This window comes from Equus caballus, chromosome 17, assembly GCF_041296265.1.
Source record: "Equus caballus isolate H_3958 breed thoroughbred chromosome 17, TB-T2T, whole genome shotgun sequence".
Classification (NCBI taxonomy): domain Eukaryota; kingdom Metazoa; phylum Chordata; class Mammalia; order Perissodactyla; family Equidae; genus Equus; species Equus caballus.
Window position 1 is genome coordinate 49,909,883 of NC_091700.1, and position 72,089 is coordinate 49,981,971.

Sequence of the window (72,089 nt, forward strand, 5' to 3'; positions counted from 1 at the left end):
GGCTGGATGGCTCTGAGGACTGGTGGAGCTGGTGGGGCTGGCTGAGAGGCTGTGCCAGGTGGGCAGTCTAGCTGGGCTGTTAGCAGGCTTCTGACCTGGGAGGGCTTCCCATGGGGTCCTACCAGGCGAGTGGAGAGTCACAGAGGCCAGTGTCCCAGGCAGCAATGGACTCTGTGAGACCTATAGCTGGCTTCATGGGAACATTCCTTGGGTATGAGTTACAGCCTTTTTCCCAAGCCCAGTGTTCTCATTCTTTCCCAGCACCTAGTGAAAAGGCTGTCTTAATCCTCTCCCAGACTTAAGCGATAATTTTAATAACTGCAGGGTTTTATGTTGGTAATTTGTCGCTGATAACAGAGCTGTTAATTGCGGCTCTTATCAACAGCAGTTAGGGCAGGGAGGCTTGATGCGAAAACAATGCTCCCAGGTGTAACTTGGATTCCCTCCCAGGTTTGGCAACTTGGCTTGATTTCAAGGTCAGAGCATCCTGTCAGAGCCAGGAGGTGAGGATCTGGGCTTTACTCACGTATCTGTGGGCAGCATTATTGGTTTTTCGTGGTTCCGCTAATCTCGCTTGCAACATTTCAGCCGTGTTTCCTGCCCTTCCAACACTCAGTACAGGGAGCCAGAGTATGTGCAGGTACTGCATGTGCCTGACATTTCATTTCTGGAACTACTGAATGATTTGCCTCTTCTTTAGTCTCCACAAGCCTGATTTGCTCATTTAAAAAATAGGCACGGTTGGGGGTCCGGGGTAGGGGGGGCGGGCAGCCAGCCCAGTGGTGTAGTGGTTAAGTGGTTAAGTGCACAGCAGCCCAGAGTTCACAGGTTCGGATCCCAGGTGGGGAACACCACTCATCAAGCCATGCCGTGGTGGCATCTCACATACAAAATAGAGGAAGATTGGAACCAGATGTTAGTTCAGGGACAATCAATCTTCTTCAAGCAAAAGGAAGAAGATTGGCAACAGATCCTATCTCAGGGCCAATCTTCCTCACCAGAAAAAAAAAAATTGGGACAATCATATCTAACTCATAAGTTGCTGTGAGGAAGTGTGGTGTGGTTGAAAGAGCATGGATTTTGGAGTCAGATGGACAAAGGTTTTAATTTCTTCTCTCCCACTTACCACATTACTGTGTGGTCTTGGGTTATTAATAACTTTTTAAGTCTGAGTTTCCTCAACTGGTAAAATGCACGTAATCACACTGCCTTCCATTTGGCACAGAGAAGGTGAGCTGAGAGGATAGTCCCTTCCCTCCCTTCCTCATCTAGATGGCTCATCCTTAAAGTCTTAGCTCCCTCGTGGACAGGTAGTGGAGGCTCATGATGGAGTCTTATTCTCTCACCTTCCCTGGGCTCCACCTGTCTCAGCCACTCTTACCCTTTGCTGCCAAATGACCACTCCTCTCCTCGTCATCCCACTCCCCCAAGAGGTTGGCCTCAATTACCTCTTGGGAGGAAAGCAATCTGATTAAATTGATCCCTATCAATGTGCCAAAGAACAACCTACCTTTAAGCTTTACAGAAAGCTTTTTCCATTTTCAAATGGAATTCCGAATTAATGGCAGAATTACCCTGGTAGAAGTTCGGGCTGGAGGACAAAGGAAGGTACAGAATTTCAGGCATTATGGAGGAGGCAATGGTGTTAAGGTTGGGAAGGTAGCATGACGTTGAGGTCGATCAATTACTCAGCCCCGTTGCCTGCAGTGCCTTCCCCTGAAGCTATCGCTGGGCAGGGTGTGAACAAAGGCCACAGCTATTTGAGAGCTAAATCCAGAGTGAGATGCTATCTACATGCACCCAAATGCTATTCCCTCAAAGATCTGGAGGATTAAGATCTGGCCTGCTGTTCAAATTATTGTCTAGAATTTGCATGGCCCCGTTTTACTTTCAAAGTTCTTTTTATTCATTAATTAGTTATTCATTTATTTAATGCAGTTTTTAATTGTGTGCTTATTCCATCTTGCAAAGGTGGAATTATTCAGAGGAACATTTAGAAGAAATTAACAGTATGACAGGGCTTATAATTGTGCTTTAATCTTAAATTAATATCCCTCCTGTTTTCACGTTACCAGAACAATTATCCCGAACGGTACCAGAAGCAGGAAATTATGTATTGCCCTATATATGGCATTCCCTCCCGGAGAGCACACCATTTATCACGGCTTTTTAATCTCCTCCATGTGCATTGGAAGATAAAACATCTCTGCAATATTTCAGTGTTTGGAGAAGATAAAAGCCCAGCGTACATTTCCGTTTGTGTCACCCAGTTCCGCTACTGCGTCTAACTGGGTCAGAGTTCAGCAGGGTTTGATACGCCTTCGGGAATGTGGCTGTTTATCTGGAGTTTCTGGGGACCCTCTGAAAAAAATCACATAAGTAACCCTACCCGGAAAAACTGGAAACATGCATGTTTCTCTCAATATTTCCTTCTCCCAGCACTTCCTCTTTTTAATGCTAGCCCAGTGTGCCTGGAGACATTCGCTGAGCTAAGAGTGAAGAAGGCAAAGCCAGAATTTAGATCCTTGGACTGGCCGTGGATGTCCTTTCCCTTAGAGAGGAGCCCCTAACTTCATGCTGCAGCCCCCAAATGGAAGCTCTGTCCCCACCTGGTCTGCCCTCAGGAGAGGCCTGAGAAAGATGCTCTGGATCCTGGAGAATGGCCTATCAGAAACTGTGTTACTCAGAGAAACATAAGCAACAGGGCAAACCAATATAAACAGTAGCCGTACAAACCACATGGCTCACATGACTGTGGGGGAATGCTGAGTCCAAAATCTGTAGATCAGGCTGGAAATTCAAGTAGGAGTTGTCATTGAGTCTTGAGTCTGAAGGTTGGAAACTCAGGCAGAATTTCTACACTGTGGTCTAGAGGCAGAATTCCTTCTTTTTTGGGAAATCTCAAGTCTTTGTTCTTAAGACCTTCAACTGATTGAATGAGGCCCCCCACATGATGAGGAGTAATCTGCTTTAGCTAAAGTCAACTGATTGTAAATGTTAATCACGTCTGAAAAATACCTTCTCAGTAACGCCTAGCGTAGTGTTTGACCAAACAGCTGGCACCATAGCCTAGCAAAGGTGACACATAAATTTGACCATCACAGAGACCAAGCACCCTGCTGACTGTGAGTCCATAGTACCTTCTTCACATGACAAGCAGTGAATTCCAAGGCTACCTCTCGCCCTGCCTGTGCCTGGTGAGCTTGTGCAGCAGGCAATTTCCTCTGTCAACTGGATTCCATCCTTTGGAGAAAAGCCATGTATGTCCCTTGCAGGATGGCCAAGGTTTCTTTCTGTGCATATCTTCCTTTCTTGTGGCATCACTTCCCTTCTTCCTGTCTCAGCTCTCTTGACCTCCCATGCGGAGCACAGGGTCCTCTTCCACAACATCATGTTTAAAGAGCAAACTATTTCATATACGTATAATATACATACAGAAAGAGCACAGACCATAAGACCACAGCTTGATGAATTTTCACCATGCAGCCTTCCTCATCTAACCAGCCCTGGACCAAGAAACAGAGTATTCCCACTTCTCAGATGCTTCCCTGGTGCCACCACCCCTGTCACTACTCCCTGGCCCAAGGGTTATCTCTCTCCTGACTGCTGGCACCACACATTAGTTTCCCTTTATTCTGAGTTTTACACAATGGGACAGTACAGTAAGTCATCTTTCACCATACCGTAGTCTTGTGTGGAGCAATATTGTGATGGGAAGCACTCTGAGTGGCTGTGTCCCCTCCTTCCATCTATCCTTGCAAACAACAAACATGGCTGGTCTGTTACACATGGACATTGTGCCAGAGACTGTGGACGCACACGATTGCCCAAGCGCTGTTACAGAACAGCACCTGGAGGCTCTATGGGGAAAGCGGGCAGGGGCCCAGCCTCAGCTGTCTCACAGCTGACTGCAGCCCCTGGTCTGTGCTCTCAGAAGCCCCCCTAAGTGAAGGCAGCACTCCCGATTTGCCCTGTGGACAAATGGTACTGGAGGTGCTCTCTTGAACTTTCCCTTCCAGGCTGGTACCGTTCTGTTTCTCCTGACCCACCTGTTCTAGCCTCTCAGGACACTCCTGGTTCTCTGTTATTTATTTATTTTAAGGAAGATTAGCCCTGAGCTAACATCTGCTGCCAATCCTCCTTTTATGGTTGAGGAAGACTGGCCCTGAGCTGACATCTGTACCCATCTTCCTCTACTTTATATGTGGGACGCCTGCCACAGCATGGCTTGACAAGCAGTGTGTAGGTCCACATCCGGGATCTGAACCAGCGAACCCCAGGCTGCTGAAGTGGAACATGCCAGTTTAACTGCTGCACCACAGGGCTGGCCCCTCTCTGTTATTTTTGGATAAACTGGTTGCTGATAAGCACTGTGGCTGATAACAATTTACCACATTATCCCCTCTGATAAGGTGTTCTATCTTAATAATGCCATAACCACTGAGCAGCTCTGCTCCAGTGCAGCGACCCAAGGGGTTTATTTGCTTCCATCTCCTTCAGTGGCATCTTGCCTCCAGACCTCTCAATAGGATGTTACCCAAGGTTGTATCCTCATGTCCCTCTCTTTATTACATTGCCCTTAATCACAGATATTAGTTCCTTCCGTACCCCTAAGCACCCCTGACACTTCCCCAGGCCCCAGACTGCGTTTCCTCATGGGGATCTTGCCCATGCCTCAGACTTCTGCTCCCAAAACACCCTCTTCCCCTCCCCCACCATCACCCTGCCACTCTCCTTGTCCAGCTCTCCACAGCTCACCAGTCCTCTTCACTCTGCCTGCGAGATGCCTAGTCCCCTTGCCACCACCCTCCTTCTCTCCCTTCGGCCTCTGTCTGGATTGTTGAAAATGCTGCCCTTCCCGCTTGATCACCTTCCATCCCCATGTTCCCTGCATCACCATCAGGTTCGTTTTCTAGTCAGCCTCCAGTTGCTGCTCAGTGCCTATGGGACAGAGCCCCACTCGTTGGCCGGGCATCTAAGCCCTCTGTGACCTGTCCCCAGAAACTCATCTCAGCAGAGATCCTGTGATTTCCCCCAGGCACCCTCAGTCACAGCTCAGCCTTCCCCACTCCTGTCGCTTGTGCTGCAGCTGCTTCTGTGGGACACAATGCTTTAGCACCAGGCAGATGGGAGGGATCACAGAGATCAAGCCCCTTACCTCGCGGGGTATCCTGGTCTCTCCTGCACACCACACAGCCCAGTGGCCTGGGAAGCCTTTCCTGATGAGCTGGGCAGGAGGTGATCTTTCCCTTCCTGAACTCTGCCATATTGATGATCCACATGGCTTTTACTTTATGTTAGAACTATTTTATGTCTGAATGTTTCCCCTCCCTGTTGCTGACAGAATGAGGCTCCCCCCACCCCGACCCACCAAAATGTCCCTGTTCTAGTCCCTGGCCCTTGTGAATATGTTATGTTACGTGCAAAGGGGAATTAAAGTTGCAGATGGAATTAAGGTTGCTAATCAGCTGACCTTGAGATGAGGAGATGACCCTGGATTATCCACGTTAACCCAATGCAATCACAAGAGTCCTTAAAAGTGGAAGAAGGAGGCCAAAAAAAGAGCCAGTGTCAGAGTGATGTGGAGTGGGCAAGACCTGAGCAGACACTGCTGGCTTTAAAGATGAGGGAAGTGACCATGAGCCAAGGAATACAGGCAACCTCTAGAAGTCGGAAGAGGTAAAGACACAAATTCTTCCTCAGAGACTCTAGAAGGGAGCGAAGCTGTGACAACACCTTTGATTTCTGCCTGGTGCGATCTGCTCTATAACTGTGACTCAATAAACCTGCATCGTTTCAGCCCCCCAGTTTTGTGGTACTTTTTTACAGCAGCAGTAGAAAACTAATATACTCCCCAACTAGATTTAAGCATTTAGAGGGAGGACACATTTCTTATATTCTTTGTATCCCACAGGGAATAGCGTGCTGCCTTGTATACTATAGGTGCTCAATAGATGTTTGCTCGATGGCCCCTGGCTGGTTCCCGGAAACTGAAGAGGGCAGAGCTGGGCTTTGAGCCTTCCCACTGACCCCTCAGAGCCCATAGGCCCTCCTGGGCTCTCATTCTGGCCTCTAGTCATCAACCTTATCTGTATCCCATTCCTGATAGTATGTAATCTCTGTTAATGGATAATATTTTAAGGCTGGACCCCTTCTTGGAAATATTTACATTTAAAGGAGTAACCCGGGAGCTATAAACACATCACACCCAAAGGTGTTAAGCCATAGTGGCAGAACTAGGCAATGATGCCTTTGGCCTTGAAAAGGCTTCCTATCTGGTCCGTAGCTCTCATTGTCCATTTCCATTTTGGTGAACAAGGGGCCAGAAGACATGGGCCCTAAACTTGGCTTCTCCACCAACTTTCAGGGTGTTGTTTGAAGAACTCCTTAACCTTCCTGACCCTGAGAAACAGGTTAATTAAGCTCTCTCTGGCTCAAGGCTGTAACTCCAGGCTACCTCAGGAAATGGGGGTAAGGTTGACCCTGCCCAGAAATTCAGCAAGTGAGGCAGTGAATCTGGAACATACCCATGTTTGTTTGGACACCACTGGAAGACACACCATATTTATCCCGTGGCCTTCCACACTCCTGGCACACCGAGGGTAAGAATCCTGCAATCTAGGTGCTTAGCTTGGCTACCATGTGTCCATCTTAAATGTGACCTTTAAATTACAATAAACATGGGCACATTACACACTCATCATCTCACTTGCTGAATTTCTGGGCAAAGTCAGCCCTCACTCCCGCTTCCTGAGGTGGCCCGGAGTTACAGTCACTTGGGCCCGAGGCTGCTGGCTCTGCTCTCATTCGCACTTTTCCTTCTCGCCAGATGGGACTTCTCCTTTTACCCTGACCCTGGGCTCAGATAGGTGAGCAGAACTTGGAGCTGGCTGCCCACTTCCCTTCCTGGACAATCACACTTATCCGTTTTCTTCCCCCGTGCCCCACCCGGGTTAATTCCCGACCCTCTTGCCTAACCTCCTGGTGTAATTAGCTTTGTTACATCCTCTGCTGTGTGGAGCAATGGGGTTCCCCCTTCCGCTCAGGCACGCCTGTGTCCTGCTGGATGGAGCAATGGGTTGTCCTTGTGTGATTGGGGTCACAATCAGTGTTCTGGTCTCAGCTCTGCCACCAGCCAGCTGGGAACTCTAAGCAGCTCTATGGGCTATCCATTCTTCAATTAAAAAGAGGGGCTTAAAATAGATGGACCTAGAAAATGGGCCAACCAAGAAACTGCTCGGAATTTTTTAAGGACTCCCATTACCTCAGGAGGAAGACCAACCTCCTCATTATGGCTCACAAAGCCTTTCAGATCTGCTCTGTCTTTACCTGGAGGGCTTCAGTCTTACTCTCCAACTCAGACTCTAAGTTTTGGCAACAATGAATGGCTTGAAGCTCCTAGACATGCCAGATTGTCTCTTATTCCTACAAGTTTGCAGATGATGCTGTCCTGTCTTCATCACATTTTCCATGTCCTTTCCTGCCTCTTTCTCCCTTTGATTCTTACTTACTTCTGGGGGTTCAACTATGACTTCACTTCCTGAAGTTGTCTTTCTGACCCTGCCTCTTCGGGGGTCAGAAAGGTGCTGAATTAGGTGCTACTTTCTTACAGGCTGCTAATAGCTGCCTTTATCTCTATTTTGGCACAATTCTAATAGTCTTCTTACTTGTCTGAGTCCTCTCTATGCCCAACAGCCTATAGGCTTCTTGAAGACAAGATGTGATTTGCTCACTGTAGACTCCTTAGTGTCTAGAGCTGTACTGGCCAATATGGTAGCCACTACCCATAGGTGGGTACTGAATACTTGAAATGTGGCTACTCCTAGTTGAGATGTGCTGAAAGTATAAAATACACAATGGACTTAAAGACTCAGAACAAAAAAAAGAATGAAAAATAATTTTATATTCTCATTCATAATTTTTTATATTGACTACTTGTTGGAATGATAAGACTTAGGATATACTGGGTTAAATAAAATATATTATTATATTAATATCACCTCTTTCTTTTTACTCTTTTTTGTATGGCTACTAGAAAATTGAAAATCACATATGAAGCTTGCATTTGTGGCTTGTGTCATATCTCTGTTGGACTGTGCTGGTCTACAGTGTATTGCCTGGTACGTCTGTTGAGTGAATGAGTTGGTAGATGGATCTATAGGAAAGCATAGGTGACTGTCTTCCCATCTCAGTCTCAGCTCATGTTGCTTTAAGTGCTGGCTTTGCTCCAGGTATCACCCCACAGCCCTCTCATGCTCAGTGGTTTGAGCTTGGCAGCCTGGCTCTTGGTTGTCTGTGGGCCTTCGCCCCCAAGGGATGGAGAAAACTGGGGTGGAACACCTTGCCTTCAGCCTATGGACCCACAAGAGTAAAATATTAACCTGACATCCTGAATTGGGAACAGGACAGATGCTCATTCCAAACAATGGCAACACTAATATCATCAGGGCCATTCATTCCTGGCAGCAGTGGGTGAGGACTCTTTGCTTACTGGAATTTCTTGTTTTATAGTATTTTTATAATATCTGATACTGTAATCAAGCAATATGTTTTGATTGATTTGGGAATTTTCCAAGGTTCTGCAATCTTGAAGAACAAAGAACCCCTTTCTTAAAGAGTAACTGCAGCTTTCCTTTGTGTATAGAACTCTGATTTTTTCCTCATCTTGCATTTTTCGGCTGATTGTGAAACCAGGTTAGGAAGGGGAGTTTAGTAGACCCTGCTTATCGCTGTCAGGAGTCTTTGAACTCTGATCTTTTCAGGATTTAGTGGTTGCTTGGAACAACCACGGGTGTAGCCAGAACACAGTCTTCTGAGGCGCTAAAGCTCTAACTGGGCACAGAATTCTTGAGTCTGGCTGACATTTTGAAAGCCATATTCTTAGAACACAACAGGTTTAGGTTCTTATAATCATAGCCCACATTTACATAGTTTTTATAATTTTCAAAGTGCTTTCACACACAGTGTCTCATTTGGTCTTTACATTTATTTGGTGCCCTTTTAAACAAACCTGTTTGGTAGAATTGTCTGTACTTGCTGCCTTTAATTTCTTTCTTCTCACTCTCTATTAAATCTCCTCAATCATGCTTTCAGACCAACCACTCTATTAAAATTGCTTTCATAAAGGGTCACCCTGACCCACACTTCACTAAATCCAGGCATCCATTCTCAGTCTTCTCATTTTACTTGACCCATTTGTGTCATTTGACACAGTTGATTACTCTTTCCCCCTTGAAATTCTTTCTTCATTTGGCTTCAAGTATGTCGCACTTGCCTGGCTTTCTTCTGACCTCTAAGGCAGCTCCTCTCCATCTCCTTGGCTGTTACCTCCACATCTCCCAGGCTTTTAATCTTGGAGCCTTCCAGGTCTCAGATCTCAGACATCTTCTCTTTTTCATCTATAATCACTTCATTGGTGATTTCACCCAGTCTCATGGTATTAAATATCATTGATACTCTAGCAATTCCTAAATATTTATCATGAGCCTGGACCTCTCCTCTTAATTCCAGTCTCTCATAACCAACTACCTACCCAACATCGCAACCTGGATATCTAAAAAACATCTCCAAGTTTACATTTTCAAACTGAGCCCCTGAACTTCCCCACTGAACATGCTTCTTCTGTAGTCTTCTCTATTTCAGTTCTCTACTTCAGCCAACTTTGTCCTTCCATTTGCTAAGGCTGGGGACCTCAGAGTCAGCTTTGACTCCTCTCTTTTCCAGCCCACAGCAAATATTTTCATCTTTAGCATCAAGCTTCATCCAGAATGCGATTATGTCTCGCCACCTTCACTCCTGTCACTCTGGTCTGAACCACCATCATCTCCTGCCTGGATTCTCTCAGAAGTCTCCACAACTTGCTCAGCAGAGTCTGTTCTCAATGGAGCAGAGTGACTCTGTTAAAATATAAATCAGGCATGTCACTCCTCTACTCAGATGGCTCCCACTTACCCAGAGTAGAAGCTAACGTCCTTCTAATGCTCTTGAAGGCCCAGTGCAATGTGGTACTCCCTCTGACACCATCAACTCTCTCCGCTTCATTCCATGCCAGCCGTACTGGCCTCCTTGCTGTGTTATTCAATGCCAGGTGATGGGCCTCCCCTGGGGTTTTGCATTTGCTTTTCCCTGGAATGTTTTCCCCTTACGTGGCCTTGTGTCTTTCTCCCTTACCTCTCTTACTCCTTTACTCAAGTATGTCCTTCCCACTGAGCGATTCCCTGACACACTCTACCTAAACATGCAACCCCTGCCCCCAAACTTTCCCTATTTCCCTTTCCTACCTTAGTTTTTCTCCATGACACTTACCATCTAACATACTACATATCTTACTTATTTATATTGTTTATTGTCTGCCTCATATTAAACTGTTAGTTCCATGAGTGCAGGGATTTTTATTTTCGTTACTCTTTTTCCTGGAGCTTAGAACAGTGCCTGACCCATGGGATACACTCATTAAAGGCTTGTAAATGAATCAATAGTCCTATTAAATAAGCATTATTATTCTTTCTTCCATTCTAAGAATGAAGGAATTGGGAACTCAAAAAGACCAAAAATAACACCAAACATTCATACACACACATAGATACCTACACATACAAAACAAAACAAAACTTAACCAAGCACAGGTATAGCCCAACCAATGTGCGTGGCCCAAAGAAGGGTGGGAGCGCTGGGTCAAGATTATGTATAGACTAATTGTATTTGGTAATAGTTGGGCTGGTCACTGGAGGGTTGTAACTATGCAATGCACTTAAGAAAAATTCAGGTGTAATGTTTTATAAATGTTACATATTTTTCAAATAATCTTGGAAACTTTTCATTAAATATTAATTTTCATGATGACATCAAAATCACCATCACTCTAATGCTAAGGATAGTAGCAAGCTTTACATCCTATAAGGAAAGTTGGAATTGTAAAATATTATATAGCAACTGATGTGCAAAATTCTTAAAAGTAAGATTAAATTAGAGAAGCCTCAGTCCCTCTCATCACAATATTGTTGGGTCCTTCAGGTTCCAGTAGTTAGTTGCCACTTGCCGTTTGATAGGTACAGGAGACAGCTCAAAGAGTACCTTTTCCATTGTGATGCTGCAAAGTCCATTTTTAGATGATGCAGATTAGAAAATAATGTTTCCAGTCTCAACTTTGGGTTTTACCTCCTGTAGGCAGACTTTCTGAACCCCCTAGAACTGATTAGATATCCCTTACCATACTCAGGGCCAGCTTCACGGGCTTGCAGCCTGTGCAGTCTCACAGTTAGAAGCCCCACGCTAGAAGGGTTTCACACATGGTCTAATGCTTTGCTATCACTGCCTTAAAATTCTTAATAATTTTTGAATGAGGGGCCCACATTTTCATCTTCTAGTGGGCTCCACATGGGCCAAGCCACCCTGATAAGTCATAGCTGAACTAGGGAGGAAGTGTTAAGTGAGGCCCGGGGTGGACAAGCCCATAACCAACTCCAATTATGTTTAAATGATCATAGATGAGGTTGAGTTATTTGATAGTTTTGTGATCATAGTTGCATAAATTTCCTGCACATGTTTGGCTATTGCTTCATTTTATGATTCATTAAATTTTGTTCCATTTAAACGGCAGTTTCAAAATTTGTTTCATTGTGTTCTGATTGTTTCCCAAAACTCATAAATCTAGGTTTAGTGATATGGCATGTAATTCTTGGTAATATATTTTAACGTTATGCTGTTCTTCTGATGAAATAGGAGAAATGCAATATCCAAACTGCCACATTCTTTTTTTTGAGAAAATTTTCCTTGCCTCTGAAAAGCTGGTTTTTCAAATTTGAAATCTTGAGAGCAGGAATTCCATATCCAAAAGGCCTATAAAAGCTAGACAGGTCATGCACATAAAGGAAAGAGACCAAGTGTGAATGGTAGGGACCATGGCCCGCTGGGGAGTAGGTGTATGGTCTACAGGGGCAGCTGCTTTCCAGCCCCAGCTCACTGATGTGGGGAACGTAGGCCTGCTGCTATCAATCTTTCTTTTACCCACAAAGGAAACCCGAATATAGAAATTCATGTGAAATCTCTTGGTTTTTAAAAATATGGGCTCAAATGAAACACCATGTGACCACTCTTGAAGTAACTCTTAGCAGGATGCCTTCACTTTGTCCCAAATAACTCCAAAATATTTTTCCTTTCTTTCATATGATAAGCTTTTTAAGATAAGAAAAAATTATCTAAAATTTTGTTTTGAGGCTCTTTAGAAAGAATTTCTGTAAGATTTGACATTGATGAAGAAATGTTAAATTCGAAATCCAATGACAGCAACCCACCTGGTTAGCTAACCTCCTGTCAGTGGAAAGAGCCATTTGGACAACTTCCGATGTTTTAGTAACTTTCAGAGCTTCTCCATCACAGCTGGTAATGCTGCATGCTCCACCATAGCACTGTGCAATAGACGTATAATGCAAGCCACATATGTAATTAAAATTTTTCTAGAAACTACATTAAAAAAATGGATAGGTGAAATTAATTTCAATAAAATATTTTAACTCAATCTATCTAAAATATTACCATTTCTACATGTCATCACTAATGAGATATTTTACATTCTTTTTTTATATTAAGTTTTTGAAATCCAGTATGTATTTTATATTTAGAACACATTTCAGTCCAGATTAATCACATTTTAAGTGCTCAGTAGACATATGTGGCTAGTGGCTACCCTATTGGGAAGCTCTGGTTTGACACATTCTGCTGTGCTTATGAGCCCAAAGTCACTCAGCTAGGAAGTTGGTAGATCCAATAGTTGCACTCAGTGTTTTGGACTCTTTGCCCTTCTCACGACATTGACTTTTCTGTAAGTGCAGAATTCTGACACCTAGCTTGGGTTTGGCATTTGCGGGGTTTGAGAAGATTCAGGCAGGGAAGTAATGGAAACAGAAAAATAAAAGACATGTCTAAATTTGAAAATGCTGCAGCAGTAGCAATGATCACATTAAGAATTTCCAGGTGACAAGTTCTCATAGATGCAGAGTTTGCCTCTTTCTCACAGTGAGAGGTGTATGAGGCTAGACATTTGCAACTAGCCGTGGAGAAAGCAGACCTAGCTGAGAAGGCTGAGAGTATAACTCAGGTGGTTTGGACGTGAGGCCAACAGAGCTTCTGCGATGGGGTGGATAAGCAAGAGGAGGAAGTCCTTTTACCTATGGTTGTGGTAAACCAATGCACCTGGCCTTTGGGGGATGACTGGGTGATTTATAATATCCAGTAGGTGTGGAAAACTCAGGTGTTGCTGTGGGGATGAAGTGAGGGTGTGCCTCAGTGCAGTGGTTAGGAGATGGCAAGAGGAGTTTGGGGGTGGTCTTTGGTCTTAACTCTCTGGGCAAAGACTCTCTCTGGTAGGGGTCAGATATAAACCTGAGGTTTGGAGTCTCTTGTGTCCCGGTGGTGGTGGGTGTTTCCTGATTCCACACTTACAACCCTGGGGGAAATACTTCTGAGCACTCTTGTGGATCATTAGTCCAAACTTTGTCTTAGAGGAAGTAAAGTTTCTCTTTTTTCTAAAAAATTAGTATACACAAACTTTCCACACTGTGTTGTTATTGTTGCTTTTCAGCATTTGCACAAAACTTGGCACTGCTTTCCATTAGTTGAGCTTTTGACTGGCTTGGTTCTGTACTTTGTCAATGTTGATGATTTTGCTGCAGATTGAAAACACAAGTATTTGGTTTAAAAATCTATATTTTGGGGTTTGAATCTTCTAAACCACGATGAGATGGCTGAATCTAGGTAGTTCCTGATACAAGATATGCTTAGGGAATTAGAATGTGGATTTAGGGGTTTGGGTCAGGCTGAGGAACAACCTTAGGAATTCTGATCTGAGGATGAGTTGCTAAGGTGGCTACATGAGATGGCAGGGGCTTGGGCATAACTGTGACCCTGGAGAGAATTCAGGTTTCCTGAGTTCTTTCACTCACGTAATTTCTCTTGCTGGGAACTCACTCTCTTTTCTCCAATACTAATATAAAAAATTAGTATTTTCTCCAATAGTAATTTAAGAATTTCCTTCATGATTTTTATTAAATCAACCCATTCATTCATATATTTATTAAATGTATTCCTTCAGGGTGCAAATGTTTATTGGACATGAAGTGCCAAGCACTGGGCCAGGTGCTGGAGATTCAAAACCAACAAGGCCTTCATCTCCATCCTCAAGAAACTCACCACCTGGTGAATTCTATCCCCATCGGCCCCCCTGGGTTGGGTCACCATGGGGTCTTATCTAGCCATTCCCCGGTATTCATGTAGTTGGTCTTGTGTTCAGTTTGTTGTTTTCATTCCTAGGATATTCTCTGAAGAGGCCTGGCTCCCCTAAGTGACTAGACATTTTCATTAGCAAACATTATGCTGTCTTCTTTCTTTATAACTCCTCATAGGGCTGGATACTTTGCAAAGAGTGGGGCCTAATACACATGGTCAAACTTCTTTCCAGGGAGCATGAATGGTGTCAGCTAATTATGATTTTTACACATGATGACTGGTATTGCTAATGGAGATTTGAAGGTTGTTGGGGTCGGAGTCAACAGATATGAAAAGTTTCACCCCAACACAGCTTCTACAGTCAGTCTGTAGACTGCACCTGGCCTCTGTTGTCCTTTCACACATCACAGACCTTAAAGACACTCTCTTCTGAAAGTACCACGGTATGTTTGGCATTGTTTTTTAATGACGGGGGATTAAATTAAGGCTATATCTATATGGGTATCTTTCCCGTGTGTTGCAACTGTTCAAGAAGTACAGGTTTATGGAGTTCCCCTAATGAAGTGCGTACACAGTAACTCTCCTTCAAGCTGTCAGGGAGGAATGCTGAGTTACTCAAGTGAATTTCAGTGACCCCCTGACTCTAGAGGGAACCCAGTGTTAGAACAAATTTTTATAAAGAATACACTGTTTGCTTTGCACTGCTGATAATTTCCTCCTGTCTTTGAGGCTGTCAAATAACCAGGAGGCTTGTTGTTTCTTAGGACAAAGGTATTTGCAGAGGAACTGATCAAACCATTATTATTAATAATCTCATTACTGAGGCATCACCGATGCTTTTGTGCATTTGAGGCTACCAAATAGATTAAAGTTTTCTTCTGAAAATTGTGGAGGCACACAGGAACAAAGCGGCTTATGAGCACAGCGTGGGGAGGGCACGTTTGTGTTTGAGAGAATTGCTGTCTCATTCCTACAGGAACGCAAGCCCTCTGGAAAGGGGTCTCCTAAAGGATTGGTCATAGAGGCCCCTACAGGTAGTCATGAGTACGGGCTACCATTGTTAATGAGATTTTTTTTCTGACAAGGGCACCGACATGCTTCTTGGTAAAAGGGGCAAGGAAAGCTCATTATAGCCACAGATAGAGGCTACTAGCAAATGAGAAGAGATTTTCCTCTTTGCTTTGGTGGGAATCAGGAGTAAGAGGGACTTGTGATGGGAGGGAGAGGAAAGCTCTCCTCCCTGTATGCACATTCATAGCGTTCAGTCTCAGGACAATGAGTTCATGTGCACCAGAGTACTCATGCCCTGTGCTCTTCCTGTCTTGAACTGGCTAGAACTAAGTGGCTAGAACATTCAGCCAAAGAAGGCAAGGCTGAATTGCTTCCCATAGGGAACAGTGAACGTCCCAGCTCACATCCTGCCCCAGGAGACTCGGCCCAGGTGGAGCAAGCAGCCTTCAATAGTTGGGTTACCAGATAAAATACAGGACATCCAGTTCAATTGAATACTAAATAAACAACATACAGTTACTTTAGTATGAGTATGTTCCAAATATTGCATGGGACATATACTACAAAATGATGTTATTTATCTGAAATTCAAATTGGACTGGATGGCCTGCATTTTTATTTGCTTAATTTGACAACCCTACATAGGACGGAATATGAGAGGTAGGGGCTTCAAAATACTCCTCCTACCCCCTGACAACTGGCCACAAATCACCTGTTCCTGACCTCAGTCTTCCTCATAGATTGGCTTTGGAGCAGATAATGTAGGAAGACCCTGTTGTTTCCAGAAAGCTTCTAGGAAAATGCTCCTGTCCTTCCTGAGTCCACTCTGACTGCCTCTAATCACCACATCCATATGAGTATGGGTTTCAGGTTGCCTGAGCAGCCACCCTGTGTGATTTGACGGGTGTGTTTCAATGGGGAGGCAGCAATGACAGCCTGGATGGCTGGGGCAGTATGGACCCTAAAGTTTGGGAGACTGATCTGGGTGTGGGTGTCCACTCAGCCCTCTGGGTCGGGGGGCAGTATGAGGCACTGGACCAGCGATACAGCCTCAGGGGGCCTTGGATGCACCAAAAAGAGAAAGACTTGTGTTTCTTTCCCCCTTTCCCTCCCTAGCTCTTCTCCTTTCTCACTCTCTACTCGTTCACTCATATTTTTCCTGCCTGTCCCCTCCCCTGAGCATCTGAATAGTGTATCAGGGGTTTAAGACTCTGTTTCTCACACGAGCATAGTGTTCATTCTGAGAGTTTGGGCAGCAGAGGGAGAGAAGCCTTCAAACCAGGTCTTTCAAGCACTCCTGGGGTGGAGTGGGCATGGAGTGGGGCAGGGGCCTTCTTTCTCTGTTTTGAACCCCAAAACCACACATATTGAGCAAGGCTTTAGGAAATTAAAAATATAACCAAAAAAGCACACAAGTCTGACATTTGTATAGTACTTCAAAGCTTATAAGCAACTCCTCATATAATATTTCATTTAATTCTAACAATTTAGGAATTGTTACAACACTAGAGGGGCTAAGTGACTTGCCTGAGTGACAGAGCTGGTTTTTAATATTCAGGCCAACACGTTTTTCATGCTACACGGAGGAAGGCAGAGGTCACAAAGGTGTATGAAATGTTGGAGAGGCGCATATAGGGCCTGAAGACCATCCCTGTTTCTCAGTTTCATGATGAATGAGGCTTGAGCTCTTGACTGCCCGACCAGCTCACAAGAGCGTCTGGGACAACGGAGGTCAGACAGAGCCTTCTGGACAGAGAAGCTGCTCCACGTGGGCCTCCCTGACTGGGTCTGGAGTAGCCTCCTCTTGGGATTCTTTCTCCTACATCAAGCTCACAGGGATGGGTGCTTGATAGTACGAAACCCTAACTGAGTTTCCAGGGAACAAAACACTGCTGGTCTCTCCTTCAGAGTGGGCTTGTGGAGAGAACATTGTTTGGAGGCAGACACTGCAAGGGAGAGGTCAGAGACAACCTGGGCAGTAGCAGCTGAAGAGGGAATCCACCTCCACTCCAGTCACAGTCTCTAAACCAAGCTCCAGAACGTGCTCTGGAGATCAGCAGTCAGTAAAATGGGGGGCGGGCAACTAGAAGTGGCTGCTATGAGCTTTGCTTTTCCTTCCTGGGGCCTCCAAGCCCTGTTTCATCCACAAAGAATCCTTTGATCTAATCTCTTTCAAGGACGTATCAAGTTGGAAATCAGATGTTAAGCTTGAAAAAGCTCATTTGAGTTAATATTTCGCAGGAGATAACCAGATCTAAGGGCAGCTGGCAGAGTGGGGCTCAGAAACAAGGTGTGGAGGTGACTCAGTTTCCTGGGTGTCCTGACCCTCTTGGGGCAGTCCCTGGTGGCTTCCTCTTTCCCCACAAACTAGCCATGGGGAAATCCCCACGGGCCACTATAAGAAGCCCCTGGGCTCTATGCAGAAGCCAGCTGCTCCAGCCAAGAGGACAAGATGCGCCTGGGCCTCCCCTTCCTGCTGGCCCTACCGTTCCTCCTCGGCCCAGCTGCAGGGGACTGGGGGGATTTGGAGACCCTCTCCCCTGACCCCAGCCCCAGCTCCTTCCCCAGCTATGACTTCAGTCCCGGCTTCTCCTCTGGCTCTGGCTCCAGCTCTGTGTCCCAGGTGAGTAGGTCCCAGTCTGACAACTGCACTCATTCCCTTCCTCTTGCTTTTTGGGGACGTGAATATAATTTCACAGATGGCTAGACCTGAGCACTCTAAAAGATTTATGACTCTCTTTGTTAACTGTAGGCACCCTGGAAATGAATTAAAACCTAGGTGAAATAATTAAATTGTTAGCAAGAGATGGCATCTCGATTCTCCAGCTGGGGGCTTTCGGGAAAGAATCTAAGCTTTAAAGAGGTTCTCAAACCTGGCTGCACTTTGGAATCAGGGGCGGGGTGGGGGTGTCCAAAAAGTAGAGATGCCTGGGTTCCATCTGGAGGAGAACTGTTAGGGAAGGGGTCATGCCAGTAGTATCTCCAGAAAAGTTTGTCCAGTTGATTTGCTGCAGGGACCCCTGGGGGATGAGTGCTGTGATGCTCCAGGGGAGCCTGGACAGTTTCTCTGAGCCTAGTTTGTAAAGGAGATGGGTGACAGAGGTAGGGAGAGGAGTCACTGGTCTTTAGCAAAGTGCTGTTACACATGGACATTTCCTTGAGGAGTGTTAACTCTTTTCAGTCTTCCTTGTAGGGAATCTTTAGAGCCATTTCCAGCTCAAAACAACAGCAGCAGTAGCAGCAAGCCAACCCAAAGCATGCGCTAGAAAGGGACTGGTCCAGCTGGTCTACGTCCCTAGAACGTATAGAGAGCGGGCTCCTTGGGGATTTGGAAGCTAAGGTGTGACTCGGGGTTGGGGAGGCTTACCTCCTTCAAAACCCGTCCCTCTGTGCTTCTATGATCTTTACCCACAGGTCAGGTCGCTGCTTACGTGATCACATCTCGATGGAAGGACCCGTGGGAAAAGCGGAGGAAAAGGCTTTTGTTTGTCGTTCTCATTTTCACCATTAGAACTACATAGATGGCGAAAATTTGCTGATTAACAAATGTTTTGGGTAGGGTCCAGATGGAAACGGCAGCAACAATGTTCGTTGAGTGCCTAATAAATGCCAGGATGAGGTTAAGTACATAGCACATAGTATGTTGTTTAATCTGAAGAGGTAGGTAGAATTAATGGTCCCATTTTAGAGATGTGAAAACTGAGGCTTAGAGAGATGAAGTCATTGGCTTAAGGTCACTAAGCTAGTGAGTTATAAAGCTCAAATTTAGTCTGCTCATGCTCTTCACCATCTCTTTCTATTCAACGTTCTATGTTTTCAGGGAGTATAGATGAAAACTGCTGTTTTTAAGAAGAGAATGGTTTGGGAATCATGAATATGCACAAAGATTCCTTGTAGCCAGAAATCAGATGCATCATTTTATTCCATGATACTAAATGATTTCTGGGGACAATTAGAACTAGTTAGCATCCCCCAAAATAAGGTTAACGATAATAATTTACTTTGAAGCTTCATCACCAATCACAACCCAATATTTGGGTAAGTTGATCACTTAAAATAATAGAAAATAAAATGTAGGTCAAGAAACAGAAACTGAAAATGCTTGTTGTCTGGTAAGGAGATAAATATTTAAAAGCAGATAAGGAATGGTAGTTAAATTGTACTAGGAGGTTTTGATTTCCTTCCTGGTTTACTTCTCTCCCTTTGGTGAGTCAATATCACAACTCCAACATTTTTATGGTGGACTAGGTGTTGCTTCCACTATAAACCCAATTTTCTAGGGCTGGCTGTCAGCTTGATGAGCTCTTTGGAAAGTGGAAGAAAATCCCTTTATAACTGTCATTGAGCAAGTTCCAAACGTATCATTTTCTGTGCTTTGAAAATGTTGAGTACCATTATTTTATGCCTTGAATCTTTACAGGCACTTAGACTTGGCTGCTAATTAGAGCCAATTGCAACCTTAAATCACAAATGTGTCGTACCTTCTGCTGTAGTTCTCAGGGCACTCTACATGCCTCAGATGTCACCCTCCAAAGAAGGGGCCTCTCTCGGGGTCCTCTTTCACAGACGAGAAAAGGTTCCGCGCTTTCCTTCCCACAGTAACTGACAGAGTCGGAGCAAGAATGAGTCATGTGCTTTTGTCATCAGGCTAAGCGGCTTGTTGAAGAAAAAGACACTGAGACTTTCCTAATGACAATGGGCCTGAGTTGCTGGGTTTTATTTATCTCTCTAACACCAGAGCCTGGCAAGTTGTAGACACCAGTAACTGTAAATTGAACACATGCTGAGTGAGAACCTATCGGTGTAAGGTGTCTTGTAGGGTACATGGGGTCCTATTCACCCTTCACAAGGCCAAAGGGATAAGCACTTGTCTTTGCCTCCCATTCCCCACCTTACACTAGCATAGAGTTTAGGCATATCACCGCAGAGAGAGACCCATCACCATTAGCTTCATTGTCTTTGAATGAGAGGAGCAGAAATATCTCTAATGGGAGACACTGATCAAACTTATGGACCATTTTGATGTCAGCTGAGCCCGCTGGGCTGATGATAAGCAGGATGGAAGCTGGGGAGTCCACAGTGCTGGGACAGAGATGTTCAACAGAAGACAGCGGAAGGCTGTCAGCAGGGCTCATAATTATTTGCCTGCCTTTCAGGTGAACTTCAGGACTGAAAGTTATTAGCTAGTGGTTTCTAGTTGATTGTCTAGAAACTGCTTGATGATCTCCACTGTTTTCTGAGTTGACAGAGCTTTGCAGAGAACTCTAAGAATGGTCCAACCCTGTCTTGTGCCCCTAATTAACCTCCCCCTGTCAAAATGCAATTCGAGAGTTTTTGGGAGGGTAGACAGTTATTATAATAAGCTATTTCTTCGAAAGTCCATGATATACTCGTCCTCCTGTAAAAGCCTTGGCTTTTTGAGTTTTCGCTGGAGTCTTTCTATCTACAGTGGGAGCGATAAAGCTGGTTCCAAGGGAAGCTGGCCTCTCTGACAGGCTCCCTATATAGCTTGTCCGGTCCTTATTCATCCCTGGAGAAAACCCTTCCCTTCCTCCATCTCAGCCCCTGTGTTCAGCATAAACCTGCTTATCCCTCCTCCTTATTCCCCAATTCCTGCAGGTGTGGGGTGTTATTGGCAAAGAAAATTGAGGCCAATGTCAAGAATTTACCTGGCATAGAGAATTTTGGTTACAAATATATGTATCTGTATATATTTACGTACAGAGGTCCTAGACTTAAAGATGGTCCTCGACTTAGGATTTTTCGACCTTATGCTGGTGGGAAAGTGATATGCTTTCAGGAGAAACTGAACTTTGAATTCTGCATTTCAGTCTTTCCCCAGGCGATCCAGGTGTGGTACAACACTGTCTTGTGATGCTGGGCATCGGCAGTGAGCCGAAGCTCCCAGTCAGCTGCGTGATCATAAGGGTAACAACTCACACACTTAACAACCATTCTGTACCCATCCAACTATTCTGTTTTTCACTCGCAGTACAGTATTCAATAAATTACATGAGATATTCAACACAGTTATAAAATAGGCTTTGTGTTAGATGATTTGGCCTAACTATAGGCCAATATAAGTGTTCTGAGCATGTTCAAGGTAGGCTAGGCTAAGCTGTGATGTTCAGTAGGTTAGGTGTATTAAATGTATTTTCAACTTACGGTATTTTCAACTTACAATGGATTTATTGGGACATAACCCCATGATGTGTCGAGGAAGATCTAAATATATATATATGTATATATTTTTCTTTCTGCTCATCTTAAAGAAGATTAGGTTAAATTAACTAAATTAGTTGTTAAATTAACAACTTAGTTGCAAAGCCCTCAATTAATTGGTCCAAAAGTCGCTGACAGAATAGATCTTGATTAAATCTAGCTCCTGCTCGTTTGGGAGTCATGGAGGTTGGTAGACATTAAATGCACAGAGCACACAATCTCAGCTGCAGCCAGCTTACCTCTTAAACTTTGAGAGGTATAGCCTGCGTCTCTTCAACCTCTGCAAGCCATTGCCCTCCCCTTGGTAGTTTCAGAAAGATGTTCAGGTTGATGTTCCACAGGTGAGCTTTGGGCTGGCTGGCAGATGAGATCACGGAAGGGCACAGCCACTTGGCTGCCAGGAGTTACTCTATAAGGCAATAACAGTAATAAAAAAAATGTTAATTTTGCCAGATCCCCTTGGGGAAGTTCAATGGGGACAAAAGAAAAACAGGATCTTTCAAATCTGTCATTTAAAATATGCAGCGGCACCAAAGTGTGAGCCTGAATATCTTAAAGAAACATCAAATATTTTAAAACGACTTTTCTGCAAGTGGTAAGCTGGAAAACTTAAAAAAATCTGCACAAAACCTTCAAATTCATACATCGTTCAGTTTTTAACAAACGGCTGGTTTGTTTCCATTTCGAAGGATATTAGTTATACAATTTCCCAGGTGAAGAGAGGATGTGAATTGCATCGTATAGTTTCACTATAACCCATATCCTGATGTTCTCCTCATTCTCTTGGAAGACATTGGGTTGGGGTTTGGATACAGGTGAGGAAAAGAAAATGAGTGAGTAGAAAGAAAGGGAAAGTGGCTGGTCTCCTACCATGTGCCAGGGACTTGGTTTGCATTATTCAGTTAATCTTGAGGACGACCCTGTGAAGTTGGTTATCTTCATTTGACACGTGAGGAAACTGAGATTTAACGAGGGTTCATGTCCAGTAAGCGGTAGAATTAGAATTCAAAGTTAGGACTCTCTTCACTTCTTTACTTTCCTTTCCTTGCATCTGGACAGTAATAATTTCCTTTAAGACTCATTAAGAAAGGAGAATCTTCCTCTAGGTGAAGGTGACTGATGTCGTGGTTCAGCCCAACAGGTGGAGATGCAGCTGAACAGAGTGTAATTACGAGTGTTGTAGCTTGTTTCTATGATTCTACTCATTTATGTATTGGACCCACTTGCTTGCCTCTAAGCACGGTTTGGACAAGCCAATTTCTGTCACTCCAGTTGCCAAAAAGCTCATTTCCCAGCTTATTACTCTCATTGAACTTATTTTTATTTGCAGTCGTTTTCCAACTTCACCGGCTCCAAGGATGACCGCGGGACCTGCCAGTGCTCCATTACGTTGCCAGACACCACCTTTCCTGTGGAGAGAGTGGAACGATTGGAATACACAGCTCACATTCTCTCTGAGAAGTTCAAGATAGAGCTTTCTAAAGTAAGCATTTTTTTTTCTCTTCCAACAATATCGTGATAAGAACAATCTAACAAACAAACAAAACAAAACACTTTTTTATTCAGGACTTGATGAGCAGCCGTTCTTCAGTGCGTCAGAGACAGCACATTTGCATCCTGTGGAGGTGTTAGCTTTTATCTCACAGTACACCTCTGGAGTTCTTTAGAGCAGGAAAAGTGAGAGCACAGGAGGAAAATGGGATTGAGATTCTTCCCGCCGTGGATAAACTCGCTTCAATATTGTGAGGCTTGTGCTGATGGAAGGAAGCCTGGGCTCTCCCCGCAAGCCCCAGCTCTGCAATTTTTATTGTTTTCTTTCTTTTTCCTGTTGGTCTTCCCTCCAGCTCTGCTTTCTTTTCTTTCGTCTCCTCTATCCTCTTTCTAATCTATTGTCTTCCTTCTCTTTCATTTTTCTTCCTATTCCCATTTTATTCCTTCTTACTTTTGTTTTTATTCTCCGCTTGTCTCAACCCTTCCTTTGTCAATCCCTCCTAATCTTTCTTTCCCTTTCCTTCTTAATTTTTTTTTTTTTACTCTTTTTGGTCTACTCATACTTTTGGAAGGCCCCCCACCTTCTCTTCCTCCGCCCTCTCCTCCTCTACTCTCCCAAATCTTCTGCCTCTTAGCCTCCTTCCTTCCTCCTTCTTTTCCTGTTTTTTCCTCTTATATTCTCTTTCCAATTTACTCTTTTCCTCTTTCCTTCTCCCTCTCTCTCTTTCTTGATGTTATCCTCTGTTGTCTCAGCAGGAAGATGACATTAGATGTGTCTAACATTGGACCAAAACTGAAGGCTTCCTTGGGAATTTGAGTCAAGACTAACAGGTCCCTCAGTGCTGGTAAATCCCTGATTCGAACTCCCTGATTACCACTTTTCTCTGGCCAGACGAAGTTGTCTTACAGGGTTTGCCTTTCTCTGAGCTGGCTGGAGCAAAGTGACTTGGCATTCCAGTTTTGACTCCTTCTACTTTTTTAGCCAAGTTAAAAATCAATTAGAAAGGCTCCCATTTTCTGCACAGGTGAGGTCCAAGCTAGGCTATAATCACATTATGCATTATTTAATACAACTCCATTAATTTACAAGGAGCTCTGGCTTTCCTGCAAGATTCAAAATAAGTTTTCCTGAGAAATTTAAGCTTATGTACCTCCGCATCCAGCACAGTTATCCTTTAAGACAAAAATTAGGGTCAGACTGAGACCCTGCTTTCAACCTGAATTGGTGGCTAAATATTCTAAGTTTAAGTGAGTGGCCAGGAAAATGTGTTTGACTACTCCAGGAACCTAGCTTCTTAAGAAATAAAATGTCCTTGAATTAATCAGCAGAAAAGGCACAGCACTAAATTATAAATTCAAGCCATTAATATTCATAGCCTTATTCCAGCATAATCAAGTACAGATAAGAAGTTATGCATAAAAACATAACAAGTGGAGGAAAATCCTAGGTAAAGATCTTTTCAGTTAGAGTCATTTGCTTTGAAACAGTGGAAGCTACTGATTTGCATGTCCTCTTTGCTGGCAGGAGTGTGAAGGGCAGTTTGAAACCCCATGCTGCTCCAGGCAAAGTATGTAGCTTGCCAGGTTTGTGAGTATGGGACATTTAATTCCAATCCCCAAAGGGGGGGCAGGTGACATCTGCCTTGCTAATAATTGGCAGGGAAGACGTGTGGAGTAGGTGGGAAAACTTTTAGTTCTGAAAGTGTCAGTAGCTGGTCCTAAAAAATTTGTGATTGAAGTCTGAGAAAGAAATTGACCTGCCAGCTGAGATTTGTGTAATAGATTCGGTGTGACAGGTGATAATAACAACAATAACAGTAACAGCTTCCCTTTGTGCTTTTCTTAATGCCTCCAGTTCTATTTTACTCTCAAGCAACAGTTTAAGGTAGATAGGCCAGGTGTTCTCCCTCCCATTTTAGGGATGGAAAAACTGAGGTTCTTAAAGCTAAAGGGACATAAATGGAGAGATCATCCCTCTCGTGCTGGTTAAGCCAGGTCAGGAGTTAGGCTCTTAGGAATTATCCCAGTTCTCTTTTCTCTCGGCCAGGCCATTATCATCCTCGCATGCAGACCCAAGAAGAGATGCAGTAGGTCAGTAATGCCCTTCAAATCCAAAGTTATCTCTTCAGCCGAGGGCTTTTGAATTTCCACGTGAATTATTATAGCTGTCCCTCAGTTGCCTTGGAAATCACCGTTTATCTAGAAGCCTGGGGGAATGCCCATTTGGGCAGGCCAGTAGAAAAGGGTTTTGACTGCCTTACATTGATTCATTATCTGTCAGTACACAGAGAAGACAGGGAGCTGCCTCTGCATAAGATGCTGAAAGCATTTTGTACTTTTCTATTGTTTGTGATATGTCCTCTCGTGACTATACTTAGGAAGGGGATGACACAAAAGGCAGCTCAGGATTTTCTTTCTCTTGAGGGTTATGGTCTTTGGGGCAAGTTATTTAATATAACACATTTGCTAATAGATCCTCATGCATGAGAAGGTTGAGGCAGCCCGGGAGACATTTAAGCAACCCATAAGCAAACAACATTGATTGAGCAATGTTTTGTGCAGTGAAATATAATAAATTAAAAGGTCACATTGAAAAAACCTGAAATCCCTGTTTCTCTAATAATTACTGTAATTTATAGGCCAACCATTATGCTAGGCACTTAATATGCATGATCTCAGGTCTTTACTATAGTCTTGTAAGCTTGGTATCATTGCTCCTAGTTTTTAAGAGGAAACCAAGGCTTAGAGAGTAAATGAATTGCTCACTCAGTACTGAAGTCAAATCTGAGCTTAGGTGGGTCTAGCTCCCAAGTGCTTCATATGACTTGATGGTCAATTCAAGCTCAACTAATCTTGTTGCACTTATTTTTAAAGATATATTAAAATAACAGTATGTTGCAAAGAACATTTACTCATTTCAAATAATCTGGCCGTAGTTCTCATCACAGGTTTTGAGGAGCTAGCAGAAGCATGAGCCAGACTAATTCTTTAGCTTGATAGCCAGCTGTACTGCATTGTTATCTATTACAAGACCACATTTACTGTACGGAACAACAACAAACACCCTGGAAAAAATCCCCAGACAAACTTTGAATCTTAGAACCCATCAGTGACATAATACGTGCAAAACAAACAAAAGAACGGAAACTCTGAATGTTAGGCTGGTGATTTCAAGGCAAGCATGGACGAATCTTCTCAAGCTCAAACTTGAAGTGATGAGAAGCTTCTCAGTAAAGATGTTGACACAGGATGTGTCCCCTTAGGGCTAGACCCATATTCTTGCGACACATCCTCAGGGAAGTTGGGCTGCCTCTGCCGACACTGTACCTTCTAGGAAGACCTGGGGTATTCTCAGAATGGTCCATGCTGTCTCAACACTAGGGATCTAATGAAGAGTTTGTACTAACAATCTACTTAAATTGGTAAAATGCACACTGTGAAGTCTTTCTGGCCCATCCTCAAATTCTCTCCTATCTTCTAGAACTCCATGGGTGGTTCCCGTCTTTCTGAACATCACTGAGCTTTCCTTTCCTGTATTTTCCTAAACAGTTCTTTAGACACCCTTCATTTTGTGGGTGAACTACGGCGGGCTCACCACACACTCTCATAGGTAGCAGACTCCAGACTATGCCTTGCTTGTCAGCAAGAATCTGAGAGAGCCACATTTTATTTAGCAGAGATGACGCTTGAATCACTCATTTTTTTAGAACAACAGCTGAGATCTGCCACCAAAATGTTCCAGGAAAGCCGAGGGTGTTTCATTTGCCCCAAGAGCTGGCAAGGCCAAATGCCAACAAGAATATTCATTTCACAAACTTCCATTTCTGCAATAGATTGGCACTTTATTGTTATTTTTTGTCGGGGGCAAGGTTTTACATCTGGTTTTTGTAGAAACTGAAAGCTGGTTACCTTATATCTGTGTTTGCACTTTTGAAGGAGACTTGTTAGGTTTGAGATATATGTATTTTAACCTCCTTATCCACCAAAACGTCAACAGCCCTATGAGCCTCCAAGTGATGGCACATCTGATGGCGATGAGGATCAGTTGCCCGAGGAGATACCCTAGAAATGCCAAGGGCTGTATTTCCAACTTTCGTTAAAATCCTCATTGCCTGAAGCCCTAGCCCTTTAGGTCTGCAGCCTATGAGCCTACTTTAATTAGCACACTGGAGTTAAGTGGAAGGGCTAAAATGACAGAAGTTAGGGCTGCCTTTGGTTTTAGAAGGATTAGAGGCCAACATCTGGCTCTGAACTCACCCAGGCACTGTGGATCAGCTACTTGACGTTAGTGCAGTTTGGGGAAAAGTATCACTTACGTTCAAATTTTTAAAAAGAATATAAAACCAGCAACTTTTAATGAGCAGGTCCTTAAAAAAGCCATGGCATTTCTTTTAGAGACCAGATACAGAAAGAACCACCAACTGTGTTTATTGAAATATCCATTTGGAGATTCCAATTATACACTAAACCATCAAGGGAATCTTTGGAAGTATTTTAACTTAATGATCAGACATTCAAATATATGCAACAAATGTGCAATTTAAAGGTCTGATTGCAATAATCAGTTCTTGAAATAAATGTGGGTGCACTTAATGAAATGTGCACTTTACAGTTCCACATACACTCACATATTGTGTAGTAAGTTGGGTCTTTATGCCACTTTGTAAAAGGCAGAGGGGCTCAAAACTCATTGCGTGTGGCGACCAAAGAAGTAATTCTGCTTAGTGCATTTCTCCCTCTTTCAGAAAATACTAGAGCAGTGGTGGTGGTGATTTTGCCACCAGGGAACATTGAGCAGTGTCTGGGATGCCTTTGGTTGTTACAGCTAGGGGGTGGGTGGATGCTATTGGCCTCTAGAGGCAAGAGTGGCTGCTAAACATCCTACAGTACATAATACATCCCTCCACAAGAAAGAATGACATAGCCCAAAATGTCAATAGTGCTGAGGTTGGGAAACCCTGATCATGTACATTGAGGGGAGGAGGGAGGGCAAGAGACTCTGATTCAGACCGCTTTAGTTTGGAGAGCTAATATCTTCAAACATTAAAATGGAGATTAAAATGTACTTGCAAATGATGATTCTGAAGCAAAATTATTTTGTGTAGGCAAGTGCAAAATCCGCCCCCCAAAATGTAGTAAGTTCTTTTAGTTTGTATTTGGATAGATAAAAAAGTCTAGTTAAAAATACTTTTGATCCATCTCTTTACCAAAAAAAAAAAAAAAAAAAAGGAGATTGACAGCAATCAAATCATCTCCAAGGGCTTGGTAATGGAGGAAGACTACATGATGTTACTCTGGGAACTGACGTGAGCATTTTGATTCTCCTTCAGGTGAAGGAGTATGTCCATTTAATCAGTGTGTATGAAAAGAAACTCGTAAACCTAACTGTCCGAGTAGAGATCATGGAAAAGGATACCATTCAATACTCTGAACTGGACTTTGAGTTAATCAAGATAGAAGTGAAGGAGATGCAGAAACTGATCATACGGCTGAAGGAGAGTTTTGTTGGAAGCTCAGAAATTGTTGACCAGCTGGAAGTGGAGGTAAGGAGTGAACTCACTTCTCAGTGTATTAATAATAAATTCTCTTCAGTGATCATGTTTTAAGACCAGGATATGAATCTCTCTCTTCCAACTGCTAGTTCTATACTCTTTTGTGATCAAGTGGCATGTCCCGTGTTCTGCTCTAGATGGATGCCTGTCTTTGAATACTAAGTTAAACACCTCGGGAACCCGTTGATTGAGGAGCAGGTGTTGTCTGATGGTCAGAGTCCTGCCCCAGAACCAAAGGGCCTTTCCATGTCTCTAGAAAGGAGATGATATAAATCCGAACATCTTCATGGCCACACTAGATCAAGGGTCTTCTCTGTTCTGCGTTTAGCCTAGGGGGACTACAAAGCCAGAGTTTACCTGATTTTGGACTTGCTAGGTCTGCTTCTCCTTTTGGGTGATCACGTAATCCTTGATCTCTTTTGGAACTCTTCTCCACATACTGGTAACCCCCTTTAAAGAAGTTTCTTGTGAGTATGTTTTAGTGAAGACTTTTAATCTCCGTGGATAAAGACCATCACATTAATGTTATGGTTGGATAATTTATATCCACAGGAATTTACTAGCACAGTCGTGTCATGGGCTATAATTGAGAATTCTAGTTACATATTTTAGAATTCAACTTTTCTCTGGCCCTCACCGTTCGTTAGAAACTTAATTATAACACAGCATGAGTAAACACTAGTTTATAGGAAGAGGTTGTTAGAAATGAACTTTAATGGACATTTGTGGATGCTTAGTCTGAGCCCATGCACTATTATTAAAGCCGTTAAAATCTTTGCCATTTTCTCCTTGTCACACACATCTGCCTGTGATCTGACAGGCGTTCACACTAAACCATAAAATGTATTCTTCCAAATGAAACCATTCAGAAGAATCTCAGGTGTGTTCTCCAGCAATGTTTCACTAAGTGACAAATTCAGCCCTGGAATGTTTATGAAAGAAATCGCATGATAATATAAAGTCACTCTGAATTTTTATTTCCTTAGATAAGGAATCTGACTCTTGTGGTAGAGAAACTGGAAACTCTAGACAAAAACAATGTCCTCAGCATTCGCCGAGAAATTGTGGCTCTGAAGAACAGGCTAAAGGAATGTGAAGCCTCTAAAAGTGAAATGGTTCCTGCCACGCCCCCTCCTCCCGCTCCAGGTAAGCATGCCATATTTTTACCACTTGAGCCAGGCCCCACGAGGAGGTGGGAAAGGAATTCAGGATGGCAATCGTGAAGGAGGGATGGGGTTTCTTTCGCCATGAGTTTACTTCTTCATGCTTTTAAATCTCCTCCCCAGTAGCTCTACATACTATCACATTCTGCGGCTCACAGAGGAAAAACACAAACAATAAGTTGATTTCAAACAAGATCCACACGCATTCCCTTTGCATTTACTAACAGGAAAAACATCTCTATGGTGATGGAGTTGCTATTAGGGGGCCAGGTGAAAGCTTCTGGAATCTGTGTGGCATCCACGCTGTCCTGAGGATTTATCTAATGAGCTGGGGTTATGCTTTGAATCCTCCTTCCTTCCTGCCTTCTCGCCTTCCTTCCCTCCTTCCACCTTTTTATTTTTCCTTTGTGCTTTCTTTAAATGCATGTTAAGCACCCGCTTTAGAGTGTATCCTAGGATTCAATGAGGATTAAAGGGATGGCCCCACCTGTCCAGTACTTGTGGGTGTGTCTCGCCCTCCCTCCCGGACAGTGCGTTCCTGGAGGGCAGGGATGGCGTCTCCCTCTCTAATCAATCATCCAGGGGGGTCAAGTATAACACAGAGATGGGTGGTCCATAAATACCCCTGTGAATGGAGGCAGTGGAGTGTGGGGGCCAGGATGATGGCTTTGGGACCCCAGAGACCTGAGTTTTCTGGCTATGTGGCGGTGGCAAAAGATCGTTAATCTTGCTTGTAAAATGCAGAATAGTGGCACCTACCTTGCAGGGTTGCTGTGAGGATTAATGAAACAAAGCTTGCGAAGCTCAGAGCTCTGTGATCGGCACTTACACACTGGCAATTGTTATTATTATAGTTGAAGTGAAAGCCTTGCTGCAAACCAAGGCAGTGCTAGGTCCTTGTGCACTTCAGCACACCCCTCCAGGTCAACTAAAGCCAGCCTCTCAGCCGCAGCATGCAGCCCTGTCCTTTAGAGACACCCGTGTCACAGGGAAGCTCTCTCTGCAGGTTGCGAGCATCTCAGCGTGAATGGGGAAGGAATCCTTTCATCAACTCTACAGTTCTTGTGATTTTCAGTAATTCCTATTGCTCACAATCTGTTTCCTTTTAGGCCGTGCGTCTCTGGCTCCTTGTCAGTGTAGCTGGTTTCTTTAAGGCTTTAATTAGATACCGCCATAGTTATAAGCCTCTTGGTGTTGTTCAGGGGACTATCCCTTCCCTCTGCAGTTGAGAATCTGTCATCGTATGACATTCAGAGGAGGTTTAGGACAAAGGCTGTGCTCTGTCCTCTGTAACAAACTCAGGCTAAATTTGGCCTGGGATCAGTGGTATCAACATGCATTGGAAATGAGGGCTCATTCTGCTGGGCTCCTTGAGGACAGGATTTGAAGCAATGACAACCCCTGATAATACCTGAGCAAGTCTTTTTTTCTTCTTTTTCTTTTTTTTTTTTTACCTCAGCAAATCTTCCTCATGGAATAGATTTTTCTAGCACAGGTTTCTATGTATCCCTTAGAATAAGGACATTTTTATAGCAGGAAGGAACATTCAGGGCCATCTAGCTCAGGCCCATCATGTCTCAGAGGAGGAGACTTCAGTGCTGAGGATGCTGCTTTTCCTGAGGCCACACAGCTGGTTAGTGACAGAGCTGAGGCTGGAATGCAAGGCCCCTCTCTCACCTGGTCATCTCAGGGCCCAGAGTGTCTGGTGTTAGTAACTCAAGGACAACAGCAGGGGAGAAAGTACACTGCTTAGTATCTAAGGACGGAAACAAGTGAATCTGTGGATTATTTTTGTTAGAATTTTTTTCTAGAACTTTCCACGGGGTCCTCACACTTAGACTTTTGTGAGCCATCTCAGCCCAGCTGTGTTGTTTAAGCAAATCGGACCCAGATTTTCTCTCACTTTCCCACAACCTTGGCTGTAACTTGGATCCCTGCCAAGCCACTTGGCCTTCCTCCAGCTTTGTTCATATTATATTTATGATGTTTATATTAAACTGACTTTTTGTCATGTTTTTAGATCAATTTCTTTCACTTGCTCTCTTTCTGTTTGGATTGGTTGATAATGCAGAATTGGAAAATCCCCAGGCACCACAAACTTGTCAGCCTGTGGAGACTTTAATTAAAGTTACTCACTATTATGGAACTTTAAAATCTGGCCTGTCTGCTTTTTTCACTGCAGAGTTGCACAGAACAAAAAAAAGCCTGTATGCAAGTCTCAGCTATAAAGTAATTCTGCGCTCTCTCGGCCCCTCCCTGCCATTTGCTGTTTGCTACCCCTGTGGTCAGCTCGATCTTAGAACCAGTACATGTAGTTAGGGTTCAATAAAATGTGCTTTATATTTGGTTTATGCTGCAAATGGCATCCTTTTCTGCTTCATTTCATAGAACTTTCTAATCTAAAATAATTGGCCTCCTGCTCATTAACGTTTTTTTTTTTTTTTTTCCTGAAAACAACTAGCCTCAGTCTCTTTCTGTTTTTCCCCTGAATCTAATTGACTGCAGCTAGGCAGAATGTGATGCGAATGCCCAGGAGTCAATCACCATTATGCTTGGAGACGCTAGGCTCCTTGCTGACACAGAGCAGGTGCTCCGAAAATGGTCAGGGACTGAGTAGGATATGAAAGGTGTGGGGTGACCTGCCCAAACCCCAAACTTAGGGAAGAGCAGAGTGTTGGGGAGCATGTATCCAATAATTCAGAGTCAGTTTATTCTTGATCATTGTATGATTATGACCAATTTAATTGCCTAATTCTCACATGTCATTTGTACCCTCCTCTTTGCCCAAACAAAATTCAGTTGCCCAGGTGAGAGAGTGAAATGATGGATCCAAGATTGTTTCCTCTGTAGGCATATCATCTTTGGCTTTTTGAAACAATGCTACTAAGCATGAGACTTCATAAATGCCAACTTAGATTATTTTAAAATCTCACCATGTGGCTTCCCAGGGTATTTTCAGAATACCATGGCAATATCTAATGAGCTGCATGTTGAAGAGATTGCTAACCAAGGCTACACTTGTGTAGAGGGCTCCTCGCATTGTGTTTTGTGGAGAGAATACCAGGATTTTTGAAAAATTCAGATACGTAGCAGGGTAGAGGGCTAGCGTTTTGTAGGTAAGGGTAAGCTTGGTTTGGGAGATTTGATCAGTCTTTCCTTCCTTTATTCCACAAACATAATTTGGCACCACTGTGTGACTGGTCCTGTTCTGCGTACCAGTGTTACCAGGATGGGTATAGAAACCTCCAAAACCACTATCCAGGAAGGGAGATAGTTGCGTAAACCTTTAATTGTAACATGATGGGATTAATGCTGATAGTTACTATTTACTGAGTTATGTGTACATACTTTCCCTCTGTTTTTTCCTGATAGTCTTGCAAAGTAGGAATTATTATTATTTTTGAGGAAGATTAGTCCTGAGCTAACATCTGCTGCTAATCCTCCTCTTTTTGCTGAGGAAGATTGGCCCTGAGCTAACATCTGTGTCCATCTTCCTCTATTTTATATGTGGGAAGCCTGCCACAGCATGGCTTGATAAGTGGTGTGTAGGTCTGTGCCCGGATCTGGGCCCACGAACCAGGGGCTGCCAAAGTGGAGCAGGTGAACTTAACTGCTATGCCATGGCCTGGCCCTTAATATTATTTTTTAACATGAGGAAACTGAGGCTCAGAAGGTTAAGTAACTTGCTCAAGGATACACAGCTAGTAAGTATTGGAGTCAGGATTTGATTGAAATCTGTCTGGCAATAGTTTCACTGTACCAGACTGCCTTCCACAGATGCTCTAATAGAGAGGTGCACCTGTGATTCCTGGAGTGACAAGAAAGTTCCACCAACTCACCGGCCTGATTAACACCAAATTACCTTTGCTTCCTTGCATGCGGAGCAGCTAAAAGTGTATTTTTGCTCTCAGCTCTAGTCTGTGTTCTCTTCTACTGGAAAATGCAGAATGATTCATTCGTCCTTCACAATTCTTGGATCATGGCTCGGCAAGGCTTTGTTGTCCCAGTGGCTGGGTGAAGTTGGATGGGAGGGTCAAGAAGGGAATGGAGTATCTCTAAGACCTTGAAATGAAGGAAGGGGCTGGGAAGGGATGTGAGATAAAGGAGGCTGGGAGAAGTTCTGGGTAGATGGGTGGGGGGGTGGATATTCCAGCTGGACTAGATAGGCAGTGGGCACAGGACTGGCTGTCACTTTCAATATTGTTTCCAAGATGGTTTGCTGCCAGGAGTTGGGAAGCCCGCCATAGCCTTTTCACTGGTCTGTCACTGCCGTAGCCACATCTGTAGTATTGGCAACAAGGCTTAGTTCTCTTCTCTATTTCCACTTCCTTCTGATCATAGCCAGCAACATAAAAATGGCCCAAAGGAGAGAGAGGATAAAGGGGAGATGAAAAAAAGGACAGGAGAGTGTTTAGGAATTGTTGAGAGGTGAGAAAAAGAGATTTAAGTTTCATAGAATTTTAATATTTATACCAGGTACAAGTTTAATTTCCTGGCCACCTTGTGAAGTGATGAGCCATCATTATTATTACTATTAGCGGTAGTATGTAACAGTAGTAGTCATTTTTCAGAGAAGATTATTTTGGTTCTTTCATATCTAAGGATTTCCACATCCAGGACAGAATAGTTTGTGATCTTTAACCCCATGATAATGCTTGAATTAGTTCTCTGCATAATACATTTTCCTTAACTATTCTCTTGCTATTGGTTTGGGCTATATCCTTTCCAGGAAGGCAAGATTCACTTAAGAAAACAACTTCTAAGTCTTCTAACCTGCAAGAAAAAAAGAGACTTTCTTTCATTTCTTCAGAGTGAAATGTAATTGAATAAATAAGTTCCCAGGAAGATATTTTAACTAGAAAATCCAGTTTGTAGCATATGGAAACTCAAACAGTTTTTGTTATCATTAAACCGAACACACCACTAACTTTATTTTAATAATTCATGCATTGTTTCATAAACAAAAGCAAACAAGCATTCATCTGAGAGATCACTTTTAGGAGAAGAAATAATAATTTATAATTTTATTTATTATTTCTTTAGTGGAGAGCAGTCTCTTGGCTGAACACACGTTGCTTTTTTATTTATGAAATGGTGCATGCATTATTAAAATAAACCCGCGACTGCGTTCTGCTTAATGATATGCAAAATTATTTGAGGTTGGGTATAGAGTGGTTTCATTTCTCTACCTGTTGTATGGTTGGCTGGCTTTCCCACCAACTGCGGATTTATGAGAGCATTTAAGGGGCACGTATTTAATTCTGGAACCAAAAAGCCCCAGCAGATTGGAAGAATGAAAGCAGGATTTCTAGTAATGGTTTCACCTCTGAGCAGTCCTTGAGTGAGGAGGAGAAAAGGGGGAGACATTTAGCAAAGAAAAGAATAGATTTTTCCCTATCTGTCAGAGGCAGAGGCTGAGAAGCAAAAGCTTTGCTCCCCCGCAGCCCCTACCATGGTAATCTCAGGCAATTCTTTGGAGCGCTACTTTGGGCGCCAGCTTACCTCATGTGCTCTCCATGCCTCCTGGATTCCCTCCAAGCATTTAAAGCCAGAGTCAGAGATTCAAGCCCTGTTCTCTCCTTTCACCTGCTCTGCTCCAGATAGCAGGATGAGGGAAAATGACCTCAAATGTACTTGAAGCTGGATTTTCGTTGTCATCCAATAAACTCTCTCTCTCTTTGTTTTAAAGGATATTTATTAAGATCCCAGAAAATATGTGTTCAACTCTTTGGATAGTTACTATAAAAATACTGGAGGAATTTTATTTTATTCTTTATAGCTTGTAAACGGTTTGGGTTGGCAGGCGTTTTAGGGGGTGTACAATATGAAGCGCCAGTCACCCAGCCTGACTCATTTACCCAAGTGTTACAGGGAGCGTAGATTCAGTCGGCCAGTGAGTCCGGTCTCACTTGGTTGTATACATTGTGACAATTACAATGTCAGAATGGAAAGATAAAGTATTTTCCTGTCATTCTATGGCATAGTAGAATATGGGCTATGAACAGTAAGATCCACTTTATAATTCTGCAGCAATATGATCACCAAGTGATCTATGTGATGGGCTGTGCTTTGGGTGCAAAGCAGGCAATATTGTCCTAAAATAACTTCCATGGCTTCTAAGGGCTGAACTTCCACCAATATAGGATCATCTTTCTCAATCTTTAAAATACTATATTAAAAAATCCCCTTCTGAGATTGGTCTGGGGTAGTACTGGTACCTGGTGTGGTTATGGGCTTCGGGTCCCAGGGAAGGGCAGAAGGGTGAAGAGAAGGGAGCCTTGCCCAGGACACTCTTCTCCTTCACCGCATTTCTCCCTGACCTTGGTGAATAGCACCTCCTGGTTTTATGGAAATAGGGCAGGATTCTGGGATGACCTTGCCTCCTCTATAAGAAACACGAAGTAAAATCATATTTGCAAAATGCTTCCAGATAGAAGAATATTTATAAAATTCACTAGGTCCCCCTTTCCTGTCTCTGGGCCCTCAAATCTTTTTAATATGGCTCTTGGCAGTTTTGTTATCCCCATTTTCCAGATTGAAAGCCCATCCACGGAAACAGAAGGTAGTTCTCTCTAGAGCTGACAGTGGGTTTGCATTGAGACTGAAACCAAGAGAAGGTTTTGGCTCTTCTCCATCACAACCACTGTTGTCATTGAACCTTGACAAGAAAAATATTTATGGATTCCTTTGGTTCTTAGGACATTAAACTGTTTGTATCTTGTCATTTATTTTCTCTAACAATGCCCTTTTATTTTCTTGTTTGTGTAGGGAGCTGTAGTCACGGTGGTGTGGTGAACGTCAGCAGACCGGCCATAGTTCAGCTCAACTGGCAAGGGTTCTCCTACAAGTATGGTGCTTGGGGTCGGGATTACTCTCCCCAGCATCCAGGGACGGGGCTGTACTGGGTGGCACCTTTGAATACGAATGGGAGGTATTTGGAATATTACAGACTCTACAACACACTGGATGATTTGCTATTGTACAAACATGCCCAACAGTATCAGATTGTCTATGGCCAAGGCAGTGGTACAGCAGTTTATAACAACAACATGTATGTCAACTGGTACAACACCAGGAACATTGCCAAAGTTAACCTGAGCACCAACAAAGTTGCTGTGACTGAAACTCTCCCTAATGCTGCCTATAATAACCGCTTTTCATATGCAAATGTTGCTTGGCAAGACATTGACTTCGCTGTGGATGAGAATGGATTGTGGGTGATTTATTCAACTGAAGCCAACACTGGTAACATGGTGATTAGTAAACTCAACGACACATCACTTGTGGTGCTAAACACTTGGTATACCAAGCAGTATAAACCATCTGTTTCTAACGCCTTCATGGTGTGTGGGGTTCTGTATGCCACACGTACTCTGAGCACCAGAACAGAAGAGATTTTCTACTACTATGACACAAACACAGGCAAAGAGGGTAGACTAGAAATTACAATGCATAAGATGCAGGAAAATGTGCACAGCATTAACTATCACCCTTTTGATCACAAACTTTATGTCTATAATGACGGTTACCTTCTGAATTACGATGTTATCTTCAAGCGGGAACCCCAGCAAGATGTTTAGGGGTTTGGGTGAGAGAGAAATAAAATATTCATTGAAAAAGTGGTCTTCTCCACTTATTTAGATACCTGCAGGAGTATTTGCTTAGTAGTAATATTTGGGAATATAGTTCTACCACACTAGAGACTTAGGATATTTGACCTGATCTGATGAGTTCTCTTGGAAGCCATCACTTCCTAGGATGCATTTCTCTTCTGAGATAAGGTCCTTCTGGGGCAGTGGGATTGTTAGAGATCTAGGGGCTTTATGGGTCCAAGGAGGCCATCAGTGAAGTGATATCTGGAAATTAAGGAACTTAAAGAGAACTCTGTGTGGCTTCTGGGGATTCTTTGCACAGGAGAGTGGACTCAGCAAACAGTTCTCTTCCGTGTAGCCCGGCTAACTCTTCCACACCTGAAAGAAACCTGTGGCTTCATTGGGCAGATTAATATCTGAAGCGCCATGAGGGACCAAATCTCCAATTTTGTTTTTCTTATTAGCACCTGGAACAACGTTATGTACATAGAAGATAAGTAAATTCAGCATGCTTATATTATGTCTGTAAAATGCTCTGACTTTTATTGAGAAAGGTCCCTTCGGGCTTTAACTTATACACTGCAAATCAGACCCAAATGAACCTGCAGAAGAGGCACTTGATTTTTCTTTTCTCCCATTGTCGACTCACGTAAGAGTCAGTAGACCCCTCCTGCCTCATAGCTTCATTCCAAAGGCAGCTCAGAAGATTAGAACCAGACTTACCAACCAATTGCCCTCATCTCTTCCCTACTTCCTACTTAAAAAAAAATTAATCAGTATTTTATGGAACAGATATAGGATAAATAAAATTAATTTTTTTTGTCTCACCATGAACTTTTACTTACATGACTCTAAGACCATAAGAAAATCAGATGGCAGTGATAAAATGATAGCATATCTGGTTATATAATAAAGCCCTTGGAACGTATGTGAGACTTGTATTAAGTCACATCAATTGTTTAATGCAATTGTTGTCTTTGTTTAAGCCCAAACTTTAAGAAAATGAAATTTTAATTTTTTTTGAGGAAGAAATGTAAAAAGACTATTGAAAGTATGTAGTAAATCAGTGCGGTTTGAAAACCTTACAGGTGTATGTGTCCCTGTGCTTTTGGATGGCTTTATCATCTGGTCTTGGTTTCTTCCTTTACTGTTTATGAGTCCTAGCCTATAGGATTGGCTTCTTACACGCTGTACTCTTCCCCTTTTAATAAATGATTAAAATGTGTTTTGAAAAAAATGTTCTCTTTCGTTTTTCTAGCTCTTTTATTTTATTAAAAAAATCTCCTAAAAGCATAGTCCACACCTTGCTGAGAGGTACAGAGAATGGTTCCCTCCCAGACACTGATGCCCAGGAGACCATACACCTCACAGCAGGTAGCATCAGTAGCTTTTAGAGGAGTTCAGAATGAGGGCTGGCTCTTTAGTTTTCATTTCCCTTTAAAATCCATTCTTTCTGGCAGCTTTTGTTGTATGAGGCTGCGCTCTTTCCTCTTGGGATATGACCTTATGTACTTATTAATTTGCATGACTGATCTGATTATTTCCAGTGTTAGACTATATTTGTGCAACTTATGTTCCTTTTCCAATTGAGCTATTAACATGGGTCAGAAGCCTCCAGATCATCCCCAAAGAGGAGGTCTCAGACAGAAAGCAAAGGGGCTAACTGGCTGTATTGAGGAGAGAAGTACCTTTATGGAAGAGAACGTGTAGGGGGATGGGTGTCTAGAGCTGGAAGGACAGAGAGTCTAGGCTTGTGTAGTTAGTCTTACTAAGATACTCATTTTTAATTCATGCCAAGTTTTTTCAGGCAGGTGATAGCTACAATATTTAGAGTTTTTAGCAAGATTTTTCTCTATCTTTCAGAGCTGAGCATAGAGACAGGTATGGCCTCCAAAATGCAACAAGATATGAAGACAAAGACAGGTAGGTCATGTGAGATGTAAGTTAAAAACAGGGATGTTATATTTAATCTGGCTCTAGGCAATTTTCCAGATGAATGTTTCTACCAAATACACAGTTACTGACCTCTGAAGATTCGGGAAAGGAGGCAGGAAGCCAAGGTAACCCTAGTAATCAGCTTCTTATTTAAACTGCTATGGAATCATTTGCCAGAAAATTCTCTTCAGGACCTTCTTCCCACTGGGTGTGTTGTATCAGCCTGCAGGAAGTCTGCCCCCTGGGGAGGTTGAACAACTGAGGGATTCCGGTTGGACGGTTTACTGCAATGCAGTTACACGATGGAAATCTTAACTTGGAATGTATCAGGTAGCACCCTTTGGGGAAAAAAAATGTGTATATATTTAAATCAGTTTTATTGAGATGTAATTTACATGCAGTAAAACCTGCCAATTTAAAGTATAAGATTAGGGGCCGGCCTGGTGGCACAGCGGTTAAGCGCTTCGGCAGCCCAGGTGCGGACATGGCACCATTTGGCATGCCATGCTGTGGTAGGTGTACCACATATAAAGTAGAGGAAGATGGGAGCGGATGTTAGCTCAGGGCTAATCGTCCTCCAAAAAAAAAAAAGATTAAATGATTTTCGACAAATGTATACAGTCTGCCACAATTAGGATATAAAACACTTTGGTTACTCCCCAAAAGTTCCCTTGTTTCATTTAGTAGTCAACTCCTCCCCTCGTCTCCTAGCCCCCGGCAAGCACTGATCTGTTTTCTGTCTCTATGGAATCAGTCAGTATGTAGCCCTTGGAGTCTGACTTCTTCAGGTTTTCTCTTGAAAAAGAGAACTAGCGGTCTCAAATTACCCCGGGTGTAACTGAACATTGCCAGAGGTTGTCAGGTTTCCCTCAATTTTCATTTTTTGGGAGGTTGGATAGAGGAGTATGGAGAAGTGTGGTGACCTCCTGCCTTTATAAGTGTTTCCTAGTGGCCTGGAATTGCCACGGGAGGTACCTAGTTCTGGGCATAATCAGGCCTACCTGGCAGCGCTCCAAAAACTGGAAAGTGCCCTTGCCTGATTCAATGTTTGTTCTCCAATATCCACCCCAGTGCCACGAGCATCTCTACCCAGGCAAGTCCTGATACTAATAAACATGTCTAGTGGGTAGAGTGTGGGATTTGGAGTCAAGCAAAACTGGATTTGACTCTTGGTTCTGCTGCTTACAAGTGGTAGGGTAGGTTCCTTAATTTTTCTGAGATTCTATGTCATTTCCTGTATAACGGGATAAAACCACCTACCTCAGAGTCTTTTTGGGTGAATTAAATGATATTAAGTATATAAAGTGTTTAGTACAGTTTTTGGCACCTGCTCTGCCCTCAACAAAGAGTTATTATCCCTGTTTCTCATTTTGAATTTTAAGTTCAGAGTGGTCATTGGTTTGACAAGATATAAAGCTGATTAACGATCAGAGTTTACACCTTCTCCTGTATAGACCTGTTGCAAGTAGTAACTCTTTCAGCAGGTGCCCTTTGGGCATGAAAGAGATCCAAAGACTGGAACATCTTCTCTTTGTCCTCAACTCCAAGATTGATCCTCAGAGCTATGTTTTCCCTGTTCTGACTCCAAAAGACAGACTGACATAAGCAGCAGAAACTGAGGCTGCTTCTCTTTTCTTCTGAGCCACTGAAAACCTAAATGAGGGTTGGCTTTCATGGAGCTCCATGGGTGGGACCAAAATAGATGCACACGTTCTCTTGCTTGCTTTGCTGTCATCAACAAGGACATCAGCCTTCTCAGAACAGGGATGAGTATTTGTTTTGCACTCTACTTTTAGTAAAATATATTTGTCTTTTAGGGTTTGTTTACATTGTAGCCTTAAGAGTGTGTTTTTTCCTCTTCTTGGTTTGTGAACCACTGAAGGGGAAATGATGATGGATGGACTGAGGGTGACTATGTGGCCGCCTTCAGGATGATGTAGGCTGGTTCTGGGCCTGAGCCCTTAGTCATCTCAAACAGATGTCACACTATGAAGGATGATTAGCCTCCTGTGCTCCAGAATGTTCCAGAACAACAAAAGGATGAATTGTGACACATCAGAAAATAAAAGGCAGGCATGTTTCTAAGGCATGCTCCCAGCCAGTGGAACAGACCAGCTGGCCTGGCTCATCGATGAGAGATGCTATTTGAGTTGTCAGTTCGGTTGCCAGGCCTCACATCTGTAGCTCGGATGCACCCACTTGTCTCTGAGATCTGCAACTGCTCCTGAAACTCATTCAAAGAGAACAGCCCTAGAAGGAAGGTCCAGTGTAGAGAACGATGGCCTTCAATCTGTCCAGAGGGGAGGTTCCCCCTTGGGTGCCACCGCTGGACATCTTGGAACTGGGAGTTCCACTGCAAGGATGATTTCCCAGACCTTGGCTCCTGAGGAATATTAAAAAAAGAATTGTGGGGCCGGCTTCATTGCCGAGTGGTTAAGTTTGCGCGCTCTGCTGCGGAGGCCTAGGGTTCGGATCCTGGGCTAGAACATGGCACCGCTCGTCAGGCCACGTTGAGGCGGTGTCCCACATCCCACAACTAGAAGGACATGCAACTGAGATATACAACTGTGTACAGGGGGGTTTTGGGGAGATAAAGCAGGAAGAAAAAAAAAATAGATTGTCAACAGTTGTTAGCCCAGGTGCCAATCTTTACAAAACAAAAAAAGAATTGTGCAGGGGCCGGCCCGGTGGCTAAATGGTTAAGTTCGCACACTCTGCTTCGGCGGCCCAGGGTTTCGCCAGTTTGAATCCTGGGTAGGGACATGGCACCGCTCATCAAGCCACACTGAGGAGGCATGCCACATGCCACAACTAGAAGGACCCACAACTAGAAATACACAACTATGTACTAGGGGGCTTTGGGAGAAAAAGGAAAAATAAAATCTTTCAAAAAATAAAAAAAGAATTGTGGTGTATTTGGGGGCTTCCATGTAGCCTTTTTGGAGCTCAGTGTATGTGTGTGGGTATGTATGTGTATGTGGTGGGTTGTGGAGGATGAGGATGGAATATGGGCAGGAGCCAGGGTTTATATGACATCAAAGGAATTTCACTCCTGAACCTCCACCCAGGAAATTTATACTGACTCCAAGTTTCTCTTTTTAAGGCAGATTCTGTTAGCTCATGTGTTCTTTTTTCTTTGTGGTCTATAATGTTTTAATGTAAGTATTACCGGTGACTTACCCTGACTCTCACCTTGGTGGCTGTTAGCAGTTAGAGTTCAGTGCAGAAACAGAAGCAACTTCTTTTAACTAGGGTGCTGCTAACTCCCGTGTTAGATAAATCTCACAATCCCAGTGACTTATCGCAATAGCAGGATTTTCCCCCTCACTTCAGCGACCACTGCTTTCACCATTCGGTCCTTAGTCATCGCATCTATAACATCTTCCTTATCTTCAACACCATTTTTTCCCCCTCACATACCAGCTGTGGTTTTGTGGGGTGCCCCCATGATGGGATACAGCTTCTCTTCCAAAATGATTCTCTTCCAAAATGATTCTCTTCCAAACAGTCATTCAGGGACCCAGGCTCATTCCATTCCATCCTGTGGCTCCACTGTCTCCACACACAGCTTCTAAGGTCATTGTGCTTGTCTGTATCACACAAGTAGAAGGGAGGAGAGCATGGGTAGAGGTTGTTTAGCTCACGTCTGAAAGTGGTGTCCAATTGTGATGGCTCACAATCCATTAACATAGGGTCACACCTAACTGCAAGGGAGGCTGGGAAACATATAGTCTAGCTAGGTACACAAGAGAAAAGAAAATGGGTTGGTGAGCAGCCAACCAGTCTGCTTTACCACTGTAGGCATTGCATGGAGAAAGGAATGCAATATAGAGAATTAGGTGCTTACAAAATCACTGGAAAGGCTGGAGGCTTGACAACCAGAGGCTGCCATTTAACATTAGGCTTTGAGGTTACACCCCTGTCAACAACCCAGAAACCAAGAAAATGCATCTGCCACCACCACTGGTGTCATACCCGCACCCGCCAAACTAGTAGCCGATGTTGGAACATGAAGTCCGTCTACTGCCAACTCTCGCTTCTGCTGGTGCCCTTTTATCCACTTGCACACCTGGAAAGCCTTCCACCTTCCAGAGCTAGCATAAGTGGATCTCCTTCACTGCATGCTAATGAACCCAGACCTGCATCTACACAGGAGAATGGAAAATGTTGTTTTTATCTTCCTCCCTTTGCGATACAGGGAAGATGATGGAAGAGGTTGGAAATTAATGCCAGTGCCAATAGACAATATCTGGCACAGCAACCTCATTCGGTGATTACAGCTTTCACCATTACTGCTGCTCCCCTTTTGTCTCTGTGACTGTTTCTTTTAGCACCTCCTTCATGCCCTGGTCATTCATCACTATATTTTTTTAAAGATTGGTACCTGAGCTAACATCTGTTGCCAGTCTTGTTTTTTGTTTTTCTTCTTCTCCCCAAAGCCCCCCAGTACATAGTTGTATATTCTAGTTGTGAGTGCCTCTGGTTGTGCTATGTGGGACTCCACCTCGCATGGCTTGATGAGCGGTGCCATGTCCGCGCCCAGGATCTGAACGGGCAAAACTCTGGGCTGCCAAAGTGGAGTGCATGAACGTAAACACTCGGCTTGGGGCCAGCCTCCATCACTATTTTTTTATGCTTACATCCAGTGATGGCTTTGCTTGATGTCATCACAGTGGGAGAGAGTTTCTCCTCCAACAGTGGTCACTCTGAGTGAGCTTTCAAAGGGGAGCTGACTTGTACAACTTTATAGCTCCTCTGCCAGACTCCTTCAGAGTCTTTGGAATGGTACCCCATGGTGAATCCATCTCAGGGACCCACCAGTGTCCTAGGACAAACTTGGGCTCCTCAATTCCTTTTTGTAGATAAGAATAAGAATTTCTTCTATTTGTGGAGCCATCCAGAAATTTCTAGAATTTGCAGTATGCCATGTCCCTCATTTTCCACCTGTTCATCATCCCTGAAATATCAGCAGACCCAGGGGGGTCCTTTGGCTGACAGGCTGCCTTTAGGAGATGATGCTTTAGCCAAAAGTCCTGAGGTGGCCGTGCAGATAGAGACCACTCTAGGGCCTTCAACGGGCTCTGATTTGCTCCTGAAGAGAATCCTGGTAGGTATGGCAGTGTTGTGTTCCTTTCCAATGATACCACACAGTTTGTCAGTTTTCTCAGATCCATGCTGGGTGGGGCTGCACCACAATGAGTTCCACTGAGACCATCTGCTGCTTGCTGGAGCCTGGATGGCAGATTGTCTAGCAGGATCTCAGAAGTCAATGAGTGAAGGCAGAACTGCCCTGGAGAGGAGGAATTCTGGCAGCCTTAGCTCAGGGAATTAGTTTGAGAAAGAAAGTTTATAATAACAGTGTTCTAGTTTCTGCTGAATAAAACATTTGGAGAGCTTTTCTTCTCCCAGCAGAAAAACAAAATACTCTGGTGGCAATAGAATGGCTGTTCTTTTTAAATGTTGTTTTTAATAAAAATCAGATGCTTGCAGTCATTTGACCTCTATGCTGCTCCTCCCCCTGATCCTGTACTGGGCATCCCATGGGTGCATGTGGGACACCATGTCCTGGGGCTGTATCGCGGCTCTCTTGTATAAGCAGATGGGGAAACAGCCATTTGAACAAATGGGGCATGAGCCCAGAGAAGGTAAAACCAGCTGCAAACAGACCAGTAAATATGGTTGTTACACATCTGGTAGGTAGTTGTACAGCGATGCAACTAATGGTGCTGGTATTTAAATGGCCATTGGTAGACTCTGGATATTGCGCACCCAATTAAGAAGTACCCTGGAAGCTCTCTCTTGGTGCTGCTCTGCTGCTGTATTTGGCTGCTGACCCGGCCAGCAGTAGAGCTCCAGTTTGCATGGCTATCTTCACTGCCTGCAGGGAGAGAAACTTTATTTTTGTCTACAGGAGAGAAGATGTTCTGGAGTGGGCCCCACACTGATGGGGCATCTCAGAAGTGATACTTCTCAGAGGCGATACTTCCCTCAGCCTTCTCCTGTGTGGGTGAGGTTGCCAGCCTGGCATGTCATGCACTCCCAGTGTCTGGCTCTTAATAACCCTGAATCGACAAATCCTAGAGCCAGTTAATCCTAGGGCTTCGATATTCATGAGTGCCAGGTTATTCCCTTTAAACCCTCTGGCAAAGGGAAGAGGGGGGAGGCGCTTTTACATTCTGAACAGACCTCACCTGACCAGAGAACTACCTTGTAGGATTCTGAGGCGGTCCCAGGCTGCTGCGAGCCGATCCTTTGCCTTAGGGATTTGTTCACAGTTAAAATGCAAATATCTTTGGCCATGAGAATTTATTCAGAATGGCTTGATTTTTTTACAGCTTGCCTGAGAAGTTTGAATAATGGAGAGCTTAAAGACTTTGAGGAAGCGGGGCTGAGCATAGATGAGGGGCATCTCTGACAGTTTACAGGATAGGAAAAGGGGAGATAATGGCAGGACTCACTTCACCCATCGCCGATGGTCCAGTCCTCCCCTGGCCTCTCACCCCCAGAAAAACTCTTGCTTTTTTCTTCTTGTTTTTCATAGGTATCATTAAAAACACCAACCACCACTACTGCCACCTCCGAATATGCTACACACTGCATAGAAAAGAGTGGTGACATGGGCGCTGCCCTCTGCGACTCAATGTTCTGCCTATACATCTTGCTTTGCTTGGGCCGGTCTGGTTTGTGCTTGTTGTCCTGCTGTAATTATGAATAGTGGGTCCCCTTTCACCGTCTGAAGGTTCCAGTTTGAGTTATCAGTCATAGTCATCCTTATCCATCGGCACGTCACAGGAAAACATCATCTGCTTTGTCTCTTTTGTTTAATCTCTTCATGTTTTTTTTCTTGTTTTGGGGAAGCAGCAAGGAGACACAAGCTCCTACTTTCATACAGTGATTTAGTGACGGGCAGAAATGTGAGTGGTTTGGGAAAAACCAAGGCATGGGGCGGCCCGGTAACGCAGAGGTTAAGTTCACACGTTCCGCTTCTTGGCGGCCTGGGATTCGCTGGTTCGGATCCCGGGTGCGGACATGGCACCGCTTGGCAAGCCATGCTACGGTAGGTGTCCCACCTATAAAGTAGAGGAAGATGGGCATGGATGTTAGCTCAGGGCCAGTCTTCCTCAGCAAAAAGAGGAGGACTGGCAGTAGTTAGCTCAGGGCTAATCTTCCTCAAAAAAAAAAACAAAAAACAAGGCAAGCCTAAGAGAAATCAAGCTGCACAAAAATGCAGATTGAGGTGGAACACAGAGTCCCTGGTTCCTCCCCATCCCTGATGCTCCCTGTGATGGCTGCTCAGCACCAATGCGGCCGCTCCAGGGCCCCAGGGGAGAAGCTTTGCGAAGCTGGCCTGGTGGGCTGGTCTATTGATGGCCCAGCAGCCTGAATGGAACTTTTAGGCACAATATGTTGAAGAGGTGGCTATGTGGTAGGAGTAGCATGTGACAGAGGCACTTACAGTCAGGGTAGGTGGCAGTCACATCTGCTCCCATCTCCAACAGTGACGGGAAGGCTGCCAGCTGCCTCAAGTGGGGAGAAGGATTCTTGGAATTAGGAAAGATGGGCCCAGCATGGGCTTGGGCAGTTTGCTCTGCTGGACTGCCCTGTGTTCAAATCCCCGGGCGTTTGGAGATCTGTATGCAAACACACACACACATACGTTCACACACACACACTTCCATCCATGGTATTTACTGTACAGTAGGCACTCAACATGTGGATTGTAATGCAGGCTTGGCAATCTGAGGAGTCGAAAGAAAGATTTCTTGGACTCTCAAGGTCTGGTAGTAGTGCTCCTTTATTCAGACAACAGCATGGGGACAGGACCCATGGGCAGTAAAGAGCTACAGCATGGGGACAGCTCCCATGGGCAGTAAAGAGCTGCAACATGGGGACAGGACCCATGGGCAGTGAAGAGCTACAAATATGGGTTGAGGGTAGGGCTAAGTTTATAAGGCATGGTTATATAAGTTATTTCTGTACACGACAAAGGAAAGATTATGTAAAACAAGTTGTTAAAATGGTATCAGCGCAGGTGGGGTCTGGTTATCGGGTGGTCCTATAACTTTAGATACGAGTCAGGTCGGATCAAGTCAGGACGTCCTATGCTTCCCGGAGGATGATATAGATCAGTATGTAGGCCAGGATGCCTTGGGCTTCTCCCTTGGGCAGCCTTAGTCCTCAGCAGATGGGAGGTGATAGTGTGGCATAATGGGAACAGATCTGGTCTGAGGGGCAATCAAACTTGGACTCGAATCCCCCCCAGCTGAGTGATTTATTAGCTGTGTGGCCTCAGTCAGGTTTCTTAAACTTTGAGTCTCAGTCTCCTTAACTACAAACTGTGATAGTTGTGAGGATTAACTGATAAGCTATCTTCCAGTCCTTAGTTCCAGGTCTGACCCATAGGATCAGTAAATAAATGGCAGTCACTAGTTTCTCCTCATCCTTATTCCAGCTCTAGTTTTAAGAACCTTTGAGCAGGGGGAGGCTTGCGAAAGGAAAATGTACTCTCTTCTGGCTAAGGGTGCACGCCCGCAGTCAATCTTTTATTTCGTCTCAGTTTCATATTCGTTACCAGTAGCATCCAGGTCTGAGCCAACTCACCCAACTTCATATACTCCGTAGGGCCTACCATGTGCCTGGGCCCTGGCTCGCTAGCTGTGTCACTGTCGTTACTGCTGTTGAGGAAGGAAGGAAGTTGGAGATGGAGCAGGGAGAGTGGTTTACCAGGGGCTGTGCGGTGTGGAGTTGTGTTTTGGTTCCTTGAGGTTTCTGCAGGTGGATCCTGTGGAGATTTAGCATGGGTGTTCGTCTCTCGAAGACACTGCTGAGGGCCCACTCCCCTTTCTGTTTCCTGCTGTCCACAAACAATAAGGTAATAGGGTCTGTCCCCCAGAAAACGGCCTGCTTTTGGCCTGTTTCTATTGTGCATCATCTGTGTTTGGCCTTGATTCTCCTGTGTTCTGCACTGTGAGCAGAATATCAATTGATGTGGAGGAGAGGCAAGCCAGGCGCTGCCAGCCCCGTGCGTGCATTGTCAGGGGGGAAATCATGCTACATGCACAGAAAATAACTTCCTCTTCTCATTTTATAAATTAGCTCAGCGCTCCCTGGGATTATGAACCCTTATTCCCATAGATAGTGCTTTAAAACGAAAAGGAAAACAACAAAGGAATCAGAATGCGGTTGCTTGGCAGTTCCAGAAAAGAAGCATGGTAGGAATGTGGTCTTGCAACACTTGGAGCACCCAATAGTTCCCCACCCTCCCGATCCCACTTTATCTCCTTAGCATCACCTCTGCTTTGGCTGCTTTATCACAAAAAGCTTTGATTAAGGCCTGTGATCTCAGTTGGGGCTGCCAGGCTGGGGAGAAGAGGAGGGTCCTGCTTTCTGGAGGAGAAAGGCCATGCACGATGTTGCGTTCCCATGCATGGTAGTCTACCAGACTTTTCAGATATAGGTTTATTCTCTGTGCTGATTTTGTCATAGAAGCATTGACAATCAGAGCAAGAAATGAACCAAAACACCATCTAGACCAATTCCTTCGTCCTACCCATAGATAAGGAAATTGGGAGACAGAGAAGGTAAGTGACTCACCCAAGGTGCTCACACAGCAGATAGGTGGCTGAGCTGGGTTGGGGCTCAGGAGAGAACAATTATGCTTCTATTTCATTGTTTCCCTATCAAGGAAACAGACTTAGAGTTCCCAGGGGAAAATGGGCAGCTCTTTCCCATTTCATTTTATTCTAAAGTAAAAAACACATTCCCATTTGTTTTTAATCTACTTGTAAACTCTAATGACTAGTTCTAGTGTTAAGTACTTAACATAATTTACTTAATTAGCTAATTGCTAACAATGGAAAGTAGTTTTCTTTGACTTTTTATAATCCATGTGCCTCCCCCAGAAAAGAAATTCCAGTCATCAGTGTTTTGGTGACATTGGTATAAAAGGTGAATTACTTGGCAGAAAACCAGAGTCCAGTTCCCGAAGGCCACGCTTTCCTCTGCTGGACACCTACACTCCCTGATAAAGTAAAGTGTAGGGAGAAAAGAAGGGCAGCTTTGAATTAAAAGCATTACACATATCTATATATTTACTGATCATAGAGAAGAGTTAATGTAGTGAATAAGTGTAGGGAGATGGGGCTGTGGGGGCTGCCTTCAAGCCTTGCCTCCACCCTTTCTTAGCCGGATGACACTGAGCAGAGAAACTGTCTCTAAGTCTCTGTTTCCTGAACAGAAATATGGGTTTGATAACTGTGTCTATTTTGTAGAGTTATGAGGATTAAGCGTATTGCTATATCTAAAGTTCCTGACACTGTATCTGGCACATAGTAAGTCTTCAACAAATGTTAATTATTATTATTGTTAATGAATACTTTTGCTAATGCTGTTGAGTGGATTCCAATTCCTGGTGACCCTGTGTACAGCAGAGTGGAACCCTGCTTGGTCTTTTTGCCCCTTCCTCTCACTTTCTAGCGCTATATCAGACAGCGCTCTGCTGTTATTCATGGAGTTTTCATGGCCAGTTTTTTTGGAAGTGGGGTGACCAGGTCCTTCGTCCTAGTCTGTCCCAGTCTGGAGTCTCCTGTGAAACCTGTCCACCATGGGTGACCCTGCTGGTATTTGAAATACCAGTGGCATAGCTTTCAGCATCACAGCAACACGCAGCCCCTGTAGTATGATAACCGACAGACATGGTGTGGTTCCTTGGTGGGGAAACGAACCCGGGTGGCAGCAGTGGGAACACCGAATCTTAACCACTAGACCACCAGGGCTGGAAATAAACATTTATCAGAAAAAAATTTGAAAGTTCAGAAAAGGATGAAGAAGGAACGCTGCCTCGATTTCACTCTTCAGAGTTTGCCACTCTTCCCACCGTGGAATCACCATGGCATCATCATGTCTGCATAATTTAGTAGGCTGCTTTTTTCATTTAGCATTCTTTTGTGAACATCTTCCCTTATTCTTCAGACACATGATTTTTAATGTCTAAAAAACATTTCATAAATGATGTACCATAATTTATTAAACTATTTCCCTATTGTTGCAATTTAGTTTGTGTTTCCTATTTTTTATTTTCCTTTATAAACATCCTGGCATATAAATCTTTGTCTGTTCTTTTGATCATATTCTTAGGATAGATTCCTAGAAGTAAAATTATCAGGTCAAAACATAAACACATGTCAGGATCTTGATTCAAACTGCCAAGCTGCTTTGCAAAAAGAAGCAGTGATCTCCTTCGTAAAGCTCATTTTCCAAAGCTGCACATGTCAACATTTCCACTGGGCTGTTTCTGTGAAAGGGGTAGTCAAAGACCTAACTAACATCCTTGGTCAATCAAGAGTTGATTTGCTCCTCTTCCTCAACTGCATATAGGACCATTGCACAGGTCCTAGATTTGGGGGTCCTTTGGAATCTCCTCGTAGGGTAGCCCTAGGTGCCCTGGTTTGGAAAGTTACCCAAACCTGAGCTGACCTCATGACCTCAGCTGATCTAATCCAGTCTTTTGACCAGTGGAATGGCATCCTTCATCATGCCCATCTTTAAAAGCTTTCCCAACAGTCAAGCCCATGGATTCTTTGCTTGGTCTTTGCTGTATGGATAATACCCCTCATTTGCTAGAAAGTTACTGCTTAAGTTTACCCCCCAAATCCTTGACCAATTTGGTGCTGTTAAGCAGAGCTCTCCAGGTGCGCACATCTCCCCACAGTGTGTGAGTGGTGACCACATCACAGGGGTGCTTTGCAGATACCTCTCTTGGTCCAGCACAGAGAATGCTTGCTACATGGCTTAGGTATTCTTAAGTTTCTCCTCAAGCTTCTCTTCCTTGGATCTAGAATCTTTACCTTTCCTGGAATCACCCTTTCTATTCTCACTACCCTTCCCCCTCAAGTCCAGGGCGCTCATTTTTCGTGCCTCAGGTGCTGCGTACTTACCTGATTGGTCTCTGCTGCCAGCCTCTTCTTCCTACAACTCGTCCTACATGCGGTTGCCAGATTAATCTTCCTTAAACATAGTTCTGAGGCTGCCACTCTTCACTGGTGACCGGATTAAGCACGCTGTCAAGGCCATCCGTTGTGTAGACTCCCTGGTTACCCCATAATACTTTCCAGCCAAACTGTGTTACTTGCTGTTCCCTGAGTGGATCCAATCCTTGTCAGATGATTATTTCCCTTTGCCTTAATTGCTCTCCCTTTTCCCTCATCTCTTGAAATTTCGTCTATCAGTGCCCATCCCACATACCTGTATATGAAGCCTGTCTTAACATCCCTTCATCAGAATGAAAGCTCACTCACTGTGAACACCTATGCACATGACTTCCCTTTTCTCAGTGTGCCTCATAAGACAGTGATTTCTAATCTTCTCTTTGTCCCAATCTTGGTAGACAGTAAAGATTACCTACTTCTATTACCTGTCTCTTATTATCTAATCCTCCCTTTGTCCCAATCTCTGTAGATAATAAACTCCTGGAAGGCAGGGCAGTAACTGCCACCTCTCTGTCCCCTGACATCACCCCACAGGGTGCTTTGTACATGGCGGACACTCATGTTCTGAGACAAGTTCTCTGACACAGCCCTCCTCTCATGCTGCCGCGGACTGGGAGCAGGCAGCTGCCCGGATTTATTGCTTTTCCCAGGAGAGGCAATTATAACGCTTTATCTTCCCCCTTTGGCTTTCAGCCAGTGGCTCTGCACCTAGTCTCTAATTTTCTTTTTGTTTAAAGGGATGTTCTGTTTACTCAGTCAAACAAAATGATGATGGTGATGAGAGTTGTTGCTATTTATTGAAAGCCTACTATGTGCCAGACATTGTGCTTTACATATGGGATCTCACTTATTAATCTTCGTAAAGATCTTATAAATTCGATATTATTATCCTACTTTATGGATGAGAAAATGGAAGCTCAGAGAGGTTAAAAAGCCTGTACCAAAATCATTAAAGTGGTAGATTAGAGCTGGAGTCAAGAGTTGAACCTAGATCTGTTGGCCTAAGTCCTTTCTGATATGTCCCACTGGAAAAGGATGGCTGAAGGGTGAGGCGGATGCAGGCTCTGGCTTAGTTTTCCTGGGGTCTAATACCTGAGGCTTTTCAATGGCGGAAGGGCAAACTTCTTTTGCAGCTTGGTCATGCTAAGCCCCTGCTTCATCTTCATCCTGGTGCAGTGCCTAGGAGAGGACAGGGAAATGGAGTGAAGGCCCTCCTTGGGTCTGAGCGCCGTGGATGAGCAGCACGTAATTAGGGCCCCAAAATGGTTGATTCTGCATGTACTCCGTGCTTCCTCCAGAGATCTCCAGAGCTCCTGAACCTATCACTGCATCAATGGGAGACATTAAATTATGGGAAACTTGAATCCTTGCTACACTCTCCAGGTCATCTGCTTGCTGGTGGGAAGGCAGTTGAAAATGGTATAGTGTATACTAGATTAAGACAATCTCAAATGTCTTACTTTAGGCATCAAAATTGGGTATGTTGGCATAATTCAGTGCCCATTTTTAAAGAACTCTAGGAAACAGCATCCTAGCATAGTGCTGAAAATAAAGTAGTTATTTAGTAGACATTAATTGGATAAGTGATTGAGTGAATTCAGGAATATAGGGATGAATGAATGGTATTTAAAGTTTTCTTTTGGGGGCCAGCCCATGGCCGAATGATTGAGTTCACATGCTCTGCTTTGGTGGCCTGGGGTTCACAGGTTTAGATCCTAGGTGTGGACCTATACTCTACTCATCAAGCCATGTTGTGGAGGCATCCCACATAGAAGAACCAGAATGATTTACAACTAGGGTATACAACTATGTAGTTGGGCTTTGGGGAGAGAAAAAAAAGAGGAAGATTGGCAACAGATGTTAGCTCAGGGCCAATCTTCCTCAAAAAAACAAATAAATGACATTTTCTTTTTTCATGGCAAGCAATGAGGAATAATGGGGAAAATGGTATGTTCCAATGATTAGCAGTGTGACTCTGGGTAACTCATTCTCTCTGAGACTCAGTTTTGTCATGTGTAAAACAGTCATGCTAATACTTGCTGTCAAGAACTGTGAAAAGTCTGAAACTTTATTTTACTTGCAGCTAACGTGTTAGCCTGCCACAGTTTCAAAGATGCCAGCAGAAGATGTGGACTTTTGTGTCAGATACACGGACTTTATTACTCAAGGCACAGCAAAGCATGAACATCACCATATTTGTTAAGGTCCCCTTGCAAATGGCTCAGGTGGATGCCTGCATACAGTGAGCTGTGTTACAGGAGAGGAGCCCCAGGCTTAGGGATCTTGACTATACAATGGGCAGTAAGCATGCCTGCTCTTTCCTCTGGAGGGTGATACTAAGCCTACCTTTCCAGGCTGTTTGCTATACGAATGTCCTTGAGAAGATATTTTGACACAAAGGGAGTTATTGCTTTACTTGTAAGACATGCAGAAATGCATGACACCCAAGAAGAATCATCTCCCAACATTGCCTTGTGGATCTTTTTTTATGAGGATTAAATGAACTAACATATTGTATCAGTCAAGATAGTCCAGGTTATGGTCTTTGGTTCAGAGGAACCTCATAGTGGTCATGGACTCAGATTGTTCTCTGGGTATCTGTAGCTATGGTCAAGAAAACTTTCAGTATTCCCAGCATAAATTTGTGTGCCCAAGCTTGTAAATCAAATTAATCAATACTAATTATTACACGCATTCAAGTTCACAAGTTTGTTGGTCAACGTTAAAAAAAAAAGAAACATAGAATTTCTCCCAATCCCCAATTATTACATAGAAATCATAACTAGATTGAGAACGAAAAGAAAAATGTTGATTTATTTTTGTTCATGATACAATGCAATCAGCTGAAATACTTTGTGACTTGAACTGGTCCCCCCATATGATTAGAAATCATTGAATGCCATAAAATGAAACAAACATTAAAGACTATCACAGCCTCCATGCTTTAGAGTTAAAAAATGCCAGACAACTCTTAATTCATTTCGTCAGTAAATATTCTTTGAGACCCCTCTATCTGTCAGGTTCTGTGTTAAGGATCTGAGTATAGAATGAGAAACAAAACAGACACAGTTCCTGATACCATGGAGCTTAGATTCTGGAGGGAAAAGAAAATCAAAATAAAAGCTTGCCCTTATTCATGGCTTGCTTACTTGGAGCTGGGTGCAGGACTGTGCAATATGCCTGCATTTCATGAAACAGTCAACAGCCTTGTGGCAGTTTATTACTCATGAGAACCCTGTGGAGGTAGTAGGAACCATGGCTTTGACCTGGTGTAGGCAGGGCTCAGAAAAGTTGTTTGGCATATTCTGTGGGTACCAGAGGAGCTGGCGCAGAATTCAGGTTTCAGTAGCCCACATTACAGATGCATCAACACCTAGACGTTTTTCACTAACCTGCATCACAAGAACCAACCTTCTTCACAACCAATCTCCAGCCTGTGCCTTCTCTTAGCTTATATTCTCCATCAATGAATGAATTATTCAAAAAGAACTTATTGCATACCTATTAGGTGGTAGGCACTGTGTACTGATAAATATCTTCCTACAATTATCTGCAAGAGTAGGAATGACTGTCATCAGTTTACAGGTGAAGAAACTGAGGATCAGAGAGGGGCCCTGTTATTCCAGGGCTCAAAACTGGTAGAGGGAACCAGGATTGAAGCCACCATGTCTTCCCAGGAGCATGAAACTGCACCCCCCCCCCCCCAACTGCAGGAGGGTCTGGCTAGTGGGTGCTCCCAATCCTACAAAACCATGGCTCCTGCAGGACATCCCTAAGTCCCCCTACAATAATGCCAGGTTATGAAATCCGGGCAGCTCTAGCAGAAACAGACCCATTTTGGGAACACCCGCCTCTCCTCACTGCAGCACTACGGTCGGCAGCTTTTACTCACCTATTCTAACTAATTCAACAAGCATTGATTGAACACCTTCAATGTGGCAGGTCCTGGAGGCTAACTGGGTGAGCCCAACACAGCCCTGCTCTGCAAGGGCTGAAAATCAAGAGTGCGAGAGAAACTTGGAACCACAGTAAATGAAATGCAACTAGACTTAACTCAAGGTTATATCACGCACAGTGCAACAGGAGAACAAGGAGAGAGAGACACACAGTCCTACTGGGGAATCTAGGAAGGCTTGGCGGGGAAGCGCAATTTGTCAGGGCCTTGAATGATGAGTAAGACTCAAATGTAGAGATGGGGCAGGGAGGGGAGCTGAGGGAAAGGTGAGCGAGAAGGAGTCAAGCCAGGCAGGCAGAAGAAGAACCTTGTAAGCTGGAGGAGAAGTTGCTTTTCCAACTCACAAAGTATGATCCATTTTCACAGAGCCCCTGGGAAGGAGCTGCTTGTAGGAGCCAGATGCGGTTGGAGGGGCTGCCGCCGGGATGAGCTGGGAAGAAAGCACGCTGTGGACACTTCGAACGCTTTATCTGAATGGGAGCCATCTAGTGCTTAGTACCAGGCAAAATTCTTTTTATTTTCTCCAGGCTTCTGGGCTCTGGTGTCTGGTATGCTATCCCCTCAGGCTTTGTGAGGGTGGAGGGACCTGTGGTGGCTTTCTGAGCTGGTGAAGAACTGCATCTCATGCCTGAAGCCTGACTGGTCCCAGCCTCCATACCTCTGCAGAGAGCGTCCCCATGGTGCGCTGATGAGCTGACAGCTGTCTCTTTAGGAGCCCCCTGGGTCTCTGCTGCCTTCGTGTGCCTGTCTCCTTGCGGGAGAAACACAGTAGGTTTTTAATCCTGGACAGTTACATCTGGGAAAAACAATCCAAATGTTAATCCATCTGGAGAGAGAATGAATCCATATCTTCTGCTGCCTGTATCTTTTGTTTTTCATCTTTGGATCTTTAAATCTCATTATGAAGCCAGAAGGAACCCCCTGCAAGCCTGTCTCCGACCCTTCAGGCAGCCTTTTAAACATTTCTTTGTGCTCAGTCTCCTTCTGCTCCTCACTAACACAGCTCCTTTCATCTGGACGTAGCACCGCTCTTGAAATAGCTAAGCAAAGCCTCCTACACCCCCATGAGGAAAGAGGCGATCATAACTGGCTTACTTCTGCCTGGGAGGAGACAAAGGCATGAATAGTACTGTGACTTGGTCAGGGAGTCCCAGCTCCTTCAGCCACCCTAGAATAACAAGAGCACTGGCCACAACACCCTACCCTCGTCTGCTTCTGCAGGAGTGGACTCGCATTTTCAAAAAGGAAGTTAGTATATTTCTTCCTACACTGGTGCCTCCTCCTGTGCTCCCTGTTCGGGGAAAATGGCATCAATCAATCACCAAGTCTGGGACATTCAACTCTCTGAGGCTGTAGGGGCTTAACAGATCTAATGCTCCTGCCTCGTCTCCCTCTTCTCTAGCCCTCTCTAACACTTTTAGGGCATCCTGTTTGCTTGGATTACTACCACGGCTAGCTCTCTGTAGTCCCTGTTCCTATAGTGATTTCCTCCTAATCCACCCTCTAGGCTGCTGTCTGAATAATCTTTCTAAAATACACACTTAGTTAGGTCATGCCTCCGCTTAAAACCTTTTTCCTGCAGGATAAGATTTAAACTCCTTAGCCTGGCATACAAGCTTCATGCTCCATGCTCAAGCCTACCCATCCAACTTCATTTTCCACCTATACCCCTTTATATTCTCCATAACCGGCCATTTAGAACCACTTCCTGTCTTCCAGACATGAGGCATCACGCCCTGGCACGTGCTCCGTGCACTACTCTGACCAACTGTCAGGGGAAATCCTACCCGAAATTACAACCCGACTCAAGAGTGATCTCCACTCTGGGCACCAGATGGAACCAACCATAGGCTCCTTTGTGTCGCATTGTATCTCCATCGGTTTTCTGGGAGAGCACATCGTAAGATACCATACTTATTATTTGTTTGCACACGTCCTCCTCTGTCCCCCAATCATCTGTGCCTTCCTCCTCAGCTAGTGCTGGGTCTTACTCATCTTGGCCTTGCTAGTACCCAGTATGGTGCAAATTGTCACTCAATATAGTTTGCTGAAGGAGTAAGATCATCACATCTGTTCATAGGAAAAGCAAAACTAACAGACATGAAAACTGAGGCCAAGGGCAATGGAGAGATTTCCCCAGACTCATGGTGTTAATTTAGGTAGCAACGGAATGACTAACACGCAAGTCTTCTGGTTTCTAGGTCATTACACTTCTCTAGTTCCTCAAACCAAGAAATCCAGGAAAAATGCTTCAGGGGAGAATTCGTGTTCATCTACATGGTATAGTTAACATTCATTCATATATTTTTGAGTGTTTAGTATAAGTCAGGCACTGTGCTGGATATTGAGATTACAGAAGAGAACAAGACAGAAAGATATCCTTTCCCACAAAAAACTTTCTACTTGGAGCAGATACGAAAACAGATAAAGAAATAAATAAATAAGATATGAGGTGAGCAGGCAGGGGCCAGAGAAGATAGAAGTTTGTAGACCATCATAGGGAGCCTGGATTTTATTCTAAGAATAGCCATTGGCAACTTCAAGCAAGGAGTTTGATGGCTGTGTGAACAAGAGTTTCGAATAGAGTGGATGCAGGGAGATGAGTTAAGAGTTAGTGCTCTCTTCCCGAAGAGATTTGATAGTGGCTTGGACCAGGGTGGTATGAGCGGAAGTTGGAAAAATGGACTAGTTTGAGATTTGTTTTAGAGGAAGCCTGCCAATACTTGCTGATGTACACTTTGGACCAACACTTTGGTCTGGAAGAATTGTCATAAGCCATTGCTGTCATTTGCCTGCATCAAGCTGACGACCGCAGAGGCAGTGTTAGGATTCCTGAGTCATTAAGAGATTCCAGCATTTGGTCATCATCTGATATTTCTGTGAACCACCCCACAACACTTTATTGTGTGAATAATATTATCAAAGCCCTCCTTCGGGGGTCAGACTTCTTCTTGCATCTCCTAAGGCCAAGGACATGGCACCAAGACCTTGGTCTTGGACCAGTCTGGGTTTGTGTGTGGCCTTTGACAGTGCCTTGCAGGGTTTGACGTGAGGACCAGCATGGTCCAGGAAGAGGATGGCATTTAAAGCTGTATAGTCCCCATTTCAAGCTGTATGACCATGGAAAAAGATTTTTAACCTCTCTAAGCCTCAGTTGTTTCATCTCTAAAATGGGCGTCAAGAATACATACATCATAGAGTTCCGGCGAAATTTTAATGACATAGGTGGAGCTCTTAGTAGGTACTCAGTGAACTTTTGGTTCTTCTCCCCAGAACCAGGAAGGGAGGAAGCAGAAGTCTCAGGTAAAGGAGGCAGAAGTCTTCACATTCCCTCCCACCAGCGTGGGCCCTGGTGTAATGGTCCCCCAGAACCAGAATCCTCATATTCCTAGCTAAGTACTCGCCTAGTTTTAGGGAAGGAAATTTGTCCTCCTGGCTTGTGGAAACTTGTGGTGGTATAGTATGTAATTCATCACAAGTAATTCTTTTAACCAGTTAGTGGTTTGCACTTTTCTCTGTTCCCAGTGAGGATAACCACAGGGTGAATAATGACAACATGATGAAGACGTCCACCTTCAGCCAATACTGTGGCGTCTGTGTTTTTGATTCTGGACCTGGGGTTGGTTGGAAAGCGTAAGAGGAGACTCCTGTGAGGAGCTCTCTCTTGTTGACTTGTATACGAATGTGTGGTGTTGGGTCAGTGAGTAGTGAAGGGCACCTCTGTGGGCAGCTGTGGGCTCCTTTAACCTAAGTTACTCCTGGCAGATCGTTGATTTGGAGACAAGGTGGTCTTCAGACAGGAAACCAAAACATGGAAGGTGGGCCTTAGCCAGGAAAAGGAGTTTTCTGGCTTTCTCCAGGATCTGGCGTTTTTTATAAGGACATTGAAGAGTCTACAGCAGGGACCACAAGTTGGTTGAACTTCGACTGATTGGTAGTTGATGCCTAGAGTACTGAGTCTAAGTCTGCACTCAGTGGGGAGGAGTGCTGTGGTTGATTGGGAATGTCTGCCACAAGGAGCCTAGAGAGGACCTACAGCATGTAGGCTATGAATTGGCTGTCTCTGGTGCAGAGATTCATGAGATCCCCCTAAGGTGGCAGGGGCTAAATGTGACCTCCGCCACATGAAGGCAGCAGGACAACTAGGCAGGGAGGCCTCACAGGGGCCAGGTAGTAAAGACGGATAAACTATACTGTATAAATCAGATGAGTGGTTGTTTGTTATTTTTTTTTTTTTGATTTATCTTTTTTGATCCCTTAGCTGTTAGTGTAATCTTTTAAAATTTTGTGGCCAGGTCTCTGCTTTGTCACAGAGGCTGGTGGAGGGTACGTGTCTGGGATGGAGTACAAAAAAGAAGTATACGCCCACCCCTGAGAACAGTGGGGCCGACAGTGGACAGCACCCTCAGACCCCAAGGAGAAGGCCAACCTCAGGGCCCAGGCCTCCCTCCTCATGTGTAGGTTTCCCTCCGTTGCTAGCAATAGGCAAGCTGAATTACAAATCTTTGTAGGCAGCATTTTCTTTGTCTTTTAGATGCACCTTTTCCAGAATTTTGCTTAAGACTATTGCCAAAATCATCAACCATTTCAACTCTTAATTCCATTGGGAAAAGAAGGGGACAATACATAGAAAAGGAAGGCAACCAAGAAGACTTAAATTGAGTGAGCATTTACCAAGTATTTTTATATATTTTCTTTTTCTTTTTTTAACCCACTTTATTGAGTTATGACTGACATATAAAAAGCTGTATATGTTTAATGTATAATTACATTAATTACTAATTACAGCTTGATGAATTTGGGGATAAACATATATCTGTGAAACCATTACAACCAACAATGCCGTAATCATATCCATTACCTCCCAAGTGGATATGATTCCACCCCTTTTACTATTATCATTATTATTATTTTTTATGGTAAAAACACTTCTATTTCACAGTTGCCCCATGAGTTAAGTACTACTGTCACCATCTAATTGATGATGAAACCGAGGTTCAGGGAGGTTCAGGAACAGTCCCCAAGTCTCCAACCCGGACGAAGGCAGAGCCATGCCCCCAATCCCAGGCGTGCCGTCCTCCCGCGCTCATGCTCCTTGGCCCCACCTCGGAGAGCCGTGGGTCTGTGGGACTGATGGAGCTTCTGGAGGAGTGTGGGCCCTAAGAGGGCTGAACACCGGCGGCTGGGCATCTGGGCAGGCAGGAGAGCGCTAGGATGCATTCTATTTGAGCTGGGGAAGGGTATCTTGGGTACCTTCCCTGCCAAGAGGGGGCACTACCCACAGGAGACCTAGAACCTGAACAAGGTTGTGTTCAGGGGACCCCTCTGGGCCTCCTGTTATGGCCTCTGTGCCAAACATGCTTTTAACTACAAGATTCACTCCACGCATTTTATTAAATATTTCAAAGCCCTGCATGGGGTGAATTTCACTGAGTTTGAATGGGACCTGGGTAGCTAGATCACTGAGAAAGGCGTCCTTGTGTTCTCTGTGTGTGTATGGGGGTGGGGGTGGGGGAGCATCATCTGACTTGATGTCGCTGTGAACGTTTTTAGAGAACTTTTGAATAGTCTGTAATTACACTATCTGTACTTCTGGCCTAGTGTTATTGTTCCGTTGACAAAATACTCGCTGCTAATTACAATAAACAAAGGATTTCATTTCTCTGAAAAAAAGGATTCTAAAGCTTCTCTTTGCTTGAAGCAGCCCAAAATACCTACCCAGATTTTTAAAAAATAAATGGCTAAGACAGGCACACCCAAGACAGTTTTTATCACAACTACATCTGTGGAGCTTGCAAACAAGGAGGGTTTTCTTCACACCTTCTGTCTGAATGTGGTGGCAGAGAGATTAGAAGGGTTTTGTGTGCAAAGTTTAAACTGAAGCTTGGATTTTTTGTGGCTAAATAGTCATGCTTACTCCACCATTGTTCCCTTCTGGTTTCAGTGTGCTGTGTAGACAGAAACAGGGGGATTTTTTTTATGAGTTAGCAAGAAAGGAATGGAGATTTGCAGCCTCCCATTTCATAGACGAGAGGGGAAGAAGAGAGAGAAAAAGAGTAGTCAAACATTTGGCTCTGGCTCTGGTGGAATTTTAGCTCTGCCATATACTGTGTGACCTGTGGCAAGTTACCTTACTTCTCTGAGCCTCATATGCAAAATAGAAAGAATAACAGTACCTCCCTTATAGCGTTGTTGTGGGGGAAGGAAAACACTTAGCACAGTGTTCATACAAGAAGTGTTTATATGTAGTTGACTATGATTTTTAAGATGTGCTCAATAAATATATGCGAATAAATGAAGAATATTTGTTCCAATCAGAAGATGCTTCAGGCAGTGTTTTCAATTTTAAGTTGCTCCAGGAAGAATGCCTAATGAAGCACCAGCCTCCCCCAGGAACCTTGTAACTTCTGATTGTCTCCAGCAATGGTTGCTAATCTTCCTGTTTAACTGTGGCCATGTGCACTCTGCAGCAAGAGCAGCCAAGAGCTCTTACTGGAGCTGGAGTGGCAGTAGGACGGGGCCGACAGAGCAGGGCCTCGGGGGGCTGGTGGGTGCTCCCATAACTACATATAGCTAATGTTGACGGAACTGTTTCCATGTGCTGGGCGCTGTTCTAAGCATCTCATGCTTAGAACAACAATCCTACTCATAGACACTCTCGTTATTCCCATTTTACAAAAGATAAAGCCAGGACAGAAAGGTGCGGTTAGGAAGTCTCTCGATGTCCCACAGCTTGTAAGTGACAGAACTGGGACGTGAACCAGACAGTCTGGCTTCATCTTTGCCCCTGACCACTGCACTTTGTGGCCTCCCTGGAGCCTGAAAATCTGAGGGTGCCCTGAATATGATTCATGTTATGAGTTAGGATGCAAATTGGGAACAGGACACTGGTTGTCTGATCCACAGAAACCCTGATGAGAAATGTACTCAAAGTAGATAATCCAACTGGGTGCTTGAAACTGGCCTGGCTTAACTCTCTTATGTGTGTTTGTGCACTGAGCACACACATACACACACACACATACACACCTGTTTGTGGGTCTTCTTAAGCATTTCGTGGGGCTTAGACAGGCAGGTGAGAAATAGTATGAGGACCACAGAAGTACACTGTGTAACTGAATTAAGGAACCTGGAAGACAAGGGAAGAAATAGATTTCCAAATACTTTGTGCTCCTGGAGGGCTCCCACAGATTCATCTTATTTCCATTTACCCTGAGACATTTCTTTAGGCTGGCCTATCTGGGCGGAAGATAAAGTCACAGTCCTTCCTAATGTGTCTGCCTCCCCTGGGAACACTCTCCCTGCTTCAGGCGAGGACAGCTGACAGTCACCGAGATAGTACTTACTGGCAGACAGACCCCAGCGTGGGCCCTGGTCTACACTGTCCTGCCTTTCCTCTCGGGGGAGCACAGAGCTGTGTAAATCAGCCATGAGGAGGGCTTAGCGATTAAGGAACCTGACACCCAGGTGATTGCTCCATCCGCGGGGGTTTCCAAACCTTTTTGAGCCATGAATCTCTCTCTTCAAACAAAATCCTACCCAGACACCCAGTGCGTGAGGCAGCTGAAAGTGGAGCTGCTCTGGTGGAAGACGAGGGGTCCCAGCGCCCTGCGCCTGCTCCCACGATGAAACCCTGGGGTAGAGAAAAGTCATTTGGAAGCCCCAGGGAGCAGCTCTCAGTTTCCCTTTGTGACTCTGAAGACCAGCTGGTCCCTCTTCTGTCCTCCATTCTTCTCGTCTTCCGGGTGCCTGTGATCCATTGGTTACCAACACACACAGCTAGAGTGCAGGAGGATCAAAAGGTGGTTCTAAGGAGCCAGGCTTGACACTCATTCTGCTCCTATCTTCCTTAAAAAATGGTGGGTGCTGGTGGTGAAGTGTTTTTGAAAGGTAGAATAGTTTAAAGGTTGGGAATACCGACTGTGGAGTCAGACTGCTTGGGTTCAAAGCCTAGCTTCTCTACTTACTAGTTGTGTGACCCTGGGCAAGTTTCTTAGCCTTTCTTTGCCTTCATTTTCTCATCTGTAAAATGGGAATTAAATAACAGCAAACCATCTCGTTGGGTGGTGTGAGACTTAACTGAATTAGTATCTGTGATGCACCTAGAAGAGTTCCCGGCACAGGGAAAATGCTCAATAACTGTCAGCCATTATTATTTACATAATCTTTCCTCTCTTCCCACAAGGGAATTTCAATGTACCCAAGGTGTAAATGACAGACTTTCTGACAAGTAGGCTTTTTTTGAGGGAGTAAAGAGCCAAGTGGCCCTGGAAGGAAGAGAAAGGGGTTCCACGGAGAGCAGAAAAGCCACAGAAAGGGAACTCCATTGTCTATGGAAGGCAGGACCCCCTACTCTCCCAGACCACTTGCTACAGGGCCTTGAGCAACTTAAAATATGGGGCTATTCCTCACAGGAACCTAACGGAACAAAAAGACTCATTGGAATTTTATAGAACAGTTTTGTTTTATGAACCAGCACCACCTCACCCAACCATTGTATAGTAAGCCGTTTTCTGTGCTTTTGGAGTTGGACTCCCTTTTATTATGTGAGATGCCCAGATATGTTGAGATATTTCAGGCCCTGTAGCCCTGGCTCCAGGTGCTGGGCCAGGAGAGCATCACGTGTTCTGGCCGGAAGACTTCCTGAGGGCCTGAAGGAGGCTGCAGGGCAGAGATGCCAGGTTACTCTGGAAATCGCTTGCCTGCTAAATATAGAGGGTGATTATGCAGTTACTCCAGTGATTTTTTTCTAATCACAGTTTACTGGAGTCCTTAACCTTTAGAATTCTTAACAGCAGGAGGGCTGGAAAAGCTGTTCTGGTGTCCTCTCACAATAAACATCCTTGAAGAGTCATCAAGGCAAGAATGTATTGTTACCTTCGTTTCACAGGACCAAGCCTAGAGGGTAACTACTTGGAGACCAGAGCCAGGGGGTCAGGAAATCAACAGACTTCAGGTGGGCTGAAGCAAGGACAGGGGTAGGCCGGGGAACCTGGAGTCCAAGGCTGGGAGCCTCACGGACATAAGAGAGCTGGGTTAGAGGAGGCCATCCATTAATTCTCCAAGTTTTTAAAAGCTGAGAGGAACAAGAGTTAAGTCTAACACAAATGTAACAAGATCTAGTGTTAGAATCAAAGGAAACGCTGGCATGTATAATCATAGGATGTATATAATCATAGGTAGGGCGATTATAAGACGTACACATACAGGCCATCATGGGAATCATTATAATTGAGGGAGTGATAAACAAGCTGCAAGGAAGGTATGATGGTCCAAAGACACATTTCCCTCCTGTCCCTCACAATTTTGGCTTCGGCAGTACTTTGACTCCAGAGTCTGGTGGTCAAATATTTTAGTTTGGTGAGGCCATGGCAGGGGGCAGGGTTGGAGAGCTGCAGCTGGGCCTGTGGTTTTGTTGACACTGACTCTGGTGGCCATCTTGGCCCTGGCCTTGCAGGAGAGGCGTAGGGTCAAGTTCATCCAGAGTCTGTGATGAACTCCCCAAGGAACCAAATAATAGGACAGATGCTGGGTCTGTAGAGAAAGCAGACAAGATGTAAGACGGGACTACTCCTCCCCCCGCAAAATTCCGGATCACTGGGGAAGAGCACGATAATTTGGAAGGCGCTCCACGCTGCTCTGAGGACCCCTCTGAAAACTCCTAATTTGTAACGTTGATTTTTTAATTTAACAAATATTTTTTGAGATTCCGGGCGCTGTTTTGAGTATTAAAGGATGGAGAATAGGGAAGCAAGAATTAATAGACATATTCCCTGAGCTTCCTTTAAACCTAAAGAGCAACCTAGTAGATGTGTAGACAAATAACATAAAATGGCAATGGGGGAAGTGTGCTTATTATGAAATTATCCAGCCTTATATTTCCAAATTGGAGCACTGGGGTGGGGTCCCCCTTCCAAAATCTCACTGTGGCCACCTGGCACATGGTGGCGTGTTTGCCCGTGTCTCAGGGCAGAGGACAGGTTGAGAGAGGGATGGCTGCGAAGCCTCATCTCCTTTCCTTAGTGTGGGGAATTCTACTTCGATCTAGGGGACTTAATCTCTGTAATAATTTGCTGTATTTTTGGCCATAGTGCCCGAAAAAAATGAACTTGTCAGCATCTTTATTCTTATCCTTTTGGGGGACGAGAGCTAGAGAAGCGCAGAAGGGCAGTCAGCCTGACTGCCCATTCCGCCCCCTCAGCATTTGCTCCTGAGCACGGGCAGCCGGCTCAGGTAATTAGAGTCAGCATCCTGACGGAGGTACTTTGTCCAAAGTTCAGTCAGAGTCTGGGATGGAGAACTCTGCATGCCCACTTCCCTTGTTAATAGCTTTGCTGACCTTCTCCGAAGAAAAAGTCATTAGAATGTTGAGTTATGATCTGTTTCTTGTAAAATCGCGCCAGTCCCCCATTTATAGCCCTGTATTTCAACCAATTCTAATTACCTCTTAGAATATACTTCTCCCAGCCCTTGGAGGATATTTCAAACCCTGATCCAAGCAATCAAGCACACTTCTTGGTTCGAAAGCTGATTGTGAACCGATGCACACAAGTCTCAAGGAAGGCCCCCTTCCCTTCCCAACAGCTGCATAATCCTTATCGCCAGGGCTCTCCAGGGCTCCAAAGAGCTGGTATCATGTGGTTTCTTAACCTTGGAGCGTGACCTTTCATGGAGGATGTTGGGTGTCAGGAAGCTAATGAGGAAAAGTAAAAAATTCTTGCATATTTTGCAATCATTTTCTGCATCCCCCGAAGGAGATTCTCTCCTTCCCTCTGAAGACTGAACATCACTGTTTGAAGTCACTGGCCACCTATTTTCTCCACCTTTGAAGAGTGGATTGTTTCAGTTCAGAGTCCATTGTGTGTGTGTGGGGGGGGTCCTAGGTAATGGAGTTCTTTCATTCCTTCTGCTTTAGCCCTACGAAATATCCACAAGGTAAAAAAATAAATCCCCGTTGGCGTATGAAGTCCAGAACTCCTTGGTATATCTTGAACTTGGCTGTGTCCAGCGAATTTTCTGCCTCCCCACCTCCTTTTATATATTAGCCTCTACCGTGTCAGACAATTCAAGCGATTTAAAGATTTTCTGGAGGTCTCCGTTCCTTTTATACTTTGAATGGGACTAAAATCACCAGCACTGCTGAGAGGAAACATTTTACAGACTTTCTAAATCTCCCCACAGCCGAGAAGAATTAAAAAAAAAGAAGCATTTCTCTTGTCTCTATTTCTAATCACTTTTTCCTTCTAACGGGACTGAAGCACCATGAGAAATGGCGCTCTTTATGGCAAGGACTCATTTGCCCATAACGAACACTGAGTACAAAAGCAAATTAAAAAAAACCAACCCTATGCTTAGAGAGACCATTAGGAACGATTTGACATTTATTGAACAACAGATGGCGATTAAAAGCATAAAAGCTAGATTGCCTTGCTAGAAACAAAGGGTACTTCTACTGAGGAAGTCTAACGTTTCAATTAAAATACCTCTCAATGTCAATTAAATCATATGAAGATAAGACTGAAAATGGTTTCTAGCTGCACTATAATCAATAGTGCAGTTAAAATCCTCATCAAGAAGCACCCAAGTTTTTAGCTTGACAGTTTGCTAAAAGATTAGCCAAAGCTTCAGGAAACCATTTCCTTCAGCGTAGGGTTCAAAAGGTAAACATTTAACCAGGAGTGCTTCATATGTATTAAACAGATTTATTTCAATGATGAAAAAGCTGCCTTTGCTTTGTTTCAAATCTCATCCACTTTTTAGTATAGATTAGGCATTAGTGAGGGGTGGAAAAATAACCCCATTATTTCCACAGCAAGGGTCTTGCTTTAATGATGTTCATATTCTTTTGGGAAACAGCGAGTCAGAATGGAGAGAGAAGAATTTGGTAGGGACGCAGACCTCGGTTTCAATCACAGCTCAGTCACTTTGGGCAAGTGTCCTAATGATCAGAATCTGTTTTCTCATTTGTAAAATTGAGAAATATCACCTGTGCATTATGGGGTCTCAGGGAATGAGGGCCCCTATCTTTAGCCCTCTTTTGGAAGAACCTCACGATACAGAATCTGTTCTAGCAGACCCTACCAAAACTGAGTTCAGTGGGATACTGGTTCTGCTGCATGATCCATGCCAAAAGGTTGCTATGTGTTATGGGTTGGAGTGTGTCTCCCTAAAAGTCATCTCTTGAAGTCCTAACCCCTAGTACCTCAGAATGTGACTTTATGTGGAAATAGGATTGTGGCAGATGTAATTGGTTAAGTCAAGAAGAGGTCATACTGTGGTAGGGTGAGCCCTAATCTTGTATGACTGGTGTCCTTGTGAAAAGGGGAAACGTGGAGACAGACGCCCACACAGGCAGAATGCCATGTGAATGTGAAGGCCCAGATTAGGGGGTTCTACAAGCCAAAGAATGTCTAAGATTGCTAGCAAACCGGCAGAAGCTAGGGGAAAGGCTTGGAACGGATTCTCCCTCACAGATGTCAGAAGGAACCAACCTGGCTGACTCTTTGATTTTGGACTTCTAGCCGCCAAAATTGTGAGACAATAAATTTCTATTGTTTAAGCTGCCCTGTTTGTGGTATTTGTTACAACAGCCCTAGCAAACTAATGCACCATGTCAAATACATTTGGTAAACACTGGTGTGGCATACTGCTTTTGAAGGTTCATAAAGCAGTTTACCAGTCAGGTCTCTGAGAAATCCTGTTACTGAGAATTACCTCTACCCTTATTTAATCCAGTGTTTCCCAAACATTTGGCCATCGAAGACCCTCCCCAACCCCCCAACCTCCACATAAATAGCTATTTATATTCTTTGAAACTACTTTGGGAAAGAATAATCTGGAATGTTTTGCCTTTAACCTCACTTCCTAACTTACATCACCTCCATTCCTTCACTTCAGCCCCAGGACTTTCACTCCAGTTCTTGCTCCCTCACCAGCCACAACCAGTCACTTAACCATGTGCCCCATATCACTCCAGAATGAAGCTAGCCCCTTAGTCATCATGGCATCCCCAGGCAGCCTTCCCTGATGCTCTCAACCCCTTTCTTCACTTCTGCTCTCCAGGTGGTCGGTGTTGCTTGAGAAAATAAGGAAACCCAGTCAAATGATGAATTTTGATCCATGGCTGTGAAATGTAGTGCATTTCAAGCTGAGTCCCCACTGCTGCTCAGCAATCCTTATTTTCCTGTATTGTTTCTCCATTGCTCACATGCCTTCCTTCATGCACGCACTCGTTCATCATCTAGAGAGTGGCCTGCTATGAGCCAATTTCTATCCTAGTCACTGGGTAGGTAAAGGCGAGTGGGGGCAGGCACTGATGGATCCCTTTCCTCAAATGCTGGTGGTCTAGCAGAGGAGATAAACTAATACTGTGAGAGAAGAAGCACTCATGGAAGTACAGTCGTATTAAACAGAAGAGAGAATGAAGAGTGAACAGGAGTTTGCAAGCCAAAGGAGGGAGAGTGTTTTTCAGGCAGAAGGAATAGCAGATGTCTTCAGGAAATTTCACATTCTGTCAGATGTTAGGTTACCAGTTGGGGGAGAATAGGATGTGAAGCTAGGAAGGAGACAGGGATAAAAATATTACATGCTAAGGCATTTTCAGTTTAACCTGAAGGGAAGGGGGAGCCACTGATACCTGTATACAGTGATCAGATTTTCATTTAAGAAAGGTCACTATGGGATCCTAAGTGATTTTAATTTTCTTCTTTGTCCTTTTGGTATTTAAAAAATTCTCTGCCTGCTTTACTTTTTGAAAATATTATATACATTTCATGAATATATTTTTATTAAAAGGACTAAAAAATTCAGACTTATACAGAGAAAATCCTGGCTTTTCTCAACTTTCTCCCTATCCACTTACATTCCCTCCCGATAGATTTGGCTTATTCTTTCAGTTCAGTCCCTCATTTATCTTTCTATGCATTTGTGGGTGTGTATACATGCACACGTATGTATGTATACATGCACACACACGTATATACATCCATATATGTGAGACTCAAATTTGTTAGTTAAAAAACATAAATACAGGAGCCGGCCTGGTGGCGCAGTGGTTAAGTTCGCACGCTCCGCTTTGGTGGCCTGCGGTTCGCTGGTTTTGATCCCGGACAGGGACATAGCACCACTCATCAGCCATGCTGTGGCAGCCATTCCACACGTAAAATAGAGGAAGATTGGCACAGATGTTAGCTCAGGGAAATAGGATTGTGGCAGATGTAATTGGTCAAGTCAAGAAGAGGTCATACTAGCCCAAAGCTTCACACCGAGCCTTTGATTTCTGGGGTTGCCACCCCAATCCGGGGCTTATGGATTTTTTCAGCAAAAAGAGGAGGATTGGTGGCAGATGATAGCTCAGGGCTAATCTTCCTCCTAAACAAATAAATAAATAAATAAATGCAATTGTGTAAGCCTCTTCTTAGTGACTTAAGTTTTTCACATTTGCAATGTCCTGGGACTCTTTCAACATGTGGGTTTATCTCATTCTTTATAATGCTTTCATAGTATTCTATAGACCAAATGTAATTTAATGTATCTTAACCACTCCCACATTGAAGGAAACTGCTATTATAAGCAGTATTTAAAGGATATTTTGCATATATATTTTTATGCACATGTGCAAGTATTTCTTTAACTACTAGAATTGTTGGATCAAAAGTATGGCATTTAAAATTTTGAAAAATATTGTCAAAGATGACTTTCAAAATGGCTTCAGCAATTCATTCTTCTACTGATTTTTCAATGAACGAAATTATCAATATTTTAAATTTCTTCCAATTTTGGGGGCCAAAAATTTCATTTAAAAATATTTATCTTTCTTATTACTAAAGAGGCTGGGGTCTTTTTATATGTATGGTGACTATTTGTATTCAACATTCTATAATTTGTCCGTTTTTATCCTTTGTCCATTTTTAAATTTGTGACTTATTTTTACCTTATTAGTTTGTGAAAGATTTTTATATAATTTGTATATTAATTCTTTGTCATTTTAATATTTAATATTTAAAAGCTTCTTCCAATCTGGCACTTACCTTTTAACTTTGTCTATTTTGACTTACTATTAGAAAATTTAAAATTTATGTAAAGTAATATCTGACAATTTCTTTGTCTATGATTTCTAGGTGCTGCATCTTGCTTAGGAAAGATTTCCCCACTCTAGACTAATTTTTAAATTATGCTTTTATTTTGGTGATTTTATAGTTTCTAGACTATAACAGAGCTTATTTTTGCACACGGTGATAATTGAGGTCTAAGTTGATTGCTTTTTTCAAAAAGACTAACCAATGTCCCAACACCATTTACTAAATAATAAAACATTTTAATCAGAAATGAAATATTAAAAAATATATATTAATTTGGTGTCATTGTACAAGTTGGATTGGAAGGGATTGAGGCGAACAATTAGAAGATGAAAAGGAATGCAACCTTACTTGTTAAAGTACGATCCAGAGTCCCTAAGGTTTGTTACCAGGAAGAAAATTTTCAGGCAAGGAAGTCTGGCAGCTTAAACTAAAGAACTGGCTTTGGCAATGATTGAGGTGACTGAGAGAAGATGGCATAAAATTGAGAGATCTTTATAAATAGAATAAATAAGGATTTGTAACTGATTGACTGAGGAGTGGTAGGGATCCTGTGTAATTCCCGGGTATCCAACCTTGGTGACATTAGGTACCAAGGAATTTCCTGGACAAGAGAATAGATTGAACACAGTAAAAATATGCTTCCCAATATAAATTAATAAAACTGCTGGGCAAAACATCTAAAAAATGAAAATTAAAAAAGACACACCTAAAAGCAAGAAGGAGGCTTTCTAATGCTAAAAACAAAAAGGAAACTGAAGAGGTGCTTCGGAAGCAAAGCCACCGTGCTCAGGGAGATCTGGAGCCAACAGAGGCATTAGTGGCTATGTTTTAAACATCATCTTAGGGGCAGAGTTAAGTCCATAAGCCCCGGATTGGGGTGGAAACCCCAGAAATCAAAGGCTCGGTGTGAAGCTTTGGGCTAGAAATGTGCTTCAGTTCTTTGTAGAGGGAAAAAAAGTCACTCCCCATGACACAGGGGCTGCAGCCCGAAACAAGCCCATCTCAGGCTGGGAGTGGAAACCATCTTACCAGGTCACAGTTCCAGGACTGTGACTGTGCAAGTTAGGGCCCAAATTTACATAGCCTGTGTAGAGCAAGAACTCTGAGACCATAAATTAACTTAAAAACTGGCTGGAGCTGGTTAAGCCCATGGTGCCTGAGCAGAGAAACTGTAAAACTGGCCAATGGGGAGGCTAAGAAGTAAAAAAAATACAGATAGATAGACAGAGAGACAGACAGAGAGAGAGAGAGAGATGAATTCCACACCCAGACTCTTAATAGTTCAAGTGCAGAATATCAAGTATAATGAGAAATCCTAAAAGCCAATGAAGGGAAAAATAAAAGGTTAACTATAATCTTACAATAACAAGATTGACAGCATACTTCTCCTCAGCTGCAATAGTTGTCATAAAGTCATGGAGTATATTTCCAAAGTCCTAAAGGCAAGTAATTGGGCATTTAGAATTCTGTGAGCCAATTTATCACTTAACAGTGAGGATATGTTGTACTTCTTGAATTTGTATCAGGTGCTTGTTTTACACATTTTAAAAAATAAATAGAAGAGAGAAAGTAAGACAAAGACATTTTAGGCTTACTAGGATTTAGAAAGTTTACTGTCCACAGTAACACTAACAGATTATACTCACTAAAAAGATTACTAAATGATATACTTTAGTTTGAAGAAAACTGTATTCAAAAGAAAAAGTGAGACACAAGTAGGAAAGGGAACAAATAAATTATGGCGGTAAATCTAAATGAGGGTTGACATTAAAATCAATGAGAATAATAACAATACTGTTCATAATATGTACTTCAAACAAAACGAACAAAATATCAAACAAGCAAAGCATAATAGGACAATAGCTGGGGAGCTGGGTG

The 72,089-nt window shown here is 43.7% G+C and overlaps 1 protein-coding gene across 1 annotated transcript; it reads left to right on the forward strand.

Annotated features, from left to right (window-relative positions):
- The first annotated feature begins 17,638 nt into the window (after positions 1-17,638).
- OLFM4 (olfactomedin 4) lies at positions 17,639-38,491 on the forward strand. The gene is made up of 5 exons (XM_001493449.5): positions 17,639-17,857; positions 22,787-22,939; positions 28,278-28,490; positions 29,486-29,645; positions 36,431-38,491. The coding sequence occupies exons 1-5, from the start codon at positions 17,687-17,689 to the stop codon at positions 37,240-37,242; spliced, it is 1,509 nt and encodes a 502-aa protein (XP_001493499.2). The 5' UTR covers positions 17,639-17,686; the 3' UTR covers positions 37,243-38,491.
- The last annotated feature ends 33,598 nt before the right edge of the window (positions 38,492-72,089 follow it).

Coding starts and splice junctions, on each gene's coding strand:
- OLFM4 (XM_001493449.5), top strand. CDS start 17,687: ATGCGCCTGGGCCTCCCCTTCCTGCTGGCCCTACCGTTCCTCCTCGGC. Junction 28,491..29,485: donor TTGACCAGCTGGAAGTGGAG/GTAAGGAGTGAA, acceptor TTATTTCCTTAG/ATAAGGAATCTGACTCTTGT. Junction 29,646..36,430: donor GCCCCCTCCTCCCGCTCCAG/GTAAGCATGCCA, acceptor TTGTTTGTGTAG/GGAGCTGTAGTCACGGTGGT.